This window comes from Euprymna scolopes, chromosome 5, assembly GCF_053919585.1.
Source record: "Euprymna scolopes isolate OS-2025 chromosome 5, ASM5391958v1, whole genome shotgun sequence".
Lineage (NCBI taxonomy): Eukaryota > Metazoa > Mollusca > Cephalopoda > Sepiida > Sepiolidae > Euprymna > Euprymna scolopes.
The window spans coordinates 64095423-64167511 of NC_136486.1; positions in this window are offsets into that span (position 1 = coordinate 64095423).

The window sequence follows — 72089 nt, forward strand, 5'->3', positions numbered from 1 at the left end:
GATAATTTAAAATTGTCTTGTTTGATATTAACTGACAACCCGGCAAATTTTAACTGAGTTCCGGGAATGGCATCTGAGCGTTAAAAAAAAAAGTAAAAGAAAATAAACAAAAATAAAATCTATTTACTTCCTTGTAAATGCATTAGCTGTTGACCATCTCTTACAGTAATAAAAAAAATTAAATACGGTACACATTTCTATAAAAAAAACAACATAAATTTAAGTAACACATCGTTGGTTTTAATTAACTATTTACGCAGTTTGATGGATTCCGATAAATTATATCAAATGCGTTTAAATGAAAGCATTTAGATAGTATTTACGCTAGATTATGTTTCCATTTATTAGTTTTCTATCTGCAATTGGTAAAGCACAAGGTTAGATATACGTGTGAGGGAATCTAATTACCAAATTGTTTACATTTTCAACAAAAACAGATTGTTTCATTCGTAAAGGGTTGCCTTGTAAACCCGAGGACGCAAGAGATAATACAGTTTATCCTCGCTCGAAGAACCAATTAGCACACAAATTACTTACTTTGCAGTGCATTTCTGGGAATGATGTTGCTTTGCAGAAATATCATTGCTACAACTAGTTAAATAGATTGTGTTGTAGGCGCGTGACGTTTTATATGCAAATATATTACGAGTCCGAATGAATACTTTAAACATAAGATAAGACTAGAAGTGAGAGAAATAGAAATGAGGGTTTACGCCCAAGAAAAGTCAACAGAAACTACAGCATTATGCAAAATGTATATATACGAAAATATGCATATATATATATATATGCATATATATATATATATATATATATATATATATATATATATATATATACAAACAAAAGCATAACTGGCCCTCTTCAGAAGTTAGAAGAATTCTTTCAGCAACACGCAAATAATAGAAAACTAAACACACGACAACAAGCTGGAAATACTTGGCGCTATATAGATTTAAACGCAAAAACCTATCCTGAATCAAATCAAATTCATATCCAGCGAAAACACACCCAAATTCTTGCTGTAACAATCCCGCGCCCATTCTTGAAGCAACTTTTACCACAGAACTGGGTATCCGTTTCTCTCACACTAAGCACTCACATCTTGCAAGCATAAACCGATGCTATTATATATAAAATCTTCAAGCACTTCTCGCAATAATATTCACACATCCATCCTGACGATGTCTTCTTCGAGATATGAAAAGCAACACCGCGGCCAACTGTTAACTACGGATGGAACTTATATTAATTATTTCGATCTTCACACAAAAATCCTAGAAAGATTAAGACAAGGTGTAATCAAAGGAACGCTTTTTGTTTTCTCTGAAATTGTTTTTTAAACTATTCTGCTTACATATAATATATATATATATTTATATATATATATATATATATATTTATATATATATATATATATATATCCAGATTACTAGGTAAACTTGAATAAAAAAAATCGGATACATAAGTGGTTTAGCATAATATCAGGGTTATTGAAATGTTGACCGGCAGAACAGTATGATACATTATACTGAGCAGTGTTAAACAAACAGGGTACACCCCCATGAACACACACACACACACAAAAACACAAACACACACCCACACACACACACACACACATATATATATATATATATATATATATATATATATATATATATATATATATATATATATACATTACTTTGAGAACAAACTGTTTTGGATTTCAAATGATTTTTTCAATTATTTGTTTTAACACAATTATGTTTTCTCTGCAGGACTATAATACGAGATGAAATTTCATCAAATACGCACAATTTTCTTATTTCAGTTCAAGACAGGCCGATACCCTGTTGAAACAGCTGTCGATATCAACGATGTGTTTGGCACAGGAAGCACCATTGACGGCACAACAGAAAGGTTGTTTAAGAAATTTCGTGATGGCGACAAGAGTCTTAAAAGCGTAAAAGTTGGTCGAATAATGTTGATAACGATTAATTAAGAGCCTTAGTCGAAGCCAATTCACGATCAATTGTTGGAGACCTTGTTTTTGAATTAGACCTGATGTATACGACGTTTTACAACAACTTGGGAGAGAATGGAAAGACATAAAAACTTGATAAATCAATGCCTTCGAAATTGAACGACAATCAAAGGAATTGCTGTGATAAAGTGCTATATTCCATTCGTTTATGCAACAAGAACGGCTCATTTCTCGATCGGGTTCTCACTTGCGGGGTTCTTTACGAGAACCGACGACGCTCATCTTAGTGGTTGGATGCCGATGCTACTCCAGGACACTTCCCAAAGGCAGAGTTGCACAAAAAGAAGGTCGTTCTTATATGGTACAATATCTTCACGAAACCGAGTTGGTTTCGTGATCACCATATGTTTCGACTGGTCTTTCTCTGTTACCTTCCACGTCCACGTTGCTTTAAGATTCGTAGAAAGAAGGGATGAGTACGGTCCAGTCGACGAAGGTTGAATTTGTTGCTGAACGGAAGAAAAGTTGCCAAGCAAACAAAAGAAAATGTCAGAAAGCGCTTGTTATTAACAATAACAGCGTCTATTAACACAATCTTTAAAAACACCACGGAATGGGAGTGATTGTGGTTGACTGGTGGAATAAAGTTTTCTGAGAAAATCTTAACTGCAATTTGGCAGCGTTAATGATGCACAACAGAGTGGCAACGGATTTGGTTCTTTAAGCGGCGACAAAAAACGATCCAACATAATTTTTCGGTTTGGGTACCCTCTATTTATTAGCCCGAATTCTTGAACAATCCGTGTCTGATTGATCAGCCAATGGAGATTGCCAACTAATGATATCGTCGTAACAATCGCTTTGGTTAGCCTCTGATTGGTTTTAGATAATCAGCCAATTAGTTGCAATCATTGGGAGGGGCTATACGGAGCAATTCTATGATTAGTTGATGAATGATGTATAGCCGCTCCGTCCTTGTGCCAAACTTGTACTCAATTCCGAGTTAGGCCGAACCAATATGTTTGCCAACTTAGAAATATATTTATTATTTATAATTTTGATATAAATTTATAATTTTAAGCACGTGCATCACCTTCACTTTGCTTTAGTTTTATAGGTCATTGCTCGAGTCACAATCTCTTTGCACTTAAAATGTTGGATACCCAAAACGAATTTACTTTACTTATATGATTTGTTTATAATTTTGAAGGGTTCATACCCCTGCAGATGGTTTTTGTTTGATTGACAGTTTTATAGGTCAATCCTGTTTTTAATCAGGTCACCAGCGTTTTGCACTCAATGACAGTTTATTACACTTGATTCTTAGAAAATGCTGACTACCCAAACGAATTTTATATAGGTCACTAAACAATTATTATTATAATTTAATTAATTATCAGTTGATATACTTCGCCAGTCAACTTTTTAACACTTAACTAAAAGTGTCATACTAACAGGTTGGTGTTCTGCGACAGTTTTTTTTTAATGCAGGCGAAACAATTACGACGGAAAAGTATTGTCAATTAATGTGTAAAGTGCATCGGAGACTTCGACAACAATAACTAGCATAAGTTAACAGAAAATGGCTCGATAGCATATTGCTAAATTTGAAAGAACTGGGCTACTAAACTCTGCCTCATGCGGCATAGTGCTCAGGCTTTTTTTCCTACGGATTACCACTTTCTCAAGTATCTCGACAACTTACCGCGTGAAATACACTTCAAAGACCTAGTGTTGGTTTAGTAACATGCGTTCGAGCATTGTCATAGATTTCTATCGCGATTAGAACGCATGGTGTTAAGCTTATTCTTTATTTAATTTAAAAGTATAACACTTGTTTTACGTTGACAAAAGTATGTTGATTCTGATGCTACTAATTTCCATCAATATATTTTAGCCGAAATATTTATATCTCAGTTTAAAAGTTAAACTTCCAAGAACTTTTTCAGTACTTTATATATATATATATATATATATATATATATATATATATATATATATATATATATATATATATATTAGGTAAATATTTCCTAGAGGTAAACCTATTACATTTTAATTAAGTTTAATTTAATTAAGTGCTAAATACTGAAATAAGGCAAGTTATATTTTTTTTTATGAAAGAATTAATATGTCGGTTTATATTCATGAGAATGTTTTCTTGCAAGTAACTAGATACCTCTACAGACGATTTTGCTTGTTCAAATATAGGACCCGTAATGAAAATGTAACTTTTGCCCAATATATATTACGTGCTCTACTTTGGCAATATCCCATGAATAGGTATCAAGTTACTTGTAACTGGCTAATCTTAACTTGCTTATGTGGCGAAATCTACATGATTTTGCAAACTAAATAAAATGTGTGTATATATTTCTATTTATCGTTTGGATTCATTTAATTGTAAACATCATCACTGATGTCTTAATTATTGAGGAATACTACCGTTTTTAAACGCTTCTCTTCATTCAAAAATTACCAAACACCGAGATTCATGTGTGTGTGTATGTATGTTTATATATGTATATCTGTATATATGTGTATATATATATATATATGTATGCATGTATGTGTACCTATGTGTGTGATTCTATATGTAAGCATATGTATGTATGTGTATATATATATATGTATGTATATATATATTATATATTATTTTTAAAATATAATTATCCACTGACACGTGTTTCGTCGTCCACGACTAATCAAAGTGGCTTAATCTAGCGAGAGAGAGACTCTGTAATAACATCTTTGTGGAGATACTCCCTCAGACATCTGTCTAAAAAATAGTCATGTGACGATATAAAAGATCTGATGCGAGTAGGCCTGAAAGGCTGGAAGCATGTAATAACTGATCTGGCATCATTATATGTATGTATGTATGTATATATGTATGTGTGTATGTATGTATGCATGTATGTATGTATATATGTATATATGAATGTGTATGTGTGTATATGTGTATATTTACATATGTGCATGTGTATGTATATGTATGTATATCTATGTGCATATATGTATGTGTGTATATATGTGTATATACGTATGTGTATATATGTTTATGTGTTTTTGTATGTATATATATATATGTGTTTGTGTGGATATATGCATATATGTGTGCGCATGTATATGTAGGTATATGTATGCGTATGGCGTATGTATGTATATGTGTACGTATATGCATTTGTATATGTATGTACGTGTGTAAGTACTCATGTGTGTATGTATATGTATGTATGCGTATATATGTATATATGTTCATATATGTGTGTATATATGTGTATGTGTATATATAGGTATGTATGCGTGTATGTATGTATGTATATGTATGTATACTTATGACCGTCTTCAATGGCATGTCTGCTAGAGGGTGTACAAGTCGCTGCCAGGACTAATAAGTCATTTTCAGGCACATGGACTTTCAGTGACTGAAGGAGCGGCACTCGTCTGACAAGACGTTGCAATCATCATATATATATATATATATATATATATGTGTGTGTGTGTGTGTGTGTGTGTGTGTGTGCGATGTGTGTTTATCAGTTTGTAGATGTGGAAACAAACAGAGATACTCGTATGTACATGTATTATTAATGTTTACTTGTTAAAAACATTATATTTTTTATCGAGCATTTTGGGAGATTATAACGTTTATTTTTATAGTATATTTTCTTTTTCTGATTATTCATGTTTTACAGTAAAATTATGTGAATATCAGAAAAATTCTTACGAGAATTATCTACGTGTCCGTGACCTAAATCGCCTTGTGAAATTAATAGAAATGGAATACAATTACTTGACAAAAATACAATAATTAAATTAAATAAATTAAACATATGTTTGTAATAATGACTTTCGTCTAACTAAACTAAATTAAAACATATATTTTACCTACCATTAATAAACCAATATTGAAGCTCTGGCCAGACGTAGGTTGCTTGACGCAAGGATTATGCTGCATGTTTAAGATCATATACTTATAAAAGTTCTTCATATGATTTAAGAACATTTCTTAGTCCAAAAAATTAGACCCCCTTTAAAAAATACACACACACATACACATACACACACACACACACACACACACACACACATATATATATATATATATATATATATATATATATATATATATCCCCCAAACCTCCTGCCTTAATAGAGGGGAGGATACAACTTATCGTTTATTATAATAGAGGGGAGGATACAACTTATCGTTTCAAATGATCTGAAATCACAGAAAAAGGAGTCTTTTTCAAATATTTATCGTATGTTATATCTCCCCTCTTTTGGAAATAGGATAATTAGGATTGGATTATGTATATATCTCCAGTATCAAATAATCCTTATACACTGTGAAATTTATTTCATATAGGAAAACCAAAGAGGGGAGCGATATAATATATGAAAAATATTTGGAAGCAAGTCTCCCGAAGTTGTTATTTCAAATCATTTGAAACCATAGCATCAAACTTTAATCTCCCCTACATCAAGACACTATTTGGGGGGGGGATATCAGATATTCTTAATTCATATGCAAAACTAGAAAAAACAAATGACTTTAACTGAAACATTAGTAAAGGTACAATATCTTTCTACTCTCGAAACATCCTTTAAAATTACCACTATTATACGTTTTCGATAGTGCTAAAAACGGAAATATGTTTAAAATTCAGTGAAATGAGTAGTTTCCAAGATATGAAATATTATCTTTTCAAAAAGTGGGGGATGAACTTTCTATATTAATTTACATTAAAATGAACACCCACTTTATAATTACACTTTTTCGGGGAGATGTGGCGTCTGTTTTTTTGTTTTGTCTTGTTTTGTTTTTGTTTTTTAACAAGTGGTGTTTATTTCGTAATAGCGGCCTGTAAACTCACGCCAAACTTACCTTAAATCTGTGTTTTTCAGGTTTTCATGTGTGCTGAAAATTTATAGTGTATTTTAATTATCCGCAAATAAGTGTGTGTCTGAGTATTACGCAATGTAATTCATATGGTAAAAGTTGTGATCATGGTTGTAGGCGCAAGCGCGCATATTTTTACATGATACGTAGAAAAACATATTTGCGGAAATTTAAATGCGATATTCGTTTTCATCACACCAAAAAACCTATAGAAAACACATTTTTTTTTAATGTAGGTTTTATGTTGGCTTACCAGGTCTCAATAAAAACCACTCCTAAATAAAATAACAGACTGGGTGCTCATTTTACTTTTAGTTAATATAGAAATGTGTTCTCAATCTTTTGAAACTATAATTTCTTCATGTCTCGAAAACTACTCATTTCCTACCATTTTCGTTTTCTGAACTATTGGAAACCTATGATAGTTGTAATTTTAAAGTGAGAGTAAAAAATACTGCACTTTTACCGAAATATTTTATGATTATAAAAGGTGCGAAAAATAGGCTCTTGGTGATGAACGATCCTCTTAAATGGTCGACCTTGATGCTAAATATCACATAGCCCACTCTACAATTCAGGTTGTTAAAATGTGTATTATTTATATTTTTTATATTGTTTAGATCTACGGCCGTCGAGGACAACCTGGATGTTCCTCTTATCTTAGAAGGATTTAATTATGTTAAGTATTCTACCAGTGATATCGTATGATTTCATTTTCCTGAGGAGACCCTCATGCCATGTTAGGAGTGTAGGAAAATAAAATGTATAAATATATTTTAAAATAAATAAAATAAGAAAAACATTCTGTGAGCTGTCAATTAATAAATATATTTTTAGAGCTTTGTTTTTCTTTATTTACGCAGGTGCATCATAATTCAGAACCGAAAAGTCGGTATTAACGCCCAAACCAGATGAATTGATTTTTATATTATAAAGGATATTTGTGTGTGTGTGTATTTTATAAAAAAAACAAAAACGACGGAGACTTAGCTTTATCTGAGTATAAATTCATTTCGACCACAAAAACTATTGAATAAACGAAAACATAAAATTAGGTAACGCGTTTTATTGGAATAAAAAAACAAGTGTATTACTATTTATGAGTAATGTGCAAAAGAAGAAAATACATTGAAGAAAAGAAGGCTTTATTAAAAGTGTGAGAAAGAGAAATAATATAGAAATATGGTAAATAAATTGAGGGAGGAAGAAATTACGGGTGGTGGGAAACAAAAATAAAAAAGAAAAACGTCAAAAATACACAGAAGGAAAACAATGAAAGGTAAAATCAATAACACATGACGTTTTTCATTTTGAGGAAAAGCTGTGCATTTAGACATCTTACAGGGCAAAGCTTCATTGAACAATACAGCGCGAATCTAATCGAAACGAGTGACTGGGAAACGAATAGTACGTTTTTGTTTTTATTATATTAAAACAAATATACTGTAAATTTCGTTTTTGTAATTAATATTAAGACAAATAGATAATTAAGATAATAATATTAGATATAAAATCTTACATGAATACATGTATATATACATGTTTATATGCTCTCAAATATTGTGGTTCGCCGCGATCATTTTTGACTCTGTCGCTCCCACAGCAGCGAAGTATCTATCTTTAAGACCAACTCTGAGAAAATTGACCACATTCACTCTGCTCATCTCTCTGCTAACATTACGTCTGCTGTGACATCAATGTTCATAATCTGGAATAGATAGACCACTCAGACAAAACAAATGACGAGAGGAAGTTCGGACCTAATTTTCCAAATATTTATCACCTAACTCCGTCCTGATCTAACTGGGATTTTCTGACCACTAGGTTGTCTCAGTTAAGATGAGAATAAAATTTAATAAGTCCTCAAATGTATCTCTCCATCGTACAGTAAGTCGATATTCTATGGCTGACTGGGATAGCTTCTGTACATTTATATAAGATAGATCTCTTCGTTCCATGTTTTAAATTAACCCGTCCTCTATAGTATCTCACGTGACTGAATGGTTAATTGTTGGTATGGACGGAGCTATAGCTTGCAAGAAATCCTAGCATAAATCCAACAGTGAGCCGTGCTTCTCTCAGAAATGTGACGTTGCAATTGCGCACAGAAATCACGATCCTATTCAGATATGCTAGCAACAACTATAAAAGAGTACTAAAAAACGTAAGAAAGTTGTATGCCCAGTCCATTAAATTCAAATAATGGGAGTATTTTGCGAATAATGTACAGCGTCCTCTATCCTGACCTTCATCAATGGACCTAAGGTAATATTATTAGCATCAGAAACAGCTAACCGCTTTACAAAGAACATTGAAGCAAATTCTACCTATGCGATCATGACCAGATATCCTTCATATTTCCTACTGTGCCTGAAAACAGGCTATGCGACATAGCAGTATATGTGCGTGACTTTGTCAAGCTAATCCAAAACCTTGATTCAAGTAAAACAACTGGTCCTGACGGCATTCTAACTATAGTGTTCCGAAAGCGTCAACCAAAATAGTCGCCCTTACTTACAAAGCTGTTTAAACGTTTATTAAAAAGAAATGTTTCCTAATCACTTGGAAACCCTCGTCAGTCTGCCTAATATTAAAAATTCAGGTCATTTGCCAGCTATCTCTCAGTACAAACTAATCAATTTCTTATACATCATGCGTACGTTGCTGTAATCTATGTTAAATAGAGAAGTTGTCAACCACCTCAGGAAATATAACTTATTCAATAACATGCAATATGGTTTCAGTGCTGCTAGATCTTCAACTAATGTGCTAACAGTAAAAACTTAGAGGATTAGGTAATCTCTCGACGAAAGCTTCGTTTGTATGGCAATTGCTCTTGACATAATAGGGCTTTTGGTATGGTATGGCATTATTTTCGCCGCAAGTACACGTCTGAGCATCAATCTATGGACTGTCTTTGCCAGACTATCACAAAGACCATTCGACTAGCTAAAACTATCAACTATTACCCCAGCTCCCTATCTGCTCCTTAAACTATACGTTGATTTCATGACCAAAGTTTTTTTTCCTAGAACTTCCCATAAAACTTTATTCTGCTGTTCTGCTTCCCAGCTGACTACATTATTGTCATCTTCAAGTCTAACGTAAACAATCTTTTGTTGAACTATCTTTTTAAATAAGCAAAATTTATCAAATTTAAAGTACAACGATTACTACGGTATTGTATCAATAGCTAACGTATCCACAATAATCTTTATCCTTGAGTGGTCTCGGAGATAGATAATTGGAAACCTCTTTGTAAAAATATATACATAACAGTCTGATCTGGAAGCATTATATTAATTCAGATGCTACACTAAATTTGTTGCATGCCTAGAATACTATTCCCTATTCATGAAGAAGTCGGAATATAGAAATTAATGAACTAATGTTAAAATGACTTCTCCATTAACGGACTTATCGTAGTAACTTATTAGCAATTTATAGTTTTTTATGAACATATACTACACATTGCTGCTTTCAATCCGAGAAAAAATGCATCATTTTTAATTACAAGAAAACTTAGAATGTTACACTTATTATTGCAAATAAATCATGTTACTACAACCCGTTAAAATCTTCAAAAACGGATTTTAAAACTTTTCACGATCATCTCCGCTTATAATTATTGCACTAAATCAACCTTTTTAAGAGCTTACCTCCATACGTCATTCGATCATCGTATATACTTTTCGCCATTAGTTAGTAATAAAGCACCCCTTTTCCAACGCAGCTGTGCTCTGTTATCGATCTGTTTTTCTTCCTTTTGGAGAGAAACTAAGATGTATAAAATCGACAGTTCAACTAAAAGTAATATAATTTAAATTACAATTATTCGCATAAGTCTTACCGGATTAACATGAAATTGTTTTAATGAAATCTTGTACAAACGACACCGAGCTATATCAATATATATTTCTCATTAGACAATTTAAATATGTATTTATTTAAATAATACTTTATTTATTAATTTTTACTTCATGAAAGAAAGAAATGTCTAACATGTATATGAGTATAGTTCCAAATATAAAGTGTCCTTTTTAACTAAAAATAAGATTGAACTAGCGTCATTCGAATGAATGATATTTTATATTTCAGCAATAAATTTTTCATACTATCACCTCCATTTTTAAATCAATTTTACCTGCGATGAACCATATACAGTAGATCCCTAGGATACGGTGGTCTTATGGTTATGCTGTTTTTATGTTACAATATGGAATACGATGTTTACTTGGCCCCTGGTAACGATATTTGCCGTGACTTATAGCGTTACTTATTTTGTTATTTGATTATATGTGTATTATATACTGTACTGTATTGTGTTACTAATTTGTGATATGTACTGCAAAACTTTTGTCTATGCCCCGCCATAGGGTGATTTCATCTTACCATTCCAAGAACATAATCCCGGAACGGATTAATGCCGTATCCTGGGGTTCTACTGTATGTGCACGGGCGTCCGAAAAATACTTTCTGATACGACAGTTGTTCAAACGTAAATTTCTCATATTTCCCCTGAGAAACATTTCTGTTGGTTTTTGCTACTCTTCGTTAAAAGGGTTAAAATAATGTTGGAAATAGTTACAAATTTGTTCAACAAAGTTACAAATTTGTTCAACAAAGTTACACATTTGTTCAACAAATTTACAAATTTGTCCAACAAAGTTACAAATTTGTTCAAAATTTGTACTGTTTGTTTTTTAAATTTTGTTCAAAATTTGTATTGTTTGTTTTTTAAATTTTGTTCAAAATTTGTACTGTTTGTTTTTTAAATTTTGTTCAAAATTTGTATTGTTTGTTTTTGAAATTTTGTAAAAAAAAATGGTTAAATTGAATTGCTTTTATGCTCCAGTTTTAGTTATCGATTGTCTATATAATTCATTTTGAAATGTACTAATGCTAAGATTAAAGTGCACGATAATGATAGAGAAGGGCTATTTTTATGATAGTTTTAAGGAGGAAAATTAGAATTCCTATGATCAGAAAAGGTCATACGATTAAAAACAACACCTGTTTCAGTAGCCATGAACAGAACCTACGATGCACATAACAAAGGGGAATTCCAATTTGTTGCTTAAAAGAAAATCCTCGTGATTTGACTATAATATAATTTGGCTTTATTTGAAGTAATCACCCAACGGTGGGGGGGGGGGGTTCTAGAACACTCAATTCTTTCGTTTCTTACAAAAATTGGATTCATGGCTCGCTTCTAATCGTCTTAAAAACACAGCTCAATATGCGTCAAGTTGAATTTGTTCAAGAGCGAAAAGACTTCAGCATGGACAGACGTTATAATTTCTTGTTGATGTGCTTTTTTTAATTTTTTTTTATTTATTTTTTTGTTTTTAATACCCTGTCCGGTGGCAAAAGCTGCTTGGTAACGTCAGGAGTGACAGTATCGCCTCAAGCTACCGAAACTGTGTTATCACCCTGGTTGACGGCTTGTAAGTGCAGGGTATCGCACATGCTTTAGGTGTTGTATGATTTTTTTTACATATGTGTATATATATTTATATGTAGACATATATACTTATATATATGTATGTGTAGGGATATACATGTATATATATATGTGTGTGTTTGTGTGTGTGTATTTAGTAATGTAATTGATAATTTAAAATTCAAATTAGAATTAAAAATTAAAAGTCTGTTTCATAAGAAGGAACAACAACAAAGTCAATAATTTGTACGATCGTTTCGGATATGATGTTTTTATTGTGATAGAAATTAAGCCACGGACAATAATTTTGACACAGTTTTTTTAAACAAAGTCTCCTCATTATCAAAAGTATTGGGTGTTTTTTTATATGTAAAAGACACCATAAATAAATCTAGCAATTTTTAAGTAAGGCAGATGTATCTGGAAAAATTAAAATAAAAATAAAATATTTACTTGATAAGCAAAGTAATATGGGTTGTGAATAAAAAATAGAATAAAATCATAAATCTCTTCTCTTTAGACTACGGTTCTAACCCCCTTTAAATTATATATATATATATATGTGTGTGTGTGTGTGTGTGTGTGTGTGTGTGTGTGTGTGTGTGTGTGTGTGTGTGTGATGAGAATAAGGAAAATAATATGACGGTGAGATAGAGACCCTAAAAAGGAAACAAAGTCCCACATCAGCGTTTCGGCTTTATTGTAAGACTTCTTCTGGGTAAATAGATTGCCGAAAATAAAATGCCAGTACAATATTTGAAAATATCTTCGCTGTAGTGAAAATTATGACTTTGTTTTATGTCAGAATGAAAAAGTCATTGAAAATTTAAAAAAAAGTTATTGCATTGTGAAAGAGAGGTTTTTTAATATCATATAGCAGTGTGATATATTTAAAATATATATAAATATATGATGCAATTTATATAATTTCTGGAATCAATATGGCCATTATAATTCAAATATGAATATGTCAATGAAATGAAATGAGTTGGATTTTATTACGTTATTTATTGACGGATTATACGTATTAATTATTATAGGTGGTAATAGAAATTATGTGGGAAGAAAAAACTGTATTAAAAAATAAATTATGTACTTTTAATAGGAGTTTACTTATTGATGGAGATAAATTATAAGTGTTAATTCTGCTTGAATTTGCGATAAGCGCTGATTCAAGAATCGCCACGGGGATTTCAAATTAGATTAGGGTCAGAGTGAAGTGAAACAAAATAGTTGGTGTCATATCGTATAAAAGTATATCTGTATATTTCTTAGTATGGTTTACTGTAAAGTCTGTACTAACATGACTGTTTTCTTGTATCGACGTGATTTGCGTGTTTGTTTTGAATTATGTTTGAATTTATGATTAACAAATTGCAAATATGATTAAAGCCAATTCTACACAATTTGAGTACCAGTTTTATTGTTGTTTTACCTTTGCTTCGACGTAGATTTTATATATTTGTTTTGGCCTCATTTTAGGAAAAGCATTCAAATTTAGTGAGGAATGATTGTTAGGAATTTGCATAAAAAATTATTCAAAATGAAAAAGATATTGTTTGTTGTTGCATTTTCTTCAACAATGGTTTAAGTATGTTTTGCTTCGATTTGTAAAATCGACTGTCCATTTTTTAAGATATCTTCAGAAAGTCAACACTAAAAATAAGACTGATTAATGTGAGCAATAATGGCAGAGGAATGGTTGGTTTTATGGTAGTGTTATCCAGAGAAAATAAATTTTCTGTGATCATAAAAACCAGTCCACGCGATTGAAATAACACTTGAGCCAAACAAGAAGGTTCCTGTTTCAGTGGCCGAGTACAGAACTGGCGGATATTAATATGAAATACCATGATCATTGGATAGGGAAATTACATTTTCCTTAAAAATATCTCTCGTGAACATAATATCATTTGGCTCTATCTCAAGAAAGATCAGCTTAATTACCCACCAACAAAAGTCATAATGATAAATTATGACGAAATAAAAATGAGGAAATAATAATTTGTGAGCATTCAGAAATGTCCAATCGATTCGACCATTATAAAATAGATTACAGTGAATAGTTTTATGAATATTTTGGGAGCATTTATAAAGCAATAAATTATTTCCACTGAATGTGAGAATCCAAATATAATGTAAAAGTCTACATTTTATGAAATCAGTTTAAAAGCTTGTATATGCCGTGAATCCGAACAAAATATATCTGAAGAAGACTTTAGGTTGTACTGACTGAAACGTTGTGGAAATAACAACTGTGATAAAGTAGGAATTCGAATATACACAATATGCAAGTTAGAATACATTCTTTCATACTTATTAAAATAGGTAATGATTATTTCCATTATTGAAACCGTAAAAAGTTGTGATAATAAAGAACCAATACATTTATCACCCCCCCATGAATAAGTTTTCACTATGTTACTAGAAGTAAATTGATTGAAAGTCAAAGGGCAATGCACTGAACGACAATTTCACTCCTTTTCTTAGGATAAGAAAAAGCAAAAAGATAAGAGAAACGAGGAGTGGCATCTGACATTTATTCTGCTGATCTTTTAGAAATAAAAGAATAATATTGCCAAGATGTCAGCTTTGTAGAAAGATTTTATTTTTTAAAGATGGCGTTTTAGGATTAGACATTCCTAAAACTTAAAAAAGGTTCAGTCATATGCAATCTACTTTTTTATGCTTACTGAATCATATAATCCTCTAACATCGAATAATATCACGTATCACAGAATTAATTCTTTAATACCGAATCTCATTCATAACTGATAAGTTAAACAGGGATATGAAACAGATCCACTGTTACTCTAGATTTAACAAATCTCATTTTAGATCGCACATAACTTCTTGTTAGATATTGTTATTAAGCGGTTTCACCAGAATTGTAACCATTCATTACAATTATAGAGTATACTCTATTGATAGAATGCTGCGTATTACTCGCCATACAGTCATACCAAATAATATTAACCACTCTAACAGAATAATGGTTAAATTTGAAATGTGAGGAATATTATAAAGTTCATTAATCAATTAGTAATCGGTTGAAATTTCGTATTGATTTGATAATTACTTGATGTTTGATATATTTTTTAATATACCTTCGTCAAAAAATACGTTTTAGCCGTGCCTATTCTATAACATGGAAATAGGAACGGATACAAGTATCGCAGCTGAGATAACCGTCTTTTTAACAGAAAGGAAAGAGTTAAAATTAACCTGCTAAATATGTTATTTTAGTTTCATAATATAAACCGGAAGCAGCGGATTACGATTCAATGAACGAATCCTTGGAGATTTAAAAAGAATGAATAAACGAGAACTAGGGTAATATTTTTTAGGAAATAAGTAACAGTCATAGATACTGTTAATAAAGCCTTCTATAAATTAGAATTAAGAATAAAAGTTACATCTTATAAAGCACGACATTATTGAAACAATTGAAATATGAACGATGTAAAACTATGTTAGTCAACTAATATGTTAGTCAACTAATGTAACCAGATGATAATAATAAAAGAACCAGAGAGTAATATCAATAAATCACAAATACAGATCCTAATATTACAACTTGTAATATAATAATACTGCTATAGCAAAAACATCAGCTGATAGACTACTAAAATAGTGGTAAAATGTCAACGTAAAAAGAGAATCCGAGATGAAAGTACACTAACAAAATTTCACAGGATGATGGTGGAGTATACCACTACCTTTGAAAGGAGTTTGGATTGCTAAACCCCAGAGAAGAACGATGGCGAGAAGGAAACCGTAACTGCGGTGTTCAAAAGCATTTAAATTGTTTTAATAAGGATAGATTAGTGAAAATAGAAAGTGTTTATGTAGGTCACTTACAATTAAGACTAGCTCATCGACTATTGCTTCGGAGGTATTACTAATGCCGACCCATGTGAAAACAGCTTTTGAAGCTGACACTACCAAATTAAATGAAACTCATAATCTATTCTATGAAATATTGTCTGCTTTTGACACAACAAAAGTGACCTATACATTTAAAGATAACGAAACAACGGACGAAGTTTTAACATTATCCTGAAATGCACTGGAATAGCACGTAGCGCACTGATTTTGCAGTGGGGCATCTCGTTTCCACTGAACCTCTCGAGCAATGTAACCATTGCAATGTGCTTTGCATTTTTAAATCAGCATTATCTTCTGCCATTATTAAGGTAATAGACCCAAGTCCGGATTCACACATAAATATTTTCTTTTATTTTAACTGGAACAAAAATGCTTTGTTAAAACAAAGTATTTTTGTCAAATATTTTCTTTTGTCCACATCAAAGAAAAGTTACATTGCATATACATATATATATATATATATATATATATATATATATATTTCGTTGTTTTTATAACGCCTTATTTCACGTTATATTCATTTCCATCCATCTAACGTAGCCGAAGTTGAGATTGAACTCACTACACGAGTAATTCAAACCTTGTCGGTGGCTAAATATTTGATGCTTCGCTAGGGTTATCAAGGGTAGTTTTATCGTGACGCCATCACTAGATAGGTTACCAACCACGGCTTAAAAGAGTCCCATCTACCCTCGAGAGAATGATATACCGCGCCAGTTTCTAAACCTCGTATTTTACTTCATATATTTATTTACTCATAGAATTAAGTTCTAGTGTTCTTAACAACCGCTTCCAAATATTAACAAGAAAAGTTAAAATATATATTTTTTTTTACATTAAAGAATCATCTTTGGCAAAACTCAACTACAAGGTGGCTAAAGTAAGTTTCCAGACTTTTCTGTATGGGTTTTATTGATAGTACACACATAAAACCCTAGTATACATCGAAGTAATCTCCTCCGACTGAAATGCACTTCTGGTATCGTTCCAATAGCTTCTAGAAGTTCGCTGATGTGAGCGTGACAATAACCTTAGTCACAGTCTCATTCATCTTCTCAGTTGTCTCAAGACGACAGCTTCTAAAACTTTTAATAGCTTAGGGAATAATCAAAAGTCACAAGAGGCAAGATTTGGACCAAAGGGAGCGTGCGAAACTGTCTTGATGACCATCTTTGTTTTGGCAACGTTTTTTTGTCTGATTTGTTCTTATCATCTTTGAGTATAGCAAATCTCCGGCATCTTCAGTTCCTCACGAATAATTGTGTGCACAGTTCCCATACTGACATCAGACTGCGCACTTATTGCCCCCAGAGATACACTACACTACTTATTCATCAAACTCTTTTTTTCATAATAAACTCCCATTCCGCTGTCTTTGAATCTCTTATGCCACTCAAATGATGCTCGATTCATACAAGATGTGCCAAAAGTAGTCTGAAGCATTCCATGTTTCTGTGGAATTTTTCCAGGTTCAAAACATAATTTTATTGCATAGCTTTCTTCTAAGGTGTCCTCACATTGACAATCAGGCTTTAGTAGGTTGTATTCCAATCCTGCTATAGCTGTTTGTTTGAATCTGAAATCATACAAATCGATCAGTCATCTAAGGAGATGTATAGCAATAACATAATTTTACTGCAATTTTAAATACTTTTGCAAAAAACATTTTACTGAAATTTTAAATACCTTTGCAAAAAAAGTCTGGAAAGTAATTGTAGGTACCTCTTAACTGCAGCTTAACTTAATCTAAGCATCTCTATAATTTAGTTTCCCCCATTGATTACTCCATATGCATAGTATTTATTTTTAAATTGAAGTTTTGTTACTACGCCACGATTTAATTCTGAAGGAATATTTCTTCCACTGAACATTTGGATAAGCAGTTACGTACGTCAACTGATCATTCCTCTTTTCATTTACATTTAATACATGAATACCTGTGAGCATGGACGTCTTTAGATCCATTTCTAATTTATACATTTAAGAAACGTATGAAGACGGTTTATAGCGAGCATATATTGCTATTGAATGTTAAGTCGACTATCCTCGCGGGCAATCAATCAAATGATAACGTGTCACATGCAGGCAACAATCTAGAAACGCAACTGTGTTTACGGGAATTCGTTTGAATATTAGGCTCACAACAATAAAGGAATATGGACAAAGTTTTGGCAAGATAACGAGAATAACTATCTTATAGTATATAAAATAATAATATTCAAGTAACGAGTATTATTCAGAAATATAAGGTACCACGCGCATCTAACATTGAAGAAAAACGATTACAGAAAGATAAGTAACGCAAAGAAATACAGTGATGATCATATTTATTGGCACGGTAAAATAAAAGTTAAATTTTGTCTAATAAATTCTAAAAAAGGGATTAAATTAAAGAAAATAACAAAGTATATTATGTATTTTAACTGGCCTTTCCGATGCAGCAATCGGATTTTAGAAAAAATAAATAACAAAGGAACAACAAACATAATTGCAAAAAACCCTTGTTCAAAATTATTGGCACGATTTATTTAATAATCAATTGTATAGCCTTTGGCCTTGATTACCTTCCTCAGTCGCTTTTCATAGTTTACAACCAAGTTGTTGCACTCTTCAGTAGTAATTTTAGCCCACTCTTCCTGACAATAATCCTCCAATTGAATAAGATTCTTAGGCTTCCTTTGCATTACCCTCAATTTTAATGTTCTCCATAAATTTTCAATTGGATTAAGGTCTGGGCTTTGTGATGGCCACTCCAAAACATTAATATGATTGTCCTCAAGCCATTTCTTAGTCAGTTTAGCCGAATGCTTTGGGTCATTATCTTGCATGAACCACCAACGACGACCAAGTGAGAGCTCTTTAGCAGAGTCTTTCAGGTTTTCATCCAATATTTTAACATAATCTTCCTTTTTTATGCTACTTGTGACCTTAACAAGTCGCCCTGGTCCACAGGCAGCAAAGGATCCCCAAAACATCAAACTGCCTCCACCATGCTTCACTGTGGGTATGGTGTTCTTAGGCAGGAAAGCTTCGCCAGATTTTCTGTAAATATAAGACACTTTATTATGGCCAAATAACTCTATTTTCGTTTCGTCAGTCCATAGAACACGTTTCCAGAATGCAACATCTTTATCAATATGACGTTTTGCAAAGGCTAGCCTTGCTTTCAGGTGCATAGGCTTCAATAAGGGAGTCTTTCTCGGACGACATGCTTTTAAACCAGCTCTCTTCAAAACTCTACCAACTGTATGTCGAGATACATTCACTCCAGAGGTGTTCTGTTCATCAACAATCTCCCCAACAGAGATCCTTGGGTTTTGTTTTACTTGTCGAACAATTTTCCGTTCATCTCTTGGGGAAAGAATCCTTTTTCTCCCTCTACCCTCTAAACTCATAACGTGGCCTTGCGATTTGAACTTGTTTATTATGGCTCTAACAGTGGATTTGGGAAGGTTTAGCTTCTTTGAAATCTTATCATAGCCCTCCCCATTGGTATGGCATGCTACAACAAGCTTCCTGACGTCTTCGCTGTGTTCCTTAGTTTTAACCATGGCGATTGAAAATTATAATTTAGTCACTTATAATAGTTTAAATAAATCGCTATCTAAAAATTATCTGAAAAAAATTATTCACTGAATTAGCGTTAAACAAGCATAATATGGCTATAAAAAAGTTCAGAAAGCACGTAAACCGGAAATTGATTGATATTATACTGATAGTAAAAGAAAAACAAAGCCGTGCCAATAATTTTGAACAAGGGTTTTTTGCAATTATGTTTGTTGTTCCTTTGTTATTTATTTTTTCTAAAATCCGATTGCTGCATCGAAAAGGCCAGTTAAAAATACATAATATACTTTGTTATTTTCTTTAATTTAATCCCTTTTTTAGAATTTATTAGACAAAATTTAACTTTTATTTTACCGTGCCAATAAATATGATCATCACTGTATATATATATATATATATATATATATATATATATATATATATATATATATATATATATATATATATATATATATATATATATAGTGGAGATGGTAATTAATAAAAACTGAAGAGAGTGCTCAATACTGTTGTAGAGCAAATATGCGTTTTATTTTTTGTTATCGTATCTTTCTGTTAAATTACATTATTGTTTCGGCTACACGGCCGTTTTTTTTTTGCCGTCTGTAGCGTCCTCATACTTTTTTCTGTAAAAGTTTAAGGACGCTACAGACGGCCAAAAAACGGCCGTGTAGCCGAAACAATAATGTAACTTAACAGAAAGATACGGTAATAAAAAAATAAAACGTACATATATATATATGTGTGTGTGTGTGTGTGTGTGTGTGTGTGTGTGTGTGTGCGTGTGTGTTTGTGTATAATGGTTAAATACAGACCAATCAACATAATAATTTAAAAAAATAAAAATAAAGGTTAGCTTACCAGGTTTTGTTCCTCGTTCAACAGAGCTAAATCGAGGAAAATACAAATTTTTTAAAAAAGGCATGAATATGTCGGGGGAAGGAAAAAAACGAAAAATAAACGGGGGAAAAATTACATAGAGACTAAATTAAGTCCTAAAAGATTTTCTTTTTGCTTACACAGAGAAGGTTTCAAAGACTTAATAAAATATTCTCTAGAATCTTTAAATGATAGGGGGAGTGCGACTTACTCAAGATCGTAAACATGTCAGCAGTGAAATTCGTGGCACACGCATAGTTATTTGTAAGGTGGTCGCAAATCGCAGAACCATACGAGTTATTCAGAACATCTGACGGTGAAAAATTTGAATAACGAATCTTTGATGGTACAGGTTGTTTCAAGCAGAAATCTAATCTCTTCTGGTTCATTTTCTCTCAATGTTACTTAATCAATGAAAGATTGTTTACACGCGGACATTTTTCACATTTTCTGAATCCTACTTATCGGATAAAAATCTACATTATACTTCCAGTTGCAGCTTTCATATAAACAATTTAATGTATTGACAAACAATTCATTCATGAATTTTTACAAATGTGTTAATATGTGAAGCAGTTGTTCTTAAACTTGTTTTGTTTTGTTTTTTTTGTTTTTTTTGTTACCTAATTTTCATTTCGTCTCTATGTAATACAATGAGGATTATTTTGCTCTACGCAATTGCTCACTTCAAACTTAACACACATTATACTTACAATAAAAATGCAGCGCCAAAAGGGAAGCAAGCAATTGACGTGAATGGCGGAACAATAGATGAATATATAGCCTTAACAAGAAATAAAGAGAATAGACAGAGAATAATCCTGTTTACGAATAATTTATGTTACCCGCCCGTTTTACAACTATGAATATCTACTTACGCTACATAAGTAACTATGCAGAAATCTACCTTATTACCAGTCCCGGGACATCTACAGGTTTGGGTGAGGTACAATGCTTCATCAAACTTCAATATAACAGGTATACAACCATGAATTTTTGGCCTTGACTGGGAATATCTTCCCATAACCGACTGTATGCCCCAGGTATAAAACTTCAGCTTTGCCAAAGTGGCTTTTAGCTAAATGGACAGTAAGATTTCCCTGTCAAAGTCTATCAAATACGGCTCTCAGGGACGTTATGTGTTCAACCCAGCTATCATTGTATATGACGATGTCGTCAATATAGGTTTCGACACCGGGTATCTCTCGCAAGTATGAATTCATCATTCTCTGAAAGGTGGCCTGGTAGTTCTTCATCCCGAAAGGCATAACTCTATACTGATACAAACCATAAGGGGTAACGGAAGCGGATATTTCTTTAGCCCGTTCAGTCAATGGTACACACCAATATCCCTTGAGTAGGTCTAATTTGGAAATATATGTGGCCGTGCCAATCTTATCGATGCAATCGTCCATGATAGGTATGTGGTGAGAGTCAGCTTTTGTGACAGCTTCAATTTACGATAATCCGTGCAGAAGCGAATGGATCCATCGGATTTTCCGACTAGCAAGCAAGGAGATGACCAGCTGGTCTGTTCGAGCATATATTTTACTTCATAACTGATTATTTCTGCTTTATGTGGGTTGACAGGATACGGGTGTTGTTTACTGGGGAGTGCATTTTCAATCTCTACATCATGTTGAACAAGGTTCGTTTGTTTGGGGACATCCGGAAAGAGATTGCTGTCGTTCCGAATAAGGAGGGTTATATCCTCTCTTTCGTTACTTGACAAATGAGATACGAGAGAGGTAAGATTGGTTAATATTTCTGAATTTGATAATCTCAGGGTGTGTTGGTTTTTCTCTGAGATCTCTTCGTTGTCATCCATTGGTTTCCTCGCGGAAGCGGGCGCAGTGGTGACCACGATAAGGTTTAATTTATCCCTTTTGAAATACGGTTTGAGCACATTGATGTGACACATCTGTCTTGTCTTTCTACGATCAGGGGCATTAATTACATAGTTTAGTTCGCTGACCTTCCGAGCAATAGTATAAAGGCCGTGGAACCAAGCCTTAAGTGGATGACCAGATAAGGGTAACAAAACAAGCACTTTGTCTCCAACTTCGAAGCTCCTGGGGACAGCATTGTGGTCATAATGCTTCTTTATTCTGGCTTGAGTTGTCCGCAGTCTTTCGCGTGCCAGTTGGCTGATTTCATATCGTCGATTTCGAAACTGTGATACGTACTCCAGCATTGGTTCGTGGGTTGATCCTTCCTGAAGCCATTTTTCTTTCAACAATGCTAGGGGACCGCGCACTGAATGGCCAAACACTAACTCAAATGGATTGAATCCCAAATATTCCTGTGTAGCATCTCGTGCTGCAAACATCAAGAAGGGAATACCCTCATCCCAATCCTTCTGGTGACCAAGGCAATAAGTTCGGATCTTGGTCTTCAGTGGAGAATGAAACCTTTTCAAGGCGCCATGGGATTGGGGGAGATATGCGATTGACTTGACTGTCTGTATACCCAGCATGTTCATGGACTGTTGAAACCTTCTCCTGGAGATAAAATTCGATCCTTGATCGGATTATATTATTCTTTGGCAGTCCAACCACGCAGAATTGAGAAGGACCTTTATGATTTTCTCAGCAGATATGTTTCTTAGTGGGATTGCTTCCAGGAATCTGGTGGATGCGCAGATGAGGGTGAATATATACTGATTTCCCCTTTTAGTCTTTGGGAAGTGGACCTACGCAGTCGATCAAAATTCGGCAGAAGGGTTCCTCAAATGCGGGTATAGGATGTAATGGGGCGACTGGTATTTTCTGTTTCGGCTTGCATACCATGGCAGATGTGACAAGTTCGACAATAGTTAGATACGTCTTTGCATACCCTGAGACAATAAAAATGTTTATTGATTCTCTCGTAAGTCTTGCGAATACCTAAGTGGCCTCCAAAGGGTATTTCATGAGCCACCTCTAATACTTCGGCCCTGCGTGGCCTATGTAATACTAGTTGGTATAGTACTGACCAGCCTTCGTGCTCGGGAGATTGTGAGGGCCGCCACTTCCTCATCAGCACGCCGTTTTTTATGAAGTAACCAGAGGGTACTTTCTCCAGTTCTTTCTTGGGTAGCGCTTCTTCGAAAATGGAGGAAATATCCTTGTCTCTTCGCTGTTCCTCCATGATCAACTGTCGTGAGATGAGAAACCTGGGAGAGGGTTTGTGGTTAGTAAGGAGATTATTTGTATCCACGAGTGTCGATTTAGTTTCCACCTCAGGATTCATGAATAACTGGGAGAAGTTAATTTCTTCGTCCTCCTCGAACTGATCTTTCATCGTAGACTCTTCTGCAGTTCTTTTTGCTGTTTGCGCACGGGTTACTGCACATGATTGGAATATGCCGGGATCTTGCTCTTCCATCAATTCGGTACTTTTTTAGATGTTTGGCTCCATTATCACTCTTGGGTGGGGAATGACTTTTTCTCTTGCTAGATCATTCCCGAGTAACATCGCCCACTTCTACCGGACCGCATACTATATCCGAATCAAGAGAGACTCGATGGATCGGGACATCGATGTAATTTCCACCAATTCCGCGAATCATAACGGATTTTCCTGTGGCTGTTTGTGACACGCATGACATACTCTGCTCCAAAATCAAAGATTGGGTTGCCCCAGTGTCTCTCAGAATTTTTACAGGCTGTTTATCCAAGCGATTATATACTGGGGATATAAAGCCGTTTGATATGATTGGTCTATATTCCTTTCTAATTTCGTCAGTATCTTTAAATGTTATGCGCTTATGTGAAGAGATGAAGCCTTGTGGTTTACTCGTAAATCTCCGTTCAAAATCGGCACCTTTTCTGTCAGGGCAGTATACGGCGATGTGCCCTACCTTTTTACAGTAGTGGCATGTTATGGTTCTCCGCCCGTCTGTTTGACGATAGGTAGGAGGCGGTGGGTTTGTATGGTGGTACTTGCTTCTTAATGCAGGATGTCAGTAAACATTGTTCTCGCCAACGGTTTTTGTGGTACGATCAATGTTAGTCATCATTCGGTAGTCCCTGGGATCTTTTTGCCCGAATAGGCTAGTAGGTCTGTTTTTGCCTCGCTTGTGCGTTAGGGCATATTCATCAGCGAGAGTTGCCATCTGATAAGCTGTTGTAATCTGCTTCTCATTCAGGAATGCTTTCAAATCATCGTGGATGCAACTCTTAAATTCTTCGATGAAAATTAGCTCTCGGAGCTTATCGTATTCCGATTCTACGTCTTTGGAAGAACTCCATCGATCGAAGTATACTTCCTTTTGTCAGAAGAATTCTACATAAGATTGATTTTCCAATTTTTATTCGACCTGAATCTCTATCGGTATGCTTCAGGCACCATTTCATAAGTTTTAAGAATGGCTGATTTCACAATGTTGTAATCAGCGCAGTCCGTGTTAGACATAGATGCAAAAACCTCTTGTGCCATTCCTCTTAATGGTGTATGCAGTAACATCGGCCATGCTTCTATGGGCCATTTTAAATTTACAGCAATTTTTTCAAAATGCTGAAAATACCGGTCAACGTCTGCCTCGTTGAACGTTGGTACTAACCTAACCTGTCTTGTTATATCGAATTCATTTCTTCTTTCTTGATGTAAAGTTCTTCCCTCTAATTCCCCAATTCTAGTCTCTTGTTCTATCCGTGATCTCTCTATATCTGCTTTCATTCTATTCTTCTCCATTCCTAATTCTATCTCCCTCTCACATAAATTTGCTTCAATTTTCAGTCTTTCCAGCTCGATTTGTTCTTTTGACAATTTATTTAACTCGTCTAATAAATCTTCTAATAGGGCTTTATCTAGAATTTCCTCATCGACTAAGTGTTCTGTAATTATTCTAACTAACTGCATTTTACGTAAGGACGGCATAGTGTCTAGTTTATAATGTCTACCGACTGCTAATAGGTCATCTTTTTTAATTTGCATAGCCCTTTAAATGTGGGAGATCCTACAAAATTAGTTACTAGAGACATGTTTTATTTATTTATTTATTTTTTTGTACTTTCTTACACCTCTTGTTATCTCAAATGTGTCCACTGTCCAGTGTGTCTCTTGAGAAGGATATACATATCCCGGACGAGAGCCCCATATATGTTACGACTTGGCTACCTCCATTGGGGATTATAGAGATAGGATCGCAACAATAATAAAAAAATATTTTCCTCGGGATTAAAAAAATAATAAATACGGGAAGGGATTATCCATTTCTTCAGAGACAACGGTAAAACACAAGACAGAAAAACACAACCGAAATAACAAACAAAAGGCTGAAGGGAATTATGAATGAAAGTTTATTTATAACAACACAAAAAAATATGTAAATAAAAAATGCAATTGCTTTGATAGTTTAAAATGTAATGCGTGAAAGAAAATAAATTGTCTTTATCGAGAGAGAATGTTCAAGTTAAATATATACCAGACCTAAATACGACATTTTCGTACTGGTCATTGTCGTCTGCTCAGTTCGAAACAAAAAGAGAGCAAGGGAGAGAGAGAGAGAGAGAGATTTTGTTTCACTCACTGTCTTAGTGTCTTTATTTCTTTCTTCTTCTTATCCGATTTCCTTCCGAAAAACTGGCTCCAAGATATCTTAAGTAGACGCCTTTTCAATATTCATCGAATTCGTTTCCGACTTATCCGGCTTCCTTTTGCAAAAACTTATTCAAAATACACCAGGTGGACTCCTTTCCAATGTTTATTAAGCGCGCCGTCTTCGGCTTTATCACCCGCAATACTATATTACTGCTGATATTACAACTGTTCGCAGTGTCGCCGTCGACGACTGCTTCGCTCGGTAGCGAGGGGCAGACTCTGTTTTTTTTTGTCTTTCGTAAGCGCGCAAGTTAAAACGCCCCCTCTATCCATATATATATATGTTCACCTCCTCATCTCTATAAAGCCTACCAGCGTTCGCTAGCTGGTTTCTTTATTTTTTCTTTCTTTCTTCTCTACTGCCGGCGCTCTTTAGCTATTCTCTTTCTTTTCTTCTTTTGTCCACTCTCTATATATCTCTTCACATCCTCTCTCGTTGTGATTATTTTTTTACTGAGCGCAGACGACAACAAAATTGATGAAAATAAAAAGCAAACTCCTATTCTCTCTCGATTTCGAACAACATATAAAAAATAATTAATTACATTTTTTTACTAAAAATGAAACAATATAAATATACATATACATATGTATATATATATACAAATATATATATATGTGTGTGTGTATGTGTGTATGAGGAAAATGTTAAGAATAGAAAATACATATACATATGCATATAAACTTGTTGATCAATTTGAAACAAGGGAATACAATACAGTGTATATAGGTTATGAACACTCCTTATGCCTCCCATTGGAAAAGTAAGTGATGTGTCAAGTTGCAAAATATAGAGAATATTTGAGTGTATTATATAGGGTGTATACATTGAAGGGTCACTTATTATATCGAAATGTCTCCATTTAAAGGGTCCTTATATACTTTCTAAAACACAGCTATTTTAATCTAATGCATAATCATCGTAACCGATATACTAACTTCAGAAAAGAAGACTGCTGCAAACTAAACACACGGCAGCTGTCAAATTACTAATTGATATTTATTGAGTTTCATGTCAATTTCATATTGTGATTCATCTCAGGTTTAATGGGTTTTCCCTGTAAAGTCCATTTGTGTTGCAGCGTCGATGTCGATGTAATGCGAACGACAAATTCAATGCATATTAATCGTTGTTCTGAATTTTGCATTTTCACCTTCCATCTAAACCCATCCATTACACATTGCAAAGACGATTACATACAATGAAAATATGAGATGACATTAGTTTTGCCGACACCCTGAATAAATTAGATTGATACAACACTGTAATATTGCATCCCTTATATCAGCAAATATTCGCTGAGATTCTATTGTATTTATATCGTGAACTGATGAGAAGCCTAAAACATAGTAGATTTTTTTTTTTTTTTAAATAGGAAAAAATATTTTAGTTCTGTAAATAATAACTATAGAAATTGTAGTCTCTTTGTTTCATTGTTGTACCCTGTTTATCAACAAATGCTCCTGCTGACGCATCTTATCTTCACTAAATATCACTACGTTCTATCTGCTGAATCTACTGTTCACGCGTTACACATGAGTTTAATTATATATGTATGCATATAATATAGAAAAAATGTATACTTATTCGCATAGATTTATTGTATCGATTCGAAACAAGGGAATACGGTACAGTGTGTATATATATATATATATATATATATATATATATATATATATATATATATATATATGTCAGGTCATGTCATATGCTACTGGAACCATGTAACCCAGTACCACCTGCCTCATGGTCGGGTCACCGGCGACTAAACTGGTTCCCCCACCAGATTATTTGGTGAGGAGGGCGGCTAGTCTCCCTGAAGGATTAAAAACAAGACCTTCCAAAGGGCGAATGAACCCTTTTTCTGGGTCAACGGTTAACTAGCACCGTGTATATGTGTGTGTGTGTGTGTGTGTGTGTGTGTGTATTGGGGTGGCGAGGGCTCCCGTAAGCCGTGGTGAAGGCAACCTTTCTAGGAGAAGCAAATCTCTGATTTAAAAAACCATAAAGCGGGAGACCAGTACGCGCATTAAGCTGGTTTGCAGTTTAATTTGTTTCTGGCTATCTTGCTCTTGCTTGTTGCTGGATCTCACCATTTTGAACCGAGAGAGAGACTTAGCTGTCGTACAAAGCTAAGACTCTGTAACATCATCTTTGTATAGATACTCCTTCAGGCATTTGGGCTCATGGATTTTAAATGTCTGAGGGAGTGGCACTCGTCTGACAAGACGTTGCAATCATCATCATATATCTATAATTATTTTTCTCTATTATTACTGCTAATTATTATTATTCTGTTTAGTTGTAAACAGCATGTATAACACATAATTTACTTTATTTAAAATAGTTATAATTAAAGTTAAATAAGTTTAGGTGTCGTACGTATGTAAATCTACAGGTATCAATAAAACAATATATATACTAGACCGTTTGCAATATGCTGTAATATGCATAGACATATTATGAACGAATACATAAAGGCATATACTGATTCCTTAGGAGCTCTGCTTGCATCGTCGGTCGATGAGTTAATAATAAATCAGCAGCCTCAGTTTAATAGCATCATTTCCATGAATTTTCTTGTGCATAGATATGAATACAATCAGTATATTATAAAAAATAAGGAGATACAATAATCGAAGACAACCGAAACGTTTTTTTCAAAGATTTGTCAATAGCAACTTAAAAGGATAAGATTGTTATAATAAGCTGCCTTTTGACAACCGTCAGATAGTGTCGCAGTTAAACTAGGTAGGCAGTTAAAAATGCAGGAAAATAACGTCATACGAACTGCAAGTCACTACAAAGAAATCACATAAATTAAAAATGACATACCTTAAGAGGCCAACATTTACCAGAGATGAGATGGATTTCTATAAAAAAAACTATAAATAAAAACTGTTACACCTATAGCAAAGCATATTGTCACACTACAAATATTGTAATTAGAAATACTAGAAGAGTAACCTCCACACACTCATTGCAATAATCTCTGTAACCGTCCTTTTGCTGAAGACATATATTGGCGGCGAAAGAAGAAAGCGCGTTCATGCACCGAATGACACTTGGTAGAGTTACGCAGATTATCTTTGTGACCCTAAAAATCACCGTTACCCAAAAGACGTTTTATCACTACCCTTTAATATAGAGAAGATTAAATAAACCAGAATTAGTGTCAGAGACTTTACAACTGACGCAAATATATGTTCAGTACACCTGTATAAGTCGCATCAAATATGTGAAATATATTTTGAGTATCAGCTAAATAGACTATATCTAAAAAATATAAGGTGATCAGGATAAGAAGTGTATTAACATGGTCACGCACGCATAACGGTTTACATATTAAATGTTATTGCAAAAAAAGTGTAATGTCTCGCTAGGGAGACAGTTCACGTAGCTTTTTCAGACATCAATGAAATTGAACATCGTCTACTTAAAGACATTTTGAAGTTGTAGATTAAATGTTTTCCCTTAGTAATTAGCAGTAATGACTCAAGTAGAAGAGCCTATCTATGAAGACAAGCTAGGTGCATGCCTTACTTAACCACATCACTACCTGATGAACATTGCCAATTCTGTAATAACTATGGCTAGTATAACAGCATATTATTTTATTGCTTTGACTCTTGAGTCTGTATCCGTTGATATCTTATATGCTTTTTTATAGAGTGAATTTGTTCTCGGTTGATTAACTGTGTTTAACTCTTAAAACAATGAAAAGAATCCACTTTTGCCATAGCCTTAGTAATAACATACGCATGAAGCTACCAATCCCAGCCACAATACAACATTTCTTACTTTGATTGTCCAAGCTAATTCACTGCTAATTTTATAGACTAAAACAACACTCGATATAAGCCAACCAGATTATCAATAGGAGGCATGCAATCGGGAAGTTTTTAGCGTAAAGGCTTTATAAGCATGCAAATCTTAGCTAAAAACCTAACAGAAGAAGAGACAAATCTTCTGCCTCTCACAAAAAAACTACAAGACGTTCGAATGCGGAAAAAGACCCCGAGAAAAAAAACATATGTGAGCAGACACAACACCGTTATGCAACTGTTAAAAACTTTTAAAAAATCCCCATCTAATTCCAAAAATGACTTCCAGTATTTGTAAAGATCGCTAATGAAAATAACTCTAAATTAAGAATATGGCTCCTCAAACATAATAAATAAACAACTTTTATTATTTGTGAACATGAATTTCTAATAATGATGACGGGTGAAGATTGATATTATACATTAACCCAGACGCAAAACTCATACAATCTCAAAAAGTAGCAGTAAACATTATATATTGGCAAGAAAAAGTACAGGCTGACAATGAAAAATTATCGCTCTATGGATACTTGTAAATCAGTAGTCACATATTACTCAAGAATACTAATAACTGTCAAACATCTAAGACAGTAAACGACCAAGTTCTCTCCGATTCTCTCTCCTCTGATCTTGATCACGTTGTACAATGGGGAAAGGAGTGGCTGGTTAATTTTAATGCATCTAAAACCGAGCTTCTATCTTTACATCATCAACGTTCTGATCCCCATCTGGCATCAATTCAAATGAATGTCTCTCGTATTGGGGAGGCCCCAAGTTTTGACAGGCTTCTGGGCTTGACCTTTACTCCTGATCTTAAATGGAATACGTACATCAAATCTGTTGCCAAGGTCGCTGGAAAAATGGTCGGATCCTTCTATCGATCCAGTAGATATCTCACTGCTGATGCAATTCTCTAACTATATAAGAGCCAGATACGTCCAAGGATGGAGTACTGTTGCCACATATGGGCAGGAGCTGCTAGAAAAAACTTTTCCTGCCTTGATAGGGTTCAAAATAGACTTTGTGGCCTGGTGGGAGATGTCCTTTTCTCTTCGCTGCAACCTCTGTCTCACAGAAGAGATGTTGCGAGTTTGTCTCTGCTTTATCGTTATTTTCATGGAAAGTGTTCAACTGAGCTTAAATCTATGATCCCCCTCGCCAAACTTTCACAAGAAACACTAGACTAGCTGAAAACATTATCAATAATTTTCCCCACTTTTATCTGTACCTAAACCTAAACATAGATTCCATGATCAAGGCTTCTTTCTTAGAACTGCACGCCTGTGGAATTGTCTTCCGTTTTCCTGCTTTCCAGCTTTCTATAATATGGTTGTCTTCAAGTCCAACGTGAACAAATTTCTGATGAGCCGTTCCACTTAAGTTAACAAATTTACCGAACTTCCATTACTATCGATTACTATATTGTCCTTTTGACTACTCTACAGTCTTTAACCCTTATCCTTGAGTGGCCTATCGGCCTTGATAAGTGATGACGTTTATGTAAAAAAAAAATAGGATGGTATAGCAAAGGCGTACGATTGAACTCTAGTCATAAAATAAAAATATTATACGACAAACTGATCACACATCAACTTCTTTCTGTCACTGAGGACAAATTCTCCTTGTGAAAAAAAACGTAACTATGTATGGAGGAACTATCATTCAGTTGCATTACATACGATAAACAGATACATAGTAACGTTAATAATCTAATAAAGACGATATTACTAGACCGTCTTAATATCAAAAGGTATGACCCTATTCAAGAATTACAAAAAAAAAGTATAAAGTCTTAATAAACAAATAAACTGAACTAAACATTCGAACATTCAAAACTAACAACGGTGAATTGCAGAATAGACATAACGAAATTGTTTGAACAATCAGGCTAAAGCTATCTCTTCATACATTGGAATAATGATTACAATGATTTCTACAACATAACTGCTAATATATAAAGAAAGTATACTGTACAACAGCTTCACACTTATTATTATTTGGCAGTCGTTTCATAAAAGCAAGAAAGATTAGGTATACAACAATTGAAAGTGAACAACTAGAAATTGCCATTAATCTTGGTACTATTTCGAAAAATTACCTTACGAATTGATCATCAAATTACGAATTTGTCATGATAACTAACTGACTGGAATTTAAAGCCTCGGGAATTCTAACTTAAAAAAAACGTCTGTATAATTTCAAACAGCACCAAGTATAACATGAAAAAAAATGACTATATAACATTTCTCGATTACTTAACAAACTTTATATTAAAATCCTAGTAAACGACATCCGAGTGAAGAGGGGGATGATTGGACACTTTATATAGCTTCTTATCTACGTGGATGGAAAATGCGTTTAAAAGATCTTATGCCCGACATTCAAGAAATAGTCAAGTCTTAATAGTTATGAACTGCATGTTAATCCCGTGTTAATCCCGTGTATGTATTTCACAGAGCTATAATGTTGAAAAGTGGATTATAATTATAATTCATTTTGCAGGAAAATACTTGAGGCATAACACCTTGAACAGCAGGGTGCATTGATGATCGACCAATGAGAAGCTGATATAAGATTATGCCTTAGAATGGCATGAAAAAAAATGAAAATAAATTTATTATCGGATTTCAACATTAAATGAGATTAAACCACCGGATAATACAACAGACTATCAACCTCAGCGAATGTGCACTTATTATCTGTCGCACATGACTCCAAAAATATTATCATTTTTTACAGATATTAACGCTCATTTCATTGAGAGAGACACGTGTAAAACATTATTGTAAACGTTTGGGAAGGTTCCGTAGAAAGTTTGCATTTTTGCTAATATATATATATATATATATATATATATATATATATATATATATATATATATATATATATATAGGTGAAAATAAACAACATGCACAACCGCTAATATTAAAATACATTTAGTACTTAATGATTACACATTTATTCTTAATAAATTTAAAAGTGTATTTAAAGGTACAATTACACTGATAAGTAAAATACACACACATACACACACACACATACATATATATATATATATATTTACACACACACACACACATATATATATATTTAAATAAGTAAATCGTCTATATATATATATAAAAGCAAAAATATATGTATGTATGTTTGTGTGTATGTTTGGATGTCTGCTAAAAACTTTCGAAAGACGCGACGAAAATTCACAAACTCGGTATCACATCGAAGTTCCATCATTTGCTCGAAAGATATCGAAAAATTGGCCAGAAACGTTAACCTTTTCACCCCGAAATCGACATTTTCGACAGGGGGGTCAACAAAAACGGTCCTCTCGTGACAATGACCGATTCTCCGCATCCGCCAGATGACGTCGTAACCTGCTTTACTTTAAATACTTGAAAATCCGAAAAAATTTCATCTCCGTCGCTTTAGCTCAGTTTCTTAATGCGTTGGTTCATTATCTAAACGTTTTGGGTTCGAACCGTGGTCTGAGAGTTTATTTTTGTTATTTTTCGATTTTTTAAATTTAAATATTGAATCAGTGTTTTTAAGCCACTTTTCACGTAATGTTCGTTTTTCTGCTTTTTTTTTTACTTCGCTTATTCTTAGCGACACCCAAAAACACCCGGGTATCCACCAATTTTTTAAATTTTAATATCGAAACAGGCTTATTTAAGCCATTTTTCACGTGTTCGTTTTTCTGTTTTCATGGTTCGTTTGCCTTACGTTAGTTTTCTTTGTGTTTCCACCCCCTTAAGTGTTAACGTTGTTTTCGTTTTTTACTTCGCTTATAACAAACAAACCTACGTCGTCGTCGTCGTTGTCGTCGTCGTCGTAACGCTCGACGACTTCCGGCCGCGCACCTGTCAATTTGGTCTTTAAATAAATTCAAGCATCTTTCACTAACTCATTCTGGCTGGCCGATTTTATTTTCAAACTTCACCTCAGGGCTTGGGGTTCGATCCTACCCCCCTCGGTTTCTTTTTTATTTAACACCACACATACCTCCAAACACCCGGGCAAAGCCGGGTACCCCTCGCTAGTCCATATATAAATCTCACCTCTCTGTTAGTGTGTGTGAATGTATGTATGTTTGCATATCTATTAAAAACTCTCGTCAACCGCATCAGTCCGGAGTAAAACCGGTTCCATCGAAAAGAGCGATTCCTTGGCTGCGTAATATGTGAGAATAAAATAAATGGTAAAGTATTTCGTAAAGAAATAAAGTTTTAAACGAAGAAAGGCTCAGTAAAATTGTTTCTTTCTAAACAAGTTTTAAAATTATGCATATTTCAAGCATTATTTTTTAATTCATTTAAATAAAAGAATTTTCAACGTTGTTTTTCAACTAGCATTGTGGACCAGTGGGTTAGGAGGTTGACTGGTAAGCTTTAGTTTTGACGTTGGCCTACACGTAATGTTTTTTGTAAACAGGGTTGTTTTGAAACAAGTTCCTTATTTTTTATCAGAGTTTTAAGTAAACTAAAGGTTAAGTTTTTTATTTAAAGAAATAAAAATTCCAGTCCAATGACGATGAACAAAATCAAGCAAACATTCTCTCATTTTCATCGTTGTACAGTTTCAAAATTTAAACAGATTTTTAAACATTGTATTTATTTGGCATTGAAATTAAATTAAAATAAAACATTTTTCTTAATCGGTTACGTAAATCGCATATTTGACCTCGCACTTTTTTAAATTAAAAACACATTCGATGACACTACCATCTATCGCAGCCCGTCAAAGGCTGTAAATGATCAGGTCCTCTCTGATTCTCTCTCTTTATCTTGAGTACGTTGTACAATGGGGGAAGAGGTGTCTGGTTACTTTAATGCATCTAAAACCAACCTTCCTAGGTAATATTTAGGCAGCGTACCTCAATCCGACAGTTCCGTACTTGTCGGGCTTTTTGTCAAGAATAGATACTTAACTGGTACTTTCTGCTCAGATCTCCAAGCAACCGAAGCAGTAAGTGTCTATTGGATACTACAGATAAAATATTTAGTTTTTTATAATTCGTGTTTATATGAATTTTGCCCGACGCGATGTTACTACTAAACACTGGATTGAACTGAACACATTATGAGCAAATAACTTTGTTTTATATGTAATGTATTTTTACGCAATACATTGGTATGGCAAAATGAATCAATAATAAAAATATTGATATTGTGAAAAACAATACAAATGGATCAAAATATGATAACGATCATAAAACTAATAAAGCTAATAGGCCTGGGTATTTATTTTTGGCCAAGCAATGGACTAATTTAAATGGAACATTATTTCTGACATTGGAAATACACTTCGATCAATATCTTCTTTGATTTCTGTATAATTAAGTACCATGATAATAACATTAATTAAAAATGTCGCCTTAATTTATCAACTCACTGAACATATTAGCTAATCATAAAAACGACCATTGTGTTATTTTTCATGACTGATTAAGCACACAAATAAACTAGCTTGAGAGTGTATTGCGTTGAATGGATTCATTTTTTGTACTTTTGGTAAAATGATTTCGAACTATGAAATTTTCTATGTGTAATGTATCTACACTCGATTGTATTGTAAACATTTATTCAATATACTATCATTACTGGTAAACGTTTTAGCTTTAAATAATAATCAACCAATTACCAAAATGTCGCCCTTTTTTTGTTAATCGTACACAAATTATGTTATCATTTTTACATGAAATTAAACAACATAGCTAGCAGAAAAGTTTCACATGATCCTAATCATAGTAATCGATTAAATGTATAACGTTAAATTTATATCTAATAATACAATATACAATATATAAATGTGAGATAATATATAAATCTTCATCCATGTTAGTGTAAACTTCCGAATCGTATGCAGTAATTTGTATACAATATATACGATTTTGTGGAAAATAGCTATTAGATGTTTTACATATATTTTTATCAAAATTACATTGAAGACTTAATCAGGCTTATATTATAAAAAATGTTCATTAATTTATGAATTATTGTAAATATTTGAATCAATTTTTTTGTGATAAAGATAAATGTTACATTGAAAGGTGTGTTCATAAAGGCAGACAAAATGTCATAAGATATTGCTTAGGAGCATTCACTTATAAACATTATATAGCGTGCACTCTTCTCTACATCTTCTGATATCAGGCACGTAGAAGAAATAAACAGACAACACAATACGGTATTATTAATAAATACTACATGCATAGGTGTCAATTTCGACATGTGTTTCTTTTTATTGTGACTAGAATTCTATTATATTCCTGCCTCAGTATCTATATCTCTTCTTCCGTTGCATATTATATCGTGTAAGACTTTACAATTCTGTATTTATTATATTTTTAACTTTTATCATCTGTGAATATAAATGCGTGGAATATAAATTTCATGCTTAGATAACCATTGTATACGTGCGTGTTATTCACAAAATTGCAACGCGTGAAATAACGATATTTGTGCGAGAATTATATACTTGAATAAATTCACGTCAAAACTTTATATATCTTACATAAATCACAGGTATTCAATGTTGTGGGGAGACTGATAGATCATAATAAATACATAATAAATACGTAGGGAAGTAAACTTTAGATAATATCATATTCATATGTGTCGTGCTTATACTTAATTAGTTTTTGTATTATAAAAATTCGATAAACATTAATTAGAATGTTGACTTGATTCTTAAATTTACCGAACATTTCAGATGTTAATTACACATCTAATTAATATCTAATAGATGATTCATAAAAGAAAATACATAAAATGGTTTTGAAATGAATTTATTCTCTACTTGCAACGAAAACAAGATGTTTTCAAGTTGTCGCACGACACATTTCTGATTCCTCTTTTTGAGGAAGATATTCAATATGAACGTAACATAGACAATGCTGTATTTTGGAGATCTTCAGATTAATAAAGTTAATTAATATTTATTTTTTGCTTTAAGTTCCTGTAATAGAAACACACTGAAGGAATAATGTAAATATAAAATTATTTGTATGTTTATTATTTAAAATCCATAACACTTTTATTTATTAACTATTGCTTTCAAATAAGTGACATATATTAAAAAAATATTAGATTATATTCACGTTCGAAAGGTTAATTTATATAGGAATCTAATCATCATTATAACAGAATAACTCGGTTAATCACGTTCTCTTTTGAAATCAAATTTTTGTTACCACGATTTCGTTTAATCTTAGATTTTTTTATCTTTTCCTGTTTTCATATGTTTTTTTTCTTCGGTTTACTAGGTCGAAGTGTAGATATATTTTGAGAAACTATTATATGAGTAAATATTCGAGATAGTTAAGTAAGGATTTAAGACTCTAACCCTAATATTTTTAATCTCTAAAACTCTACAGATAGTGTAGATATATTAAAAAATTATCTTAAGAGTCATAAATAACTTAGTGGGGGTTAGGTGTATAGTCTCTCGTGTTTGACACCAGGGTTTTCACGCCTGACTAGAAAAGGTCTTCGCAGCAGCAAATATCCAAATCCTGGGTCGGATGTGTTGGTAAAATCTGTGTGTGTTTTGCTGAATTTATTTTCCTTCTCAATTTATTCTCCCAGCTCAAATTATAGAAGAGCAGCCCCAAATTTTACAGTAGAATCGTATTAGATGGCTTAAATTCTGTGCTTTTTTATCTATATGCGGGTGCGCATATTTGGTTTTAAAAGATCGAATTTTGTTTCCTCTGACAAAATAAAATTTTTCCAGAAGTCATCCGATTAACATCTATCTTTATAAAAAAAATTCAAACGATCTTTCATATGACTAGGATTCAACAATGGAGTGTTTCATGGTGATCAAGAATAGAGGCCTACATGATTCAATAATCTTTTGATTCTGTCCTTGTTTCTTTCAATACCCGCTTCCTGCAAATCTTTCTGAATTTCTGAACTAGTCAGAAAATGGTTCTTTCTTCATATTGCCCGCAATGTAACGAACGCGCCGTAACAATATTTAAGATTTTTAGTATTACTAATTTCTCACAACAACTCTAAATATACCTACCACTTATTTTAGTTCTGGAGCAGTTTTTCTATACCCATTTCCTTGCTATGATTTCCTGGCGTTTCTCGTCAGTCATTTCCCTTGTTTTTACTGTTTTAAAACAGTAATGAATAAGGCAATTTTCGTGGTATCTGAGAGCTGCTATCAACTGACCTGTAAATCGCCGAGACTCTATGGTGCATTCTGATTGGTTGAATAGTAGCTAGTGGTCTTATAAAGAAGAACCTGAATTCTACCTAACTAATATTTCTGGTGAACCAAGCGCAGAAAAAATCCAGACAATAGCACAAGGGAACAGCGAGCCTACTAAAAAGAGCGTTTACCGTTTTACTTGGGAAAATTACATTGGATTTTGTGTCTGCATCCTTTTAATACATATATATATATATATAATTTAAAGGAGATTAGAATAATAGTCTAAAGAGCTAGGTGTATTTTAATGTAATAGTGAAATTACTAGTTTAATTAAAATACAGGAAATGCTCGTTGTAATTTAGATATATAATAAGCTTGATAGTTAAATATCCTAGAGCTAATTCAATATTAAGTAATGTGATTTATAATTTAAAAGTTTTAAAAAATTTTTTTTAATTTAAAAATCAAAATTTAATTAAATTAAAAATCAGTTTCATAAGAAGGAACAACAACAAAGTCAATTATCTGTACGATCGTTTCGGAAATCCGTGCTTTTTATTTGTGGTATACATGAAGTCACGTAGAACAATTATACATAGTTTTTTTTTGGTAAGCACGGTCTCCTCATCAGCAAATTTAGGAGGATTTCTATTGAATTGAAAAGACACCAAAAATAAACCTAGCATTAAAAGTAAGGCAGATGAATCTGAAAAATTGAAGTAAAAGGTTTGGATTTAAAATTTATAAGAAAATTAATAAGAAAATTGGTATAGGTTAGAGATAGAAATGAGTAGAAAAAATATATATATTTTTGAATTTACATAATAAATTTGATTTAAAAATATATAGATATATAATTACCTTTTGGTTTTTCTTTTTTTGAAATCAGGAACTGTATTTAAAGTAGTCATTTAGATGTTTGCTATAGCTTTTTATTTTATTGAATGATGAATTTTAAAAGGGCGACGCTCGTGCAGTAAATTGTTTCCGTTAGCGTATTTTGATTTAGAGACGCTACAGTTAATATCTATAGAGAGAGAGTATTTTTTTGCAAGTTTTTAAGGGGAGATAATTGTCATGGCTTTATTTATTATTTGATTTACGAGTCTAAGGGCGGTAATTGGTTTAACTTAATTTATTAAAAAAAAAATTAAAAAAAACAAACTATTTTTACAAATGAGTAATTTTTAATTATTTAAGGTGGTTTATATTTATTAAATTTAAACCAACGTTTATGATTACACGATAGAAGCTCGTGTCTTGAATTTACTAGTTTGGTTGTGCTTTTTATATCTTCATATTTAAAATTTTTTAGGGTTTCTTTTGTACATAATGTACAAAATTTATCTCCTGGTTTATATGATTTGCAAGTCTCAATTATTTGCCATTTTAAGTTGAAAGAAATATTGCTATTTTTTAGTTGCCAAATATAGTTGGATAGAGTAGTTTGGTTTGATAGAGAGTTATTTTTAAAAGAATGTTTGTGCGTTGAAATTCTATGTTTTATTGGGCCAGATATGGAACCAATATATATTACCTCTTGATTATTATGATTATTTTCCGTTAGGTCTGTTGTTGGATTATAATGTGGTGGGTTGATTAATAATTGATCGGTAGATTGATTTAAGTTGGTGTTATTATTTAATCTGGTAGTTGAGTTATGGCTGTTGATAGGTTCTTGTATATTTGGAGTTTTGATACTGTGCAGCTATAGATAACATTTTTAATTTTACATGAGCCTTGTAGGGGACATTTATTTTTTCTTCTACAGTTACAGTCCGATGTATTTTGTATAGTTGCATTTTGTAGGTTATTAATTTTATTATTATTAGAGCTAATTATTTTCTGATGAAGGTTAGGCATAGTAGAGTAAGAGACTTTAATTGTGTTCTTATTGAAAATCTTATTATATCTATGGGGGGCTTTAAAGTTCTTATCTAATATTTTAAAAAATTCTCTAGCTATGTTTGTTTCTAGGTTTTTGGAATACGGGGGGTTGAACCATAGGATCTCCTTGTGTCTATTCTTACGTTTGCGGGTTTTAGTTTGTTGATTATTTATATTATTATCTAATATTTGTAGTTTGGTTTTATCTTTTTTTGTCTCCTGGTTATTTTTCTTAACTCGTATACGGGAAGACATTGCCATATTATATGTTATTACGCTCTTAATAGGTTTATTTTTAATGCAGTTTATGTTTCTATCATTTTCATTTATGAACTTAATTTGTGAATTATATCCAGAGTTTTTAAGGGCTTCATTATAGTATTTTTCATTTTTGGTAAATATTGATTTAGTAGAAGACAGTCTAGAAATTCTTAGAGCGATATTGGGAACTATTGATTTTAATATTGATTTAGGGTGGTTTGATTGATTGTGGACATATAGAAGTGATTGGTTAGGTTTATGGTATGGTTCAAAGGTAGAATTTTCAAGATTTAAGGTTATGTCTAAGAAATTAACAATTTTTTTATTAGGGTCGATTTTTATACTAAGTCCATAATTTTTAAATAATTTATGTAGAGCTTTAATTGCATTTTCATAATTTTTATTAGTAGAATTCGTTATGAAAAGTGCATCATCTCTATATAGCCCTCCTTCAAGTTTGAATTGTTTATGGAGTATACAATGTATTTCATTTAAAAGGAAAAGGCCAACTAGATCAGTGACCTGAGTCGAGTCCGTCGATCCCATTAAAATGTTGAAGTGGTTAGGGGTATTTTTCCTGGTCCAATATTTATTATCAAATGTTATTAAAGACTGTCTAGCTATAAGTATTAGTTTAGTTTCGTCTTGAGTTATATTAATTAATTTTCGTGCCATTAATAGAGATTTATTAAGTAGGATAGGTGATATAGATTGGTAATATGATTCAATGTCAAAAGAAAGAAATTTAATATTATTTTTATTTTGAATATTAGAAAACCAGTCGATTACTTGGTTTGAAGATTGCCATAGTGGGTATTTTATTATGGATTTAATTTTGGGGATAATTCTATCTAATATGTTTTTACTAACCAGTCCTATATCTGATTTCGAGGGGCAAATGAGTCTAATAGTAGGGTTGATATTGAAGCTGTGTTTGTGGTCTTTTAAAGTAAATCTCGGGGTACCTGGTACCGTTATTTCTGTGTATTTATCTATTTTAAGTTTAGTTAAAATGTTTTTTGCATCATTATTTATTTTATTTAGTGCTGATTTATTAGTAGTTTTATAATTTTTATTAAGTTCTTTATATATTAGATTTTTATATTGTATATAGTCCATTGTGTAGAAATTTCCAGTTTTATCTGCCGGTACTATGAGTTTATTTGGTGGCTTGTAGAAATAGATTTTGCAAATTTATTTATTTTTTTAAGTGTTGAAGTGATATATTTTTTATTTTTCTTAAATTTAATATTTTTAATCAGGTTGATTAAGTCATTTTCAAAATTTTCAGTGTCTATGTTTCTCTTAGGGTTTTTGTATGTTTTTAGTCTGTAGTATTTCGCTGCTTTTCTTTCTTCGTTGTCTTGTCTGAGGATGGTTTCTTTTATTTCTCCAGGTTGGTGATGTATTGGTTCTGTGGTTTCACTTTGGTAATTATCAAAATGGTAGGCTTTTCATCTCAAGTTCCTTATAAATGTATTTATACTTGTAATTAAGCTGGTTATAAAGGTGTCTTTAGGGGGTATGCGGATGCATTTAGTTGATAATTGTATGCCTTCTTATGAAACATATCTACAATTACGTATATAAACTCAACCTGTTATAGGGAGTTAATAATTTAAAGGAGATTAGAATAATAGTCTAAAGAGCTAAGTGTATTTTAATGTAATAGTGAAATTACTAGTTTAATTAAAATACAGGAAATGCTCGTTGTAATTTAGATATATAATAAGCTCGATAGTTAAATGTCCTAGAGCTAATTCAATATTAAGTAATGTGATTTATAATTTAAAAGTTTTAAAAAAAATTTTAAAATTTAAAAATCAAAATTTAATTAAATTAAAAATCAGTTTCATAAGAAGGAACAACAACAAAGTCAATTATCTGTACGATCGTTTCGGAAATCCGTGCTTTTTATTTGTGGTATACATGAAGTCACGTAGAACAATTATACATAGTTTTTTTTTTGGTAAGCACGGTCTCCTCATCAGCAAATTTAGGAGGATTTCTATTGAATTGAAAAGACACCAAAAATAAACCTAGCATTAAAAGTAAGGCAGATGAATCTGAAAAATTGAAGTAAAAGGTTTGGATTTAAAATTTATAAGAAAATTCATAAGAAAATTGGTATAGGTTAGAGATAGAAATGAGTAGAAAAAATATATATATTTTTGAATTTACATAATAAATTTGATTTAAAAATATATAGATATATAATTACCTTTTGGTTTTTCTTTTTTTGAAATCAGGAACTGTATTTAAAGTAGTCATTTAGATGTTTGCTATAGCTTTTTATTTTATTGAATGATGAATTTTAAAAGGGCGACGCTCGTGCAGTAAATTGTTTCCGTTAGCGTATTTTGATTTAGAGACGCTACAGTTAATATCTATAGAGAGAGAGTATTTTTTTTTGCAAGTTTTTAAGGGGAGATAATTGTCATGGCTTTATTTATTATTTGATTTACGAGTCTAAGGGCGGTAATTGGTTTAACTTAATTTATTAAAAAAAAAATTTTTTAAAAAAACTATTTTTACTAATGAGTAATTTTTAATGATTTAAGGTGGTTTATATTTATTAAATTTAAACTAACGTTTATGATTACACGATAGAAGCTCGTGTCTTGAATTTACTAGTTTGGTTGTGCTTTTTATATCTTCATATTTTAAAATTTTTAGGGTTTCTTTTGTACATAATGTACAAAATTTATCTCCTGGTTTATATGATTTGCAAGTCTCAATTATTTGCCATTTTAAGTTGAAAGAAATATTGCTATTTTTTAGTTGCCAAATATAGTTGGATAGAGTAGTTTGGTTTGATAGAGAGTTATTTTTAAAAGAATGTTTGTGCGTTGAAATTCTATGTTTTATTGGGCCAGATGTGGAACCAATATATATTACCTCTTGATTATTATGATTATTTTCCGTTAGGTCTATTGTTGGATTATAATGTGGTGGGTTGGTTAATAATTGATCGGTAGATTGATTTAAGTTGGTGTTATTATTTAATCTGGTAGTTGAGTTATGGCTGTTGATAGGTTCTTGTATATTTGGAGTTTTGATACTGTGCAGCTATAGATAACATTTTTAATTTTACATGAGCCTTGTAGGGGACATTTATTTTTTCTTCTACAGTTACAGTCCGATGTATTTTGTATAGTTGCATTTTGTAGTTTATTAATTGTATTATTATTAGAGCTAATTATTTTCTGATGAAGGTTAGGCATAGTAGAGTAAGAGACTTTAATTGTGTTCTTATTGAAAATCTTATTATATCTATGGGGGGCTTTAAAGTTCTTATCTAATATTTTAAAAAATTCTCTAGCTATGTTTGTTTCTAGGTTTTTGGAATACGGGGGGTTGAACCATAGGATCACCTTGTGTCTATTCTTACGTTTGCGTGTTTTAGTTTGTTGATTATTTATATTATTATCTAATATTTGTAGTTTGGTTTTATCTTTTTTTGTCTCCTGGTTATTTTTCTTAACTCGTATACGGGAAGACATTGCCATATTATATGTTATTACGCTTTTAATAGGTTTATTTTTAATGCAGTTTATGTTTCTATCATTTTCATTTATGAACTTAATTTGTGAATTATATCCAGAGTTTTTAAGGGCTTCATTATATTATTTTTCATTTTTGGTAAATATTGATTTAGTAGAAGACAGTCTCTCTATATATATATATTAAAAAGACGCGAAATAAAATTTATATAGATTTTCATTTAATCCTCAAATCTATTAGGACGGAAATAAGAAGAAAGTAGGAAATTTAGATTGGAATTCATTTTCAAAGCGTTTCCTGATCGATTACTAACACTTGAAATTCTTTTCAGGATTAATTTACTAAGGTTTCATTATCAGGAGTTAAATTTCGGGCGGATACATATTGAATTACGGTCATCTTTCTATGTCTTTCACTTCAAGGACCTTAGTTAGACTATCTCTTAAGTTTAAACTTTTTTCGTCTTGCCTCTTCTTGAATTCACTTTTTATCTTTATTGAATGGGTTATTTAATGGTTCTTATCCTTTTCTTATAGACAATTCACTATTTATATCCAATTTTTTAACCTAGCTCTACTTTTCGATTGTCTTTTTCAACTCCTATAATCATTACTTTATGCAGCCTTTATATTTTTCTTATTATCTAAATGTTTTAGACGGTTTTATTAGTATAGACTTACATCACTATAATACCAGCCTTTTTCCCTTTCTGACAGGAAGTTATTATTTTCAAATTTCTATAAAGTGTTTCTCTACTTTCTCCCATTTTCGTCCTATATACGCTTATATATATATATATATATATATATATATATATATATATATATATATATATATATATATATATATATATTAGCAAATTACCCGTCGTTGACTGGGTTCAAAAACAGCCTACAGAAAATGGACTCTGGTTTATGAAAGTATGATAGGTTATGAAAAGGAAGGGCTGTAAAGAGATAGCTTCGAATTTGGGGGGGGGGTCAAAACCAAAACAAAATATGATGAAAGTAAAAATGAAATAGATTAACCCCATATTTTTTATACCATACCTGTTAATACTGAAAGACTTATCATAATATTCTGTGGATCTATATTAAAAACCCTTGTTAAACTTTGTGACATATTTCCATTCTATGGAGGTCAGGCACGAACGAAAACCCCATAATTTTATTATACCATATCTCTTCAAACTGAAACATAATTATCAAAGTATCTTACGCAGAGTTATATGAAAAGTCTTTATTAAAGTTTGTGCCTATTTTCCTTTTATGGAGGCCAGGCGCGAACGCAGACCCCACAATTTTGTTATACCATCTCTATTTAAGATAAAACATACTTACCAAAGTATTATGTACATCTATATCAAAAACACTTGTAAACGTTTTTTTTCAAATTTTTTTATTTCCATACTTTGTGGACCAGGCACGTACGCAGACCCCACAATTTTAATGAATCATCATTATGCCAGATAAAAAAATACCTATTCCTGTGTCTCGATACATCTTCTATCGTTATATGTGATCAGTTATCTATAAAAGTCAACCATATAGGATCCTATTCGTGATCAGACACACACACAGACGTTGAGCTTTATATATATATATATATATATATATATATATATATATAGAGAGAGAGAGAGAGAGAGAGAGAGCAGTGTTTTTCGTGATAGTTTGGCATGGATTGGAGCTCAAACGAGCACTTGCTATGAAAATAATGATACAGCAGAGACAGGCTACGTCGTGTGGCGCAAAATCTCGCTGTTTAAATGAATTCAAGAAACCATAAATTGCAATTTAGCTAACCACTTAAGTCCAAACGCCCCCGTCTGAAATAAATTAAGTACGAAATCACACATAAAATAAGTAGTCTACAGTGGGTTCTCTTCTTCTTCAGGTCAGATAAAAGCATAAGTTATACAAGTTAGAAAAGCATTTCATCCAAGGCATGAAAATTGTTAAACAATAGGTTTTTACTATAGGCTTTAAAAATAAAGATACAAGATTCAATTTGAAATGTATTTATCTTCAAAGTGTACTTTTATAAATTTTACAAACTAAGGTATAAAAATTTAATTTAAATTGAATCAAAAAATTAGCTTGGATTTATTTTATGTAATGTACATTTTGTTGAAATTTAAAAACATTATCTTTCATCTAGCAATTAATGATATAGATATGAAATTTTCGATGATGTTTTTAAAAAGTGCGACATTTTATTTAACACTTTTCATGCCATGGATAAAATGCTTTTCTAACTTGTAATCTTATGCGTAAAGTTTCAGTATTCACTTCATAACTGTTCGATACATACGTAGAGCAAGCTAGTAAGTTTTCAAATGGTGCACATATGCTTAATTGCTTTATATATTTTCATAACTTACAATCTATCTTTCTATATATATGTGGGTGTGTCTGTGTTTTTGTAAACAATTAAGTGATTGAAGTATACATATACACGCAGAGACATATATATATATATATATATAGTTTGATGGTTTTAACCATATATATGTATATATATATATAAAAGTGAATGTATATATAAAATGAATATATATATATAAGTGAATGTGTGTGTGTATGTGTACATTTCCATACGCAATAACTCTATCAATTTTAAGTCTTAAGACTCGAAATTTGATATACAGTGTACTGAGATTTGGGAAAATCGACGTAATCGGTGTTCGGCCAGAAATTTGGCGATTAAGGGGTCATAGTTCAATTATTTGACCTTTTAGAACTCTACTAAACTCCTCCGACAATTTTGGGTCTAAACACTTGAAATTTTAGATATAGGTTCCTTGGACATGGATCTAACTTAATAAATTAAGTTGAGCCCAAAACAATAAATTTTAAGGAGTCATAATCGGGGTCAAATTTAAAAAAATTGACCTTTTTTTGTTTTTGCTCAGCATACACCGCCAACAACCCGGGCAACGCCGGACACCCATTGCTAGTACATATATATATATATATATATATATATATATATATATATATATATATATATATATGCATGTGCGTGTGCTCATGTATATCTACAAATAAAACACGTTGTTTGTTTACTATACAATAGTAAATTATAGCATTATTTAATGTGTTTGACATTTACTTTGGTTATATAAAGACAAGCTTAAATACAAAGAAGGTCTTGAATTTCTGGTGTTTTAAGTCAGCCGCATCTAAAAAATGATAGGATTACATGGAACCACATTTCAGGAATGCATCTAGAAATGACAGCACAAATGGAAGAAATAAATTCAAATAACCACTTGGGAAATGCCGCTATTCTTTTGCACGAATCTTGTTTTAATTCATGCCATTCGATCTCTTTAAACATTCCAGATTTGGCCACTAAAGACGGGAAGCATTATTAAAAGCACTTAAGATGCAGAAGGACGTGAATTCAGTCTGCTCCAATGGATTAGATACCGTTAGACGGCGTTAATTCTGACGTGGTTACATTTGTACAGTTCAACTTTTGATTTAGTAAAGAATAAAACAAATAAATAACTCAGGTAGATATTTGAAACATCACCTTTATAGACATTTTTTGTTATCTTTTTTACATTTATGTGGCAAGCAGGTAGAACTCAAATAAACCTGAACTGCATCAACAGCAATAAAGTAACACAAAAATGTGTCCGTATATATCATTCTAAAATAATTATGTACCATGACACTATAATTTAGAGAAGCTTTATCAGAAGTGATAAATAATTATTTATTGTCGGTAGTTAGTTTCTGTTGGATGGTTTATGGATTTTTCATGGGCATAGTTTTATTAGTGTTAAATAGTTGAATACACACGAAGTCGTATTGCAGTTTTGTATAAATAACTAACATATTTGTCTGTAGGTATTTAATAATTTTTTATAGTAAATAATAATGTCATCCTCTTTAAGAAACTTGTTTTTTATCATTGGGCACTTTCAGTTGTAATAAAGTCGGTCAACTTAGCTCATACGCGCAGATCGTCATATAATGATTAGATAAGTCACTGACTGACATTAAAAGCATTTAATAAGAATACATGTTTAATTTTAACTGTATCTCTCGCGGTGGAGGGTAGCCGAATGGTACAGGCCCTTGCTAATGAAGCCAGGCATGACTTCTGTTTCCGGGGTTTGAATCTCTCGACTGACGTTAATCGTGACAACCTAAACTGATGATTTCCGAAAGGATGAAACATTATTGTCTAGGTATTTAATAATTATTATAGTAAATAATAATAATAATAATAATAATAATAATAATATTAATAATAATAATAATATATGAGGTATATTTGGTTAAAAATAGGGAGGAAAATGCTCCATATTTTAGTAGAGCTAAATAATATTCTATTATTACAACCACTGTTTTTTTTGTTTTGTTTTTTAATAATTACAAATTGTTTCAATCGATAAGGCAATAATATTATCCTGCCGACCTCTTGAGCCAATTCAAGTTAAAACCATTTTGACTTGAATTGCCAGGAGATAATATTATTGTCCTGTCGATTGAAACAATTTGTAAAGTGTTACGTAAAAATAACCCGAGGTAAAAATAATAAAATCAATATATGTGTGTGTATGTGTGCGTGTGTGTGTGTGTGTGTGTGTGTGTACAGATACTCTTATATTTCTCATAATACACAAAATGAAACGCCAATTATGGTTATTATGCTTATTAGATTTTTCTAACATTTTTTTATAATTCTCTCAAATAACATATAAGAATTTATCATGTATAGAAAAGATAGTTAAAAGTTTCGATTTCATATCCTTTATCTTGTCTCTCGCCTTTAAGCTATATATCTCTAAAACCGAAACCGTGTGTGTGTGTGAGGACACCTTCCGACCTATATACTAAAAGAACGTTTGGTCTACAGAGTTGAAGTTTGGAATATAAGATAATCCGACATGTGGAAAACTTTTTTTAATCGGTTGTCATCCAGAAAAAAAAACAGCTGCTAAAAAAGAAAAAAAATGGTAATTGGAGGGGGGGTCAGATTTGTATCTGTTTGTATACTTTTTCACGACTGCGCATACATGAATCGTTCACATGTTTAGAATTTGTAAGTTTGAAAACACTTTTGAAAGAGCATATCAAGCTGGCTTAATAGTAATTGTACTTGGCTCACTGCTGTTAAGTTTTCTTTTCGATCTCGGCTTGAGTATACTTTTTACTTACAAGATATGAAGTGTTTAGAAAAACATAGTACTCACATGCATATGTCTCAGTTTATTTCCCTTTTCTTTACTCTATCTTTAAAGAATTTAACGTTACGTTTAATAACGGGCAACGCATGGAAAAATTTTCCACTATATATGATGGACTCTTCCGTCGCTTTCGACGTATGAGGTTCGGACCACCCATATTTCTAAAACTCATTTATGCTTTTGCCTCCGATGACTTTTTAGTCCAGCAAGGGACTTGCAAACAAGACCACAAATAGAACATGAATGTGAATTAAACGCTGCAGATATTGGTGCGGCTGCTAGTCGTTTTGCTGTTACTCTGTTTTCTTTCAGTTGCCTTAAGCTTTCAGATTGAAACCTCTGGAGACCTTCAAAACACCTTGATCTCCATCCTTTTCGGTCATTCACCTCATCTTCAAGACTCCTGTATGGTATGTTCACTGCAGACAAGTTACTCTTCAACTTGTCCTTGTACCTAAGCCAAGGACGTCCGACAATTCTTTTACCACCCTCAAATTGACTGTACATCGCAATTTTTGGAATTCTGTCATCGGGCATCCTCAATACATGACCAGCCCACCGTAATTGCGATTGAATAAGGAATTATTCGATGCCAGATATTTTGCATTTTGAGTATAATTCGGCATTTGGTACCTTATCGCGGAGGCTAAGACCACATATGGAGCGTAGACAGCTTTTGTGGAAAACGTCCAGCTGATTAATGTGATGTCTGTATGGGGTCCATGACTCAGATCCATAAAGAAGAATGGAAGGAACAACAGCACGGTAGACAAGGATTTTTGTGTCTAGTCGAATACCCCTTTCGTTCCACAAGTGATGGCGAAGATTTCCAAATGCAGAAGTGGCCTTAGCAATCCTGTTTACAATTTCATCATCAGGAGAACCGCCCTGGTTCACCTTGCTACCAAGGTAAGGAAAGGACTTGACATAATTGATAGCATGACCGTCGACTTTCAGTTTGCGCGCAGGAAATCTATACTCTGGTGGATTTTGCTTTACGCCTTCAACTTGTTTTGGAGTAGGTTGTGGCTGATGCACTACCTCAGTCTTCCTTATGCTAATTGTCAGGCCAAAGGCCTTGCACGCGGCTGATTATCGATCAAGAAGAACCTGGGCTTCTTCAAAGGATGTGGCTACCAGTGCGGCATCGTCAGCGAAGAGCAAGTTGCGAGTAATTTCAGTGCAAAGAAGAGTATGACCGAAATTGAAACTTGACACCAGTGTCCAAATCATCAAATGCATGTTTCAGCATTAGTGAAAAGAAGAGCGCAAAGAGGACTGGCGCCATTATACATACCTGTTTGGTCCCATTCGTAACATCAAATGGATCAGACATCATACCATCTGAGACAACATTGGCCTTCATCCCCTCGTGAAAGGAAATAATCACGTTCAGCATGTTTTCTGGAATACTAAGCCTTCTTAAAACTTGCCAAAGAGCATCGCGATTCACAGTGTCGAAGGCTTTCGTCAGGTCAACAAACACCATATACAATTCCTGATTTTTTTCACAGACCTTTTCTGCCACCTGGCGTAAGGAAAATATAATGTCAATGGTGCCGCGACCCGACCGAAACCCACACTGGGACTCTGGATACACCTTATCAACGAGACGATTTATAATTCGGTTTAGAATGAGCCTAGCCAGAATCTTTCCTGCAATTGAAAGCAGAGATATCCCCCGATGGTTGTCACAGACATTCTTGACCCCCTTATTTTTGTAGAGATGTTTGATGCAGGCATTTTTGTAGTCCTGTGGAACTCGGTCTGCTTTCCATATCTTTACAAAGAGAGCATGGAGCTTTTTTACCAGCACATGCCCACCATGCTTGTACACTTCAGGCAGAATTGGATCCTTTGGTGATGGGGACTTGCCAGAAGCAATTTGTTTGATGGATTCCCATACCTCCTGATAAGCAGGTTCCAATGACAATTCTGGAATATCTGGATTCTGAGGAATAGAGGACAGGACATCGCTATCAATGACAGATGAGGTGTTTAAGACAGTTCCAAAGTGCTCCTTCCAACGATTGAGAATATCTGATGTATCAGTCAGCAATGCCTCTCCATCGGCTGTGCTTAATGGGGAAGCACCACTTTTCTGAGGACCAAATACCTCTTTCAGACCATCACAGAAGGCTTTCGTGTTCTTGCTCTCAGCAGCTCCCTGCAGTGCAATTGCCTTATTGTACCACCATTGTTCTTTCCTAGCTCGGAGAGCTCGTTGTACCTCACCTTTACACTTTTTGTAGGCCGTGTGTTTCACTGTTGAGTTTTTGTCCTCAATCCAACATTTGTGAGATGAGTGCATTTGGTTAATCAGTGCTTTAACTTGATCGTCACTTTCGTCAAACCAATCCTGGTGTTTTTTTTCGGTATTCCAAGGACTTCTACTGCTACAGCTTGAGTTGCTTCTCGCAATGCTTTCCAAGAAGATTCAACCTCATCAGTTACATCAACACCCTCAAGGTTTTCATCAAGCTTATTGGAGAGCTCAGTTCTCTTTTCCCTGGATTTAAGAGGCCGCACATCAATGCGTTTGGGGACTGTTGATCTTGTAACTCTGTGCCTTCGCACATGCAACGACAGTTTACTTCTGAGAAGGGCGTGATCCGAAAGATAGCAAGAAGTGTGGAAAGAGCGAGTGATTTTGAAGTCACTCATGTGCTTCCGCTTTGTTATGACGAAGTCAATAAGATGGCAGTCCTTTGAACGAGGATGCATCCATGTCGTCTTCCGATGCACAGGTTGTTGGAATATGGTTTTGGTAATACAGAGGTCAAACTCCCTACAGATTGTAAGAAGTCGTAAACCATTTGCATTTACCTTGCCTATGCCATGCTTACCAAGTACACCGGTCTACAACAGATGGTCACTACCAACACGAGCATTGAAATCGCCAGCAAGAACGAGTTTATCATGGTGTCGAACTCTGGAGAGGACATCACGGAGGGTATCGTAGAAGTCATCCTTCTCTTGATCTGAACTGGCTAACGTTGGGGCGTAAAAACTAACTAGTGTCACCCTGGTGTTTCCTTCTAACTCTAGGGAAGGAGTTGCCACACGATCATATATGCCTTTGGCAAAGACGATAAGGACTTTGCCATCTTGGACTTAATGGACAAACCAACGCCTGATTGGTGGGCTTCATTTCTGTCTTTCCTGACCAAAAGAAGTCATATCCACCCTATTCCTCTCGAAGTTGAGAATTGCCAGGCAAGCGAGTTTCACATAAGACAGCAATGTCAACATCATACCTCTGTAACTCAATAGAAACAAGGGATGTCTTGCGCTCGGGTGCAGCATCATTATCAGTGAGGGTACGGACAATCCCACACCCTATTGAGAGATTCTTTATTGTGGTTTTTTGTCGTATTCTATTGTTCTGACTGCGCAACTGGATAACCAGACAGCTGCAGCGGGCTGCCAAGTTAAGTGGTGAGCAAGCAATTTTTAGGGCTCCTTTTATCGCCTCCTCCCCGCCACAGGGAAAGCAGTGCTATCCCTAAATAGGGCTGCTTTGTCCCTGATGAAGGACACGAACAGCACAATTGCTCACAGGTTTGTGCTGGAACGGCCATCTATCATCAGCCGCCACTGTGCAGAGATTCGGCTGAGGACTTCCAGTAATATCCTTTACCTGTCCCCGTCGCTTTCACTCCATCGCCAGTGGACTTCTTGCAGGACAGTGTGTTTTCATAATGAAATTACGATAAGCTGTCAGAAACCCACACAAATGACTTGATTTAAGTGGTGAAGGCTCGTGTAGGACAATCCACACTTTTTGGAACTGTTGATTAACTCACTCGGTGAAACCAATTGCCACAGAACAAGCAGACAACAGCCCTCAGGTTTGATGTAAGAGCTTCCTTCTCTTAGTGGTATAACCGCGGCCCCAGACACCAACATGGTAATTTCCTTATACCGGCGCAAATATATATATATATATATATATATATATATATATAAGTATACATACGCACAAACACACATGATGCTAGTTGACCGTTGCCCCCGAAAAGGGGTTCATATATATATATATATATATATATATATATATATATATATATATATATATATATATATATATATAAGAGGTATATTAGGTAAAAAAACGGGGAAAAATATATATACATACATACATACATTCATACATAGGTACATACATAGGTACATACATACATACATGCATACATACATACATATATATACATTTTCTATATAACTATATATTTATTAATACAGATACATCTAAATCTATCTTAGTATATATTTATATGCATACATTATCTATACTTAAGTATACATACATTTAAATAGATATATTTATCAATAACTATCTATCTATCTATCTATATATATATATATATATATATATATATATAACTGTGAGTGTTATACAAGTGTTCTAGTGATTTTATTTTTATATATTATACAAATAACATTAAATAGTACCCGAACGAACATTCAATCTTTCTAATAAAATTAAATATATGAATGCGTCAGGAAATCACTCAGACACGTATTTTATTTATTACATCGACTGATTGATTATGTTTTATAACGCAGTATCAACTACAGAATAGTACCGACTAAAATTATTTTATTCGGCCTAAGTAAATTCGTGCTATTTATTTTGTTTCAAGAAAATTAATTACCATACATCGTTAGTTGCTATAAGGTTGTTGCATAAGTCCCCGCCATTTCATAAAAATATTTTCATTATTAAACATGTTTTGATTTTTAGCAAATTGTTATATATAGTTAGAAAGCACTATTGTACAAGATAATGGTCATCGTTTTTTGCTCATATCATTTTTTTCTCATTTTTCAGAAGCGTCAAATCGATTCTCAAGTAGATAAAAAAGTCACATTTCCGACACCTCGTTTTTTTCGCCTTTAATCGAGGTCAAAAAGCGAGTGAATGACCGAGGATATTCGCGCCGTATATGGAGAAACGCTATAGCTGAGATAATTGTTCGAGATTTGTGTAGCAGATTCAAACACCGTAATTTGATTTCAATGATGCTCCTCGTTCTGGAAGACAATTCGAGATAAATGAAAACCAACTCAGGGGTCTTTTGAAGGAATATGGCCATATATATATATATATATATATATATATATATATATATATATAGAGAGAGAGAGAGAGAGAGAGACAGAGAGATAGAGAGAGAATTAGGTAAAAAGATGAAGTGTGATTTTGCTGCAATTTCATGCTACTTTCAGTTAATGGGATTCACACAAAATCTTGGAGGGTGGGCCCCACACAAAGTTACTTTTGCTGTTAAAATTCTTTGGTTTTCTTAAAATAAAACAGTGGGAACTTATGAAACAATGTAATAGTTACGTATTTGTAATTGGTTTTTGTTATGACGACATATAGAAAGAATATATCGTAATCAATTACTACTAAAAATATTTTATAATTTCATAAACGTTTAAAATGCATTTTTATCAAAACGAGATGTTCATAATAGCTTATCATTTTTCATTCAGTAGTAATCAGTAAGATGATAAAAACAGCAAATATTAAGAATGCAATTGCGTGCTCTCGAAAATATGAACAGTGTGTTTAAAGCGCAGTCTGGTTACCTCAATATGTAAATTAAAACCAGTCTAATTATAATACTATGGTGTATCTGCATGTGAAAATTCCTTTAAGAACAAAATTGATGATTTGCCTAGCGGTATGTAAAGTTGTTAAAATGTATCTACTTTATATTTCGCACTTTTAAATTTAAGAGTCAGATATCTCGGATGAAATGTTATATATATATACCACTTGGACTCACCACCTCCAAAGAAGGCAAGGGTGCAGCTCTCTGCTGGCAAAGTAATGCTCACAGTCTTCTAAGACAAGGACGGATTAGTGATGACAGATTTCCTGGCAAAGGTTACCATAATTACAGGAGCCTATTATGCTTCACTTTTGAGGGAATTAAAGGAAGCTATCAAAATTAAGAAGCGGGGTAAGATCAGCAAACGTACCCTCCTCATGCAGGACAACGCTCCGGTCCACAACTCGCATGTCGCCAGATCAGAAGCACGGGCGTGTAGTTATGAAATCTTCTCCCATCCTCCCTACTCTCCTGACCTTGCACTCTCTGACTTTCACCTCTTCTCAGCAACGAAGTTGTTTTGAAAGGAAAGAGTTTCCCAGATGATGCAGCTTGATTTCTGAAGTCACGTCGTGGTTGGAGGACCAATCTGGGGTGTTCTACAAAAACGGTCTCCAGAGCTGCATCAAACGATGGGAGAAATGCATAACTCTGGTTGTTTCCTATGTAGAGAAAGACTAATAACTGTGCCAAGTTTTGTTGCTCTACTGCTATGGGAAGAGGGTCAGGGGCATTACTTATTGCACACCCCTCGTGTATATATATATATATATATATATATATATATATATGTTTACATATATGATTGCAACGTCTTGCCAGACAAGTGCCACTACCTCGGACACTTAAAATCCATGAGCCCAAATGCCTAAGGGAGTATCTATACAAACATGGTGTTACAGAGTCTTAGCTTTGCACGACAGCTAAATCTCTCTCTCGGTTCAAAATGCTGAGATCGAGCAACAAGCAAGAGCAAGATAGCTAGCAACAAATTAAACTTCAGACCAGCTTAATGCGGGTACTGGTCTCCCGCTTTATGTTTTTTTTAAATCAGAGATTTGCTTCTCCTAGAAAGGTTGCCTTCACCACGGCTTATGGGATCCCTCTCCACCCCAGCACATATATACATACACCCAAATATACACAGTGCTAGTTGGCCGTTGACCCCGAAAAAGGGTTCATTCGCCCTTTGAAAGGTTTTGTTTTTAATCCTTAAGGGAGACTAGCCGCCCTCCTCACCAAACAAGTCTTGGAATCAGTTTAGTCGCCGGTGACCCGACCATGAGGCAGGTAATACTGGGTTAGATGGTACCAGCAGCATATGAAATGACCTGACACAAATATATATATATATATATATATATATATATATATATATATATATATATATATACGTTTTATTTTTTATTACCGTATCTTTCTGTTAAGTTACATTATTGTTTCGGCTACACGGCCGTTTTTTTTTTGTCGTCCGTAGCGTCCTCAGACTTTTACAGAAATGTTCGCTATTTTGGGATGAAAAATAGCGAACATTTCTGTAAAAGTCTGAGGACGCTACAGACGGCCAAAAAAACGGCCGTGTACCCGAAACAATAATGTAACTTAGCAGAAAGATACGGTAATAACAAATAAAACGCATATTTGCTCTACAACAGTATTGAGCACTTTCTTCAGTTTTTATTAATTGCCATCTCCACTAAATACATATATATATATATATATATATATATATATACATATATATATATATATATATATATACATTGAACAGATGGAAAGGAATGCTTAATATCTTAAAGCGATGTAAATAGTTCATATATATATATATATATATATATATATATATATATATATATATATATATATAGTTAAGATGCTTAAATATAACTTCACGTATTAGCGAGTGTATTATCGTCCACCAATAAATGCGAAGTTTATGTTATCAAAGACAGCAAACTCCTAAGTTAAACTCTTTTTCTGTTTATCTTACGATGATATATAATCTCGACGCGGGTTATAACAGATGTTTTTTATTCCACAATGTCTTCCCAATCAGAAAAAGAATTCACAGACTTGAGTGGTTGGCACACCGCCGCCTCTATTTTTATTTCATTTCGCCTTTTGTCTGAGATTTTCTCATCTCGCCAATCACCGCGCATAAATTAAATAACGTTTTTTGGCGTAATCCGATCGCACCTCTGAGATTAACTCCTGGCGTTTTCTCCACATTGTCGGATAATGCCAATTTTTTTGCTGGCTGTCTTATTTTTAGCAACTTGCTTTTAAATCAGGACGTTTTCTTTTTATACTTAGTCGTTTGTCTTGTAAATTACTTGTTTTCCTTCGCTATTTTAAATTATTTCCATAACCGTTGGTTGGAAATCCGCAATTTGTCTTCTAATTGTACAGTTGGAATGTACTAGAAAATTGGAACAGTGCTTTAGATGGTTCACGTATGCTTATATATATATATATATATATATATATATATATATATATATATATATATATATATATATATATATATATATATACAGCGTGGCCCAAAAGAAGCTTATGATTAAAAAAAATCATAACTTTCTTGATTCTTTATATTTTTATTTTATTTTTTCAGATAATCTAGAGTAACCATTTCATGGTCATTATGAGTCATTACACTACTGAGGAACGAATATTTATTGTAAAGTCGTATTTCGGTTGAACGAGTCAATATCAGAAACTCAGAATTTCGACTAAACTTCAATACAAGAAATTCCCCTACTCCTAATGCAATAAAAGCTATTGTGGCTGGATTTCATGAGCAAAGGTCTGTATGTGACCTCTCTAAATCTGGTAGACCCCGGACAGCAAGAAGTGATGAGAAGCGTCAGAGCTTAGCAGAGAGTGTGGCCGAGGATCGATCCACATAAGAAGGAGATCAAGTAAAATGGGGGTATCTCGATCATCTCTTCACAGAATGCTTCATGCAGGGGGCAAATTTCCATATAAAATTCAATTGGTACAAGAGCTTCAGCCAATGACAATGGACAATGCTCAGCAGAGAGTACAAGAGTGTGAAAATAAAAATGGTCGACATTTGAGTGACATCATTTTTCATAACTAAAATAAGACCTTGTGAGACACAAACCGTAGATTAAGTTGTATAAATAAAATTAAAATAAGTTGACTATGACATCTTACTATATCTCCAAGAATCACAGAGGGGCTCATCTACCTACGTATGAAAATTTGTAAGCATAACTTAAATATTGAGAAAGTTAATCCAATTTAAAATCCGTCAGCTTCTTTTGGGCCGCCCTGTATATATATATATATATATATATATATATATATATATATATATATATATATATATATGTGTGTGTGTGTGTGTGTGTGTGTGTGTGTGTGTGTGGGTGTGTGCGTGTGTGTGTGTATGAACATACTAGCAAACCCATCTGAGCGCTTACTTTGCAAATTAAAAATATTATTTTACTTGAAAAAAAGAAAATATTAGAGTATCAATCAATGAAAGAATAAATTACTTTTCCCGATATTATTATGTGGAATTATATATATCCCCAAAGTTGCAATAGATAGCATTAATTTTGTCCATTAATACTAAAAGATATTAATTTTCTTTGTATGATCCGCAATATTCTAGGTTATACTCTTATATACGTATACAACCTGGACTTTATTGCGGATCATACGAAGAAAATTAATCTCTTTTTATATTAATCGATGAAATTGATGCTTTCATTAGCAAATTTGGGACGTAGAATAAGAATTGATTGTACCTGTTTGGATTTTATATTAAAAAATCAATTACTGGCGTTGTTCGAAGTATTCGTCAACATTATTTAAACGAATCCTCGTCTATCAGACGCCATTTATATAAAGAAGTAATATCAATAAGATTTAATTCTAGAAAGATCTAAAGGACGGCGGCCAAAGAGATAAGTAGCCTTCATAATTGTTGAGTTTTATTTGCTGCATTTGCCAGGCGAACTAATAAATCAAATGTTGGAATTCTGTTTTGACGTATATGGTGATTCGCGGACTATGTAATAAGTCAAATACACCATATGATTTATTATGTTAGTGAGAATGTTGTAATCTCATAAAAAAAATGTGAGGGTAAAAGAGAAAACAGTTACTTCTAATATTTATACGAAATGATTGTATTTCGGATTTAATGATAAACGCTGCAGAAAAGTGAAGATTCTAATAGGGGGAAAAATTACGAATCATCCGATAACTTGTAGAAATGTCCACGCGCGACGGTTCTTCACAGAAAAAAAAATTAGTCAAACTTAATACGTAAGAAATGTAACATTCGGAATAAACAAATAAAAAAAACACTGTCCGTCAAGCGATGCTGAAATAGATATTACAATGGGACTTTATTTTTTGTTTGGAACTTTGTATAATATCATATGTCTTTGTATAATAGCATATGTCTTTGTATATATCATATGTATTTTGTATACTATCATATGTCTTTGTATAATATCATATGTATTTTGTATAATATCATATGTCTTTGTATAATATCATATGTCTTTTGTATAATATCATATGTATTTTGTATAATATCATATGTCGTTTGTATAATATCATATGTCGTTTGTATAATACCATATGTCTTTTGTATAATATCATACGTTGTTTGTATAATATCATATGTCTTTTGTATAATATCATATGTCTTTTGTATAATATCATATGTCGTTTGTATAATATCATATGTCTTTTGTATAATATCATACGTCGTTTGTATAATATCATATGTCTTTTGTATAATATCATATGTCTTTTGTATAATATCATATGTCGTGTACCAGAGAAAGTTACTTGTATTTTTGTGGGGACGTTTCTGGAACTGTTGTTAGGTCCGGGCACGGAAACCAAGGTGTCGACACGAACGTTCATTGTTGTTACATCAAGAAGAAGGTTGATTTGACGTCGACTATGATTGCTGGTAGATCTTATCTCCGGACATTCGGTCGGTGACCTTACTGGCATGGCTTTATCGGCATAGTTGATAGGGGCCGTTTGCTGAAATTGAACACGTGTACAAAACAGTGAACAAAGACAGTTTTCTGAGAAAAATGAAATTTTATTCATTTCAACAATTAAGGGGTATTTTAACACCGGTGATTATCGAATTATGACTGTCATAGACAGCCCTCACCGAAAAACTACATGTCTGTGATTGACGACTCTTTCATCGAAATTGTTTAATAAAAGACAATTATTAACTCTCTGTAATAGTGAGGAAATAGAGAGATTCAAATAGAGAATAACGAAAGAAAGAGAGATAGAAATACATATACAGTAAAAATAAAAGACATTGAAATATTGCCATTCTTTAGCAACCTAACGTTACTATGCAGGTTTAAACTGTGTCTCCTTCATACCCATTTACATAAAAAAATCTGGGGTCGCTAGCTGTCCCCTGTAAATATGAGCCCAGTTGATATGCGCTGGCCTTTTGTAATGTGGATCACATGGCTCTGTGTATCTTTCCGAGAGTACAGAGAAAATCTGGCACAAGGTTTATTAATGTGGAAAGCCTCAGCTTCATAAAACAGAGCTTATCATTGTACCACATTTGTAACCCAATATTATCTTTGAGTATTGCTATTGGTAATTATTAATGTATATCATTTGGCTCAGTTTACATATATAAAATCCCATGCAAATTATATTCATAGTAATGAAAATAAGGTCATATTTTCTTATGTATTTATGTTTTCTGTTCAAAAACTAATATTTTGCGATACTGTTTACATTTTAATATTAGGTTAGGTTAGCAGTAATATTTCCTTGGAAAACGAAGGTCTAAAACAGTAAAAGTGTTTTAAAAAATGCATATATGAAAATAAGCGAGGCGAGGATGCAACAACATTACATTCGAACCACGCAGACTTTTCTCGTTCAGTCTGTTGGCGCAAAATGTTGCCTCTATAATATAGTTATCCACATGGATGTATGGTTATCTTTAGTCCATTACAAGGCGCATTTTTTTATTCTGTTGGATAGGATTTACAAAATGAAGCCTGCCTATCTTAAACTATTGTTGTACTACTTTCTTAACACGTTTCCTTAATTTTGCTTCTTTTTATTTTTTATCGAAACTCCACTCAAACTTTGTATCTTTCCGTGATGAGAGCTGGAGCAGCTGCGCAAACAAATGCTGGCTCGTCAAAATTAAACATGCCGTAATATCAAGATGCATTCTCTGTCTATAGATCTTAACGCGAATATCTTCATCAAGATGTCGAACCAAACCTGGTCTCTTACAATTACTCATACGAGGAAAAATTACGAACCAACATATCTCTCCACGTATATGATAGTACATTTCATCACCAGGCATAGTAAACATAACTTATATGCGCGTTCTCTCACGGCGATAGTAATCAACTCGATTACCGAATTCCCCTATATATACACATTTTACTCACTATGGTGCAGTAGTAAGTATTTCTCTCCACAGCTAATCTTACAGTTGGCAATGTTGAACTGCTACCTTGTATATCAAAAATCTAGCTCATAACTTTCAACTCTGAAACGTTTTCCCGTACAATTAACAGAAGTGCAATTAAGTGCTTGACATCGTGAGCATAATATATCCTTTACCGCGGCATGGAATCCCGAGTTTCTTATCTGTCATGTTAAGAGACGCAATATCTAGTTAAATACACAAATCCATTTAATCTAATTAATAATTAAGCTTTTGCTAGTATCTTTATCTTGCTTAATTTTCCTTAATCCATGCATGTCCATGCACTCCATTTTTCAATAAACTTGGTGTATTCGACCTGACACCATTTGCGTATAGGTCGCAGAAGAGACTAATGTGAATATTATAAATAACGATTCATTAATGGAAGCAAACTATTTTGTCTTTTCCTCACTTTTTGTACATAGATTTTAACGTGCCTCCTGATAAACTTATAAGGATGACGCAAGTACTTTAGAATACACAACAAACACACCAACAAAGCTTTTTTAATCTATAAAATAATTGTTTAGTAGTAATCCAAATCAGTAAAATTCTGTGTATGATGCAGATCGATCTTATCAGTCATCATGAAACCGAGATCGATTCTAAGAAAGAAAAACATACACCACCCCCAAAAATCCAGAAATATATTTTAATGCTAACCCATTCATACGGCCTATTTTCAATCGATATTTCTTTTTATATGTTCTCCTGGACATTATGATGTTTCCCATTAGGCTTTTCTATGCATGGTGCAGGCATATTATTGTCGTTAACGTGGACATGATAAGCTCTGTATTCTCAACTGCCATTTGCATCATTTTCTAACGTTTGCAAAGCATGAATTTAATATTAAATATGGAATCAAAATGGCCATTAACTGCGTGAAAAACAGTTGTTAGAAAACATGAGAAAGCAACGTTTTGATTTCCTTTTTGCGGAAGGTGCAAGGTATTTAGTCATCGATTAATCTAAGAACAGAATGTGTACTATTCGACGACAGGTACCCACATTAACGCAGACACGGATTCGATCAATAGTTTTCACATTCTCGACCAGTAACATTAATACGAACTCGAACAATAACGTCGCAAGGACCATTTACACCAGTCTGGCACTTCAACCTTTGTAACTTGCTGTCACAATTCTCTCACATTTTACTGAGAAAACGTCTGCGTTAAACGTATAAGTTTCAACATACTCGAGTAACTCCCCATAATCAGTAACAGAATAGACCTTTTGTTTATTTAAAGATAGAACGGTCATAAGAGATGCAAGATTTACAGGTCTTTTAATCAGGATACGTTAGTTGCCCGCCGTTATTTATCCACAACTGTAGTTCCTTATCATATCTTTTTGCGAATGTTTGTAAGGGCTGGATATTCCGCAAATCTGTTCCTAAACTAAACTGTTCTACATGCATATAAGACAAAGTTTATGACTTCCAATATGGACGGGGAGATCAAAGCTCAAGATAGAACAACACTGAAAGAAGTGCTTACATTATATCTCTTAATGGTGACAACACAATTAAGTCGAGCAATGAATGTGGAAATATCATCTCTCCAATACCATTTGCAGCTGCTCCTCCAAACTGCTTGATTGTGTTTGAAAAACAACAAATCAATTTTTGTTTCTCTTAGTTTGCACCCAGAATCATTGGTGAGCTTTGCTTCAATCCTGACTTTAACTAATTTTAATTTTAGTGCATCTTAGTAATAGAGAATGTATGTATTATATGTGCATTAGAGCTTCAAGTAGTTTTCGATGTATGCAGAATATCAGCACAAGTAATGTGTCATTTACAAGATTTGGGCGATTAGATTGCCGCTTAATTCTTGCCCCCTTACCGTTTTTAAGACAGTATTAAGCAATGTGGCTCTGCTGTTGTTATCAGTAGCAGATGAATTGGTTGTAGTTCTTTTAACCAACATATCTCTATATATGACTACTAAGCAGACAATCACTTGTCTTATGATTGATTCAATCACGTTTATAATATCTCAGGAGCAGGCCTGTCACTTTTTGTGTAAATTGTAACGCATTTATTACTACTACTATGTGTTACTCTAACGCAGTTGTTAAAGATGTCATAATCCCAGGTAATCAAACAATAAATATAGGCATCGATATGAAACGCTGCCAAACAAAAATGCAAGTCCGTGTACTTTCGCCGATAAGATATCGACCATTTCACTTAAGCGAAGGCGGCATCTGCAAATTGCTTCCGTGCAGCGAGGTGCTATAAACAGAAACCGTGTGAAACCTTTTTGTCACACCATGGATACACACAAAATATTCGCCGGCTGCGAAACCTATCGGAACGATGCACTCGATATGTTTGAATCAACTCAACTGACATATCACTTCCGCTTTCTGTAACGATTCAATTATCGACTGACTAGTGTCACCGTCGTCAAACCGGAGCATAAGTTTCATGCTTCTTACATAGCTTGTGTAAAGAAAAGGAAAAAAAACTCTTGAGTCGGTACGATCACCGGCAGGTACCAACACCAATGACTTTGATACGCATTCGTCCAGTAAAGTTAATACGAATCTTAACGTTAACATCAACACTGAGTCGACGAGTTACGCCTATATGAATTCGAACGATGAGGTCGACATGATATCAGAGCGATCTGCAGTAACTGGCGTATGAACTGAATGGCTCCTTATTAAGCTCCTGCGGGAGTGCGTTGGTGTACCTAAAAGGGTTTCCATAGAAAGCACGCGCACATCGTTATAAGGAACTCTCAGGCATGCTTTTCAAATGAATAAGTTATTCTCTCACTAAGATGCTGTCACAAGTTAATCAGAATGATAGCAAAACAACATGAATTGTATTCCCAACTTATTATGCACCGACCACAATCTCTGAATATGTTTTCCTCCGAGGAATAATGGATATTTGCAAACATCAATAAATGTTCACGGCAAAGGAAATTTGGTCCAGTGAAGCTATGATATCAGACACCGAGGTATTTTAAGGTCAAACATAAATAGTTCTACGGAAATATAATCGAATGGTTTGAGAAATGTTGAATTCCATGTATCGCACGGGCATGATGACCATATTGCAAAATACAGTCTATTTTGCCTAACATTTTCTGCTTTATTAGTTAGACTCTAGACTTAATATCATTGATATAACACCGCTAGTTACATTTGCTAAAAGGGGGATGGGTTTATATTGCTTGTATTCTACATAATTATATTTTATATTTTACGATTCAATATCAAGTGAGAATAATGTATTATATATAAATGATGTTAAAGTGTAAAATTAATTGTCATTTTAGGAATAGCTATTAAACAGAAGTATCACCTTATTTTAATTTGCTCTCTGTATTTTGAATTGGTATAAAGCGGTAAGCTTTCAATACTTTTGTAGTTAGTCGCAACTTTAATGTAAATGAAATTCTCATTCTATAAAACAGCGTTCATTAACATACGAGTTTAAACGTGTTCTTTTTTATATTTTGATAGGCTTTCGTCGCTTTCGTCTACATTAATATGTAGTCCGTGTATGGAAAGAATATAGATATACGCATATATACATATGTGTGTACTGGATGTGTTTGTCGCAAATTGTGGAAATGGATTATTTATGCATAGATACGTAGTAATGAAATGAGAGTTACATTTCGCAAATAAAATATGCACCGAGTCACCCTTTCAGAAGAGTAGGGGTGACGTCGACTTTAAGTATCTCCACTGCAATAAATTAGGCATACACAAAACATTGTATCAAATTAAAATAAGGGTGGGATAGGAAAGAGGACAGACGGGAAGTCTGTGTGCGTGATTGAATATATTTTTGTCGTCTTATCTGCAACAAAACTCACATCCCAGAGCTTCTAGCAATATATGTAATATAGCCAAGCAAAGAACGCATGAACTGCCGTATAAGGTAACTGACTACCTAGTACATTGGCGAAACATGATATGTGACGCTTTGATAAAGGTAATTCCGCAAATCCCCATTATGAGCGTGTAAATATGTATAATTTAAATAGGATTGCAGACACTGTGACGCTTACCACCTACAAAGCGTAGAAAATAACAATAATTGCAATTAATATAGGATCTTTGACATGCTATTGTGATGTGATATTTGGAATATACTTAGATGAGAATTTATATTAAATGTAGTTTTTGGCTATTTGAACTACTATTCACATCTTGCATGTTATGCTTACGACTAGATTATCACGATCGTCTTTATGCGCATTTTCAACTATTAAAGAACTTTATATTTAACTCGGAAGTCTATACAGGATTTCTAGCTAAATCTGATAATTAATTCACAGTGTAAACTGTTCGTGTTCCAAGGGTCCTGGATATTATCTTAACCTATATCCGATAGTGAGGCCCAAGCTTGCGGGCTTTGGAGAGTGTGGAGCCATCCTTTAATTGCCATTGCTCCCAGGTCCACTCTGACTCGGATTGGTAATACATGTTAGGGTCCCAACTATGGGTTATATAGAAACCAACTTTAAAAAAAAAAACAAATATAATCTATTAAAAAATTCTTTTCCAAAATCACTGGATTCTGCATTAAATAACCTGAAAAGGGTTGATATGCCGTAAAACAAAAACAACAAATGAATCGTGTTCCAAGTAAAAGTTTCAATATTAAACATAACAAAACGGATTTGGTGTAAAAATAAATTTTAATGATATGTTGCACGTAAAATCTTATATACGAGTGATAGAAATTCCCAAATAAAAAAATAATAATATTTGAAACTTCTAAAAATCCTGTGGTTGTGGAACGAGAAAACTTATCTCTTCACCAATTCTGTATTAATTTTAGAGTTCTGTATACGATTGAAAATTTTCCGCATAAACTCCATGCAGGGTGTCGGGACTTACATTGTTTGTAAAAATAACATTGAAAATGAGAATATTAGGAAAGAATCAACACAGAAGCGCTTGCAGCCTCAGATGATTTATGGATCGTTCTTTTATGGCTCATTAGCCGGTTAAAATAGTTTTTAAATCGTTTAAACATGGGTCAAAATTGAAAAAAAAAAATCGTTATACATTCTGTACATTCATCTTAGTTTATTTTTAGTGTTTAATATTTAATGTGTTCATATGCGTGCCATGCTGTTCCAGTTGTAACGTCGCCAGCTTTGAATGGTACTTTTTGCTTTCGGTCTCTATTCTAGTTGATAGCACACAAATGTTGTTTCTTTATTTTTGAAATCACGACTCTATAATAATATGTAGGAAATCTGGACGAATTAAACTACCATATTTAAATGTATATTACGGACAAAGCCGGGTGCCCTCCTCGCTATAATATATATATATATATATATATATATATATATATATATATATATATATATAGTAATGTGATTGATAATTTAAAAATCAAATTAAAATTAAATTGAAAATCCGTTTCATAAGAAGGAACAACAACAAAATCAATAATTTGTACGATCGTTTCGGAAAACAGTGTTTTTTTATTGTGGTAGAGATCAAGTTACGGATAATAATTTTTACATATAGTGTTTTTAACAACCAAAGTTTCCTCATCAGCAAATATTGGGAAGGGTTTTTATTATATGTAAAAGACACCATAAATAAAACTAGCATTAAAAATAATGCAGATGTATCTGGAAAAATTAAAATAAAGGTATGGATTTAACTTGATAAGAAAATTAATATGGGTTAAAGATAGAAATAAAATAGAGTAAAATTATAAATATAAATTTGGTTTAGGTACAATATTATATTATTATTTTTCGATAAAACTCATAGACACATACACATATATATACATATATGCATACACACATGCATATATATATATACATATACACATATACATAAATACATATATATATATATATATAAATACACACATATATATACATATACATACACATACATATATATACATAAAAATATAGATACAAATATTTACCTTTTAATTTTTCGCCTGTTGAAATCAGGAACTATGGCCAAAGTACTCATATAGATGCTTGTTATAGCTTTTCAGCTCATGAAATGATAAATTTTCGAAAGGAATGCTTGTGGAATATTTTATATCCGTTAGCATACTTTTAATTAAAGAACGCCAAGATTTAAAATTAGAAAGAAAGGGGAGGATAATGTTATTTGTATAATTAAATGATGCAAGGGGGATAATTAGTCATATTTTTTTAATTAAAGAATGCAAGGGAGAAAATTAGTCTAACTTAATTTATTACAGAATAATAAAAAAAATATTATAATCTATTTTTATTAATAAGTAATTTTTAATGATTAAAGGTGGTTTATATTTATTAAATTTAAACCAAAGTTTATTACTGCATGTGAAGATTAGTTTCTCTCTTGAATTTAATTGGGTGATTGCATTTTTTATATCTTCATATTTCAAAATTTTTAGGGTCTCTTTTGTACATAGTGCACAGAATTTATCTCCTGGTTTATATGGTTTGCAAGATTCAATTACTTGTCATTTCAACTTGAAAGAAATATTGTTATTCTTGAGTTGCAAAATATACTTGGATAGAGTAGTTTGGTTTGACAGAGAGTTATTTTTAAAAGAATATTTGTGCGTTGAAATTCTATGTTTTATTAGGCCAGATGTGGAACCAAAATATATTGCCTCTTGTTTATTGTGATTATTTTCCGTTAGGTCTGGTGCTGGATTATTATATGGTGGGTTGGTTTGTAATTGATTGGTAGATTGGTTAAAGTTGGTGTCATTATTTAATCTGGTGATTGAGTTATGGCTGTTAATAGATTCATGTAGATTTGGGCTTTTTGATACTGTGCAGCTATAGATTACATTTTTAATTTTACATGAGCCTTGTAGGGGACATTTATTTTTTCTTCTACAGTTACAGTCTGCTATATTTTGTATAATTGTATTTTGTAACTTATTATTTTTTTACTATTAGAACTAATTATTTTTTGATGAAGGTTAGGCATAGTAGAGTAAGAGACTTTGATTGTATTCTTATTGAAAATTTTATTATATCTATGGGGGGGGCTTTAAAGTTCCTATCTAATATTTTTAAAAATTCTCTGGCTAAGTTTGTCTCTAGGTTTTTGGAATATGGACGGTTGAACCATAGGGTATCCTTATGTCTATTCTTACGTTTATGGGTTTTGGTTTGTTGTTTATTTGTATTATTATCTAATATTTGTGGTTTGGTTTTATCTTTTTTTGTCTCTCTCTCTCTCTCTCTCTCTCTCTATATATATATATATATATATATATATATATATATATATGTATATATATATATATATATGTTGATTTAGTCTCTGAAACGGTTGTATGCAAATAAAAGTTGTATGGGTAAGTTTATTTAAATCGGAAGAATTGGAAGATGTAAGAATTTTTAAGTATGAAATAATATTTAGTAAGATAAATATTCAAATATTCTATAATTATTTTAATTACAATATCTAAAATGTCCACCTATAACTTAAATCTCTAGATATTCCATTGTCATTTTCGCCACTGTAAATTAAATATCCTGATCAGCTGAGAAAAAAAGATTGTTTCTCTTTTAATGTTAATCATTATTACGATTATTGTGTCTGGTCTTCCCGCTTGGATGAGATATACTTTTTATAATATCATGTTCATGATTTTACCTTTGATGATATATTTACTTTTTTTTTAAACAATCGATCATATGTACACTATAACCGTTTGCAGAGTTCTGATTATGTTAAATGGACAACTCTTCTTAGAATCGCATCTTTTATATTTATCTGTGTCGGTCTTTTTTTATCCACACGGTCGACACGTTTCTTTAGATTTTCTCTATATTTACATTTTTTTACATATTGCATTATGGTAGCTTTATTTATTGTAATTATCAATAGCGGTTCTCATTATCAAATATTGTATTTTGTATTTGATTTTTTGGCTGCAGTTTAATTTGTGTTTCCTCTAATTAAAACGTGTATATTTTTTATATTTACATTTTAATTGTTTTACTCTGTTTCATCCTTATCTTATTGTTCATATTTAGTTGTTTATGTATCCGGCGGTATTACTTTTAATCGCCATCTACACAATTGTCAGATATTAGTTGTTTTTCTAGGTCAACAATGTAGTCTAAACTGTTCGAGTAAAATAATAATAATAATAAGAAGAAGAAGAAGAAGAAGAAGAAGAAGAAGAAGATAATGATGATGATGATGATGATGACGACGACGACGACGACGACGATGATGATGATGATGATGATGATGATGATGATGATGATGATGATGATGATGCATTAACAGATAATATAAAGTCCTTGTAAATGATCATGAAGAATAATAAAATAATTAGGGAACATAAATAAAAAAGGTGCGGACAGTTATGTGACATTGCTGAGGCTTATTTAAGTTTTTACAAGTGGAAAAGTAATTACAAGAATTTTTTACAATGACGCAATATCATTTCTAATGATTATTGAAAGTTACTTTACTGGAAATCGTGAAAGATTTGTTGTCAATCGCATTCATCGAAGATCAGCGGTTATTGCTTGCTAATGAGAGTTTAATAATCATGAACTGTGTGAGAACAGTAACTGAATAAATAATAATAATAATAATAATAATAATAATAATAATAATAATAATAATAATAATAGACAAAATGCCCGTAAGAGATACGGGACTATACCGAGAATTAAACTATCACGTTAAAGCGTAGTTCACTACCTGGCCACGCCAGGCGTCCCTGCTAACTTAGCAAACTACTTCTACATTTTTGACAAAAGAGCTACCATAATATCAGAGAGTATCCGTTTACGCTGAATATCTACAGAATGCCAACACAATAAATGAGTATATAATGAGTCCCCTGTGGAATATCCACAGGCTCCGCTAGTCTATATATTAATATAAAAGCGTGTGTGTTATTTAGTGTGTCACGCTAATATCTTGCTTTTTTTCTTCCGAGCGACTATCGTTGTGGCCTTCCATTTGTTGCAATAAATAATTTTACCAAGAACACTTCAGAAGTTTTAGTTTCGGTTCCGATTATAGTTGATGGTACTCAGTCATCTGTATATATATATATATATATATATATATATATATGATTACTTCATTTAATCAAATAAATTAATATACAAAGATATAAATTTATGTGCAGTATTTACTTCAACAGTGCTCCAGATATAGGTAGAGCTATTTTAAGTTTTGGTTTCAATTTCGATTCAAGCTGATGCACCCAAGTCCTATACATACATACATATATATATATATATATATATATATATATATATATATATATATATATATATATATATATATATTAAATCACAACTATATAATATATAAAAACCGATATAAAATTTACTCCATAATAATATATAAGAAATCTGCATGAATTAAAATATATTTTACCGTATTTTACGACCGGGCAACGCCGAGCCTCCTTGCTTCTTCTTCTTCTTCTTATTATTATTATTATTATTATTATTATTATTACTACTACTACTACTACTACTACTGTTGCTTCTAAAATTGCACAGTATTTTGTTACTAATTGTTAATACTAGTATTTACACATTATGTATTATTGATCCTATTATTAAGATTGTCTACAATGATATCACTGAGTATTATCTTTCATTTATTCCTTTTGTGTTACTATTGCTTACATCAATATAATTTAGTAATATTTAGCGTTTATTTTGAATGTGCTTATGCATTAAAGTTTATTCACATAATCTGATTTCCCGGTAGGCGTGTAATAATAATAATAATAATAATAATAATAATAATAATAATAATAATAATAATAATAAGTAGTAGTAGTAGTAGTAGTGGTAGTAGTAACGATTTTGGTATCTTATTTATAATTATAAAATAATTATTATAATAAAATAAGGTTTATTATTATATGTGTCATCAGTTGTATTATTATTGTTAGCTGTGTAAAATAGACGTATGTTACAGTCTTCGATTAGGAAGGATACATTGAGTACATGTAAGAACAGAGTCTGAAAATTCAGTGCCCGTTTTAATTAAGAACAACTGGGCCAAATTATCAGAGCTGTCGATGTATTGTATGTATTATATAGTTTTGTAGTGGTTTTACATGAAGGCATTGTAATATTCTTATATTTCATTGTAAAGGCTGTATAATTTCAAATTCGAGATATAATATTATATCATTCTGTAAAAGTGTAAACGGCATTTATACTTATTAATTTATTAGAACTATAAACATATTTTGCAGAGATAATAGTATCTTGAAAACTTTGTTATATATTTATCATTTAGACTTCAATACTAAACACTGTATTTGGGTGTATGTAAGAATATAAAGTCTGAACCCTATGCCTTAATTAACAGAAATTTGTAGGGTAATTTATTATATACCCTTAAATTAAACAAGCAACTGGATCCGTGTGGACTGATGGGCTTAAATTGTCTAATCATGAGTATTATGGTTGTTAAGTATTGGTGCAATTATTTGCATTTATTTCAATGCTAACTGATTCATGTAATATATTTTCTATTCGAGTCAATTATGAAATATGCAGTTCGCAGTCATCAGTCAAACATTAGGACAAGCAAAAGTGCATGTATTATGGGTTTATGTGCATGATATAACTGCAATTTTTTAAAACTGGACTCGCCAAATTTTGAACATTAGTAGCAAAAATTCTCGAACGAAAGACTGATATGTGTTACAATGATATCTCCCGGTATAATATAACACTTTATATATCTACACTTGGTATACACGCTATACACAATGGTGCTTCTATTGCTAATCTTATACAGGTTAGACTGTTATTCAATGTGTAATGGTATATTTTATATTTTTATGGAATACAAGATAAACTCAAAAGAAAACTTAATATATTTTAAATAGGATATTTAAAATCAGTAATTGATATTT